The 69,871-nt window shown below is 51.2% G+C and overlaps 2 protein-coding genes and 1 pseudogene across 8 annotated transcripts; 2 read left to right on the forward strand and 1 right to left on the reverse strand.

Annotated features, from left to right (window-relative positions):
- Window positions 1-7,490: 7,490 nt before the first annotated feature.
- Hemk1 (HemK methyltransferase family member 1) lies at window positions 7,491-20,707 on the reverse strand. 7 transcript variants are annotated; one of them, XM_059268563.1, is made up of 11 exons: window positions 20,543-20,707; window positions 16,672-17,057; window positions 16,272-16,363; window positions 15,861-15,954; window positions 10,993-11,127; window positions 10,626-10,690; window positions 10,294-10,343; window positions 8,991-9,099; window positions 8,069-8,164; window positions 7,824-7,937; window positions 7,491-7,711 (listed from the first exon to the last, which is right to left on the reverse strand). In XM_059268563.1, exons 2-11 carry the CDS (start codon window positions 16,900-16,902, stop codon window positions 7,675-7,677), a joined length of 1,023 nt encoding a protein of 340 aa, XP_059124546.1. In that variant the 5' UTR covers window positions 16,903-17,057; window positions 20,543-20,707; the 3' UTR covers window positions 7,491-7,674. The 7 variants fall into 7 exon arrangements, with proteins under 7 accessions (XP_059124546.1, XP_059124544.1, XP_059124543.1 ...); XM_059268561.1 differs by having other exon boundaries at window positions 20,524-20,707; XM_059268560.1 differs by lacking the exon at window positions 20,543-20,707 and adding an exon at window positions 17,927-18,042.
- Window positions 20,708-20,858: 151 nt separating this feature from the next.
- C7H3orf18 (chromosome 7 C3orf18 homolog) lies at window positions 20,859-28,265 on the forward strand. The gene is made up of 5 exons (XM_059268568.1): window positions 20,859-21,081; window positions 22,566-22,942; window positions 26,095-26,120; window positions 26,709-26,856; window positions 27,807-28,265. The coding sequence occupies exons 2-5, from the start codon at window positions 22,709-22,711 to the stop codon at window positions 27,885-27,887; spliced, it is 489 nt and encodes a 162-aa protein (XP_059124551.1). The 5' UTR covers window positions 20,859-21,081; window positions 22,566-22,708; the 3' UTR covers window positions 27,888-28,265.
- Window positions 28,266-64,277: 36,012 nt separating this feature from the next.
- LOC131914490 (large ribosomal subunit protein eL13-like) lies at window positions 64,278-64,914 on the forward strand (annotated as a pseudogene).
- The last annotated feature ends 4,957 nt before the right edge of the window (window positions 64,915-69,871 follow it).

Below are 69,871 nucleotides of genomic sequence, written 5' to 3' on the forward strand. Positions count from 1 at the left end.
CCTTCCTAATTCTGTGACCCTTGAATACAGTCCCTCATGTTGTAGTGACCCCAACCACAAAATTATTTTCATTGTTACTTCATAACTGTAATATTGCTACTGTTATGAATCATAACGTAAATATCTGTGTTTTCCGATGGCCTCAGGAGACTCCTGTGGTTGATCGAAAGACCAAGGGGTTGTGACCCACAGGTTGAGAACCACTGAGCTATATAGCACCATCTGTTGGCTACAGGACGTTGGAAATAACGAAGCCTGGAAGCCTTGAACTAGGAGTCAGGAGGCAAGTGCTATGTGAACTCAAGTAAGACCCCTGAGTGTGGCAGTCCCTCTGGAGCCTGGCTTGAGAGATTAAGATACTGACTCTTGGTTGCATACGCCACGATGAAGGCAGCTGCTGTGGTTGTGGGAAGCTCTCTGGGACAGCTCTGGCACCTGCTGCTCCTGTCCCAACAGGTGGATTTTAGCTCTGAGCTCTGCAAGGCATGACTCAAGACCTTGCTGTGGCAATCCCAGTGCCTCTGCTGGTCAGGCGGGCATCCGTGGCAGCTTCATCCTCTTTCAGCCTGCTGTGCAGACTTCTGCTTGGGAAGAGGGGAAATCAGGAATTACATACAAGTCTTGCTACAGCTCACTCTTTTTAGTACCAAGTCCTCTAGGCTTTGCGTCTAAGCTCCCCGCTTCAGGTATCTGAACTATCTGTCCTCAGCCTCTCTTAAACCCACTGGGGTTCCAGAAGCTTTCCAAGTGATGCCTGGTTTAAGACTGTAGCTTGGAGGGGGGTGCACACCTTGTCCAGATGGGATAACCTCTCCACAGTCCCTCAGTCCCTCATCCAGAGTAGTCTCAGCCTCAGGCTGGCCAGGGACAGGGTCCAAAGGTACCAGTTGGCTACTCCAGCTTTGAGAACCAGAATACTAAGATCCTCAGGGACAACCGGATTCAATTCCAGGACAGAATGAGGATGCCTGGTGACTGGAAAGAGCCCAGCTATCCACTGACATGGAGGGGTCAGGCTTAGTCACAGGTTGCTGTGTTCAGTTCACAAGCATGACTAGTGAGTGAGGGCCTTCCTTACTCTCCAGTACTGCTAGGCCAACCACGTGACTCCATGACAATCCTGGACCAGGAGCTGGGTAGACCTCACATTATTAAAAATAGTGCAGAGAGGCCAACTTCTCTCTCTCTCTCTATCTCTCTCTCTCTCTCTCTCTCTCTCTCTCTCTCTCTCTCTCTCTCTCTCTCTCTCTCTCTCTCTCACTCCAGTCCTGTCTCCCCATTGCTCTCAGTGCCTGGGCCAGCCTCTCTTTTCTGAGAGATGGCCCGCTCTCTCTAAAGACATCTCAGGCTGCAAGACTGAAGAGGGCTCACCACCACCCACCCTGGCCACATCCCCTCTGAGGAGAGGTATTCAAGACAATGTGTCATGTGTTTCCAAACTCTTCCAGCCTCTACCCATTTCCACATTCCAATTCCAGAAATACTTCCATGTTTAAGTGTTTGCCATAGTAGAACCGTTACAATTTGGACATGGGATGTCCTTCAAAGACTGTTGAAGCGTCAGTCCACAGCCGGTGGTGTGACTGAGACTCGGTGGGAACTTTAAGGCGCTGGGCCTAGTTGGAGGCAGTAAGAGACTGGGGCCTATAGAAAAGTGTGTGTTCTCATTGGGTTTCTGTGGCTGTAATAAAACCCTGACCAAAACTCTCCCTTCCATCTGTGGAGGGGAGGGTTTATTTCAGCTCACAGGTTATAGTCCATCACTAAGGAAAACCAGGGCAGGGGTCAAGTAAGAACCTAGAGGCAGGAACTGATGCAGGGGTCAAGTAAGAACCTAGAGGCAGGAACTGATGCACAGACCAATGAGGAACACTGTTTGCTGGCTTTTTCCCGGCTCACTTGAGTTCAGCTACCTTTCTAACACAGCCCAGGTCCACCTGCCTAGGGATGGTACTTCCCACAGTGGGCAGGCCCGCCGACATAAATTAGCAATTAAGAAAATAGCCCACAGAAGTGAAAACAGGCCAATCTTATGGAGACAATTCTTCACTTGAGGATTCTTCTCCCAGGTGTCAAGTTGACAGCCAAGATTAGCCATAAAAGTATGTACTGTCCCAGGACCCTTTTCTCTCGTTGCTTCCTGGCTGTCATGTGAGATTTCCTCCGCCATCTTTCTGCCTTGTCACATGCCCGACAGAGCCAGCCAACCCTGGGCTGAAGCAATGTGCCGAACTAACCTTTCCTCCTTGTAAGAGATTTTGTCACAAGAATATAAAATGACAAGCCAGCCAGGATGACTCTGAGTAAAGGTACTTCAGGCTAAGCCTGAAGAATGGAGTTTAATCCCCAAGATATATGGTGGAAACTGATCCTACAAGTTTTCCTCTGACATCCACTAGCATGCTGTGGCATGGATGGACACACACACACACACACACACACACACACACACACACACAAAGTAAATAAGTGTAATAAAAAAAAAACATTTTAAGGGCTAGACAGATGGCTCAGAGGTTAAGAGCACTGTTTGCTCTTCCAAAGGTCCTGAGTTCAATTCCCAGCACCCACATAGTAGCTCACAACCATCTGTAACGAGATCTGATGCCCTCTTCTGGCCGCAGTGCAGGCGAACAGCAGGACGAACACTGTATATATACACAATAAATAAATTTAAAAAAATTTTTAGCCAGGCAGTGGTGGCGCACGCCTTTAATCCCAGCACTTGGGAGGCAGAGGCAGGTGAATTTCTGTGAGTTCTAGGCCAGCCTGGTCTACTAAGCAAGTTCCAGGACAGCCAGGACTGTTAAACAGAGAAACCCTGTCTCAAAAAAAAACCCAAAACATTTTAAAAAAGAATACAAAGGTGACTAATCCAAGCTCCACGGAGCATCAAGATCTGTATTAGTTCCCTATAATTAACTATAAAAGATTACCACAGATTTCGTAACTTAATACACAAGACTACACTGTATAATTTTAGAGGTTAGAAATCCCATTCCACTGGGCTGAAATGAAGGTGTGGGCAGAGTTGCATTCTTTCCTGAGGCTCTAGGGAAGAAGCTGCCTGTATTCCTTGGCTCACGGCTCCTTCCTCCTGCAATCACAGCACACTGACCCAGAGGTCCTCTCACTTGAGACATCCCTGTCTCCTTCCTGCAGACACCGTGGTCGCACTGCTCCAACCCCAACGACTCAGGACAGCGTTTCCTTCCTGAGATCTTTAGTCACAAGTCTGGGGAGAGGGATTAGCTGGTAAACTACCTGCTGCACAAACTTGAGGGCCTGAGTTTGGATGCCCAGCACCCACGCAACAGCTAGACATGGCTGTCACATCTGCAACCCCAGCATCGTGGCTGTCACATCTGCAACCCCAGCATCGTGGCTGTCACATCTGCAACCCCAGCATCGTGGCTGTACACATCTGTAACCCCAGCATCATGGCTGTCACATCTGTAACCCCAGCATCGTGGCTGTACACATCTGTAACCCCAGCATCGTGGCTGTACACATCTGTAACCCCAGCATCATGGCTGTCACATCTGTAACCCCAGCATCATGGCTGTACACATCTGTAACCCCAGCATCGTGGCTGTACACATCTGTAACCCCAGCATCGTGGCTGTACACATCTGTAACCCCAGCATCATGGCTGTCACATCTGCAACCCCAGCATCGGGGAGATGGAGACAGCAGCCCTGGGGCTTGTGTAAAGGTCCCATCTCAAAACATAAGGTGGTGACTGAGGCCTTTGCCCCTCCCCACGCATGTGCATGTATATGCACTCAACATCTGCATGCTCATGTGAACACATACAGGTACACACAACACACACACACACACACACACACACACACACACACACACGATCTTTATTCATATCTGCAAAGTCCTTTGTGCCATCTAAAGTAATAGTCATAGGTTGGGGGACAAGGACATAGGTGTCTTTAATAAGGTGGCTTTGTTTGTCTCACACCCAGGGTCTTGTTCAGGGCAGAGTTCATAAAGAGAGATCAGGCCACCATCCTAGCCTTGACTGTGGGCTGCTTAAGGCCGAGAGCTCCAGGAAGCCTGGCGCCTGCTCCTGCGGCCGCCAAGGACAGCTTGTTCTCCTGGCATGCTGTGGGGTGGGGATCAGGTGCACTGAAGCCCTCAAAGAGATTATGGCTCAACTTGAACAGCTGCCTGGCTGAGGCAGGAAGCCAGACCTCACGATTTCCTCTCCCTGCTGACTGGGTATGTGAGAGCTACTGTCAGGTCAGATACGGGCCACTCAGGAAGCTCTAGCCTCAAGTCTAGAAAATGGATATGGGGTCAGTTTACTGGTGGACATTTACTAAACCTGAATGTGCCAGTCTCACAGTGGTTCCCAGAATGAGACTGGAAGGTTTCCAAATTCAGGGGCCAGATATACCGGCACGGCACTGACAGAGATGTGGGTAGGGGAAGGCTAGAACACAAAGTCAGGGCAGGTGTGTTAGAATTTAGCAGGTATGGCATAGATTGGCAGTGATGGGCAAGGGCACTCCAGAAGGATGCACTGCTAGGGGAAGGTGTTCAAGAGGGTACTGCGGGGCAGTAAAGAATCTGAAGGTGGATAAGGAAAGACGGAGCCGGGCTGATTGAAGGGCTTCCCACTTCAGCCCAGCAGTTCTCAGACCCATCAGTGGTGAAACCCTTTATCCTGACAGAGCTTCCTTATGGCCAGAGAGGGATATCCTAGGGCCTTTCTCAGAGCTGGCTTCCCTCACCTCTTCAGACAGCACTCTGCAGGACACAGAGACCATACTTAGGTCCTGGGGATCCAGTCAAGCTTTAGAAATGAGATTGGGAACAGATGCCCAAGGTCCACGGAAGTGGGCATGCAGAAAAGCGTATATTTCTTGTAGCTGGGGACACATTTTAATAAGTCAGCTAAATAAGCTGCATTGAATAACCCATAGGAAGCTACAAAAGTCATCCAGCTATGAGGTGAGACCACAGTTTCTCCACCTGCTGGAAGGGACAGAACTGATCTCCCAGGTTCTGACCTCAAGACCTCAGAGCCTGTAGAGCCCACAGAGCCTGGGTGGTACCTTTTGCACCGCACCCTCCTGCGCTGTCCCCAGGGGAGTCCGTGACTTGTGCCAAGCTTCTGGCACTAGCATCAGGAGAAAGAGGAGGACGGGGCACGTGAGCCTGGCTCTTCCAGAGTGGAGCCACTGGCTGCCATGGCTTGGGCCTTGGGTACTCAGGCCCTGGGGGAGAGAAACAGTGAAGGGAGGAGGCGGCTGCTCCTGCTGGCTCCATCTCCAGCGGGGAGAGTCAGCAAGAACTCAGGACTAAAATCTTTCCTTTGCTGACTGCTGTCTCTGCCTGCCTCATGTTGGTGCTGAGCTGACCCAGCAGGGTACAGGACCTTCCCTGTCTGTCCTCAAGGCAACAGAAACACCCGCAATGTACCAAGAAAATCTCACAGCCATCCTTGCAGTGAAGCACTATGGCCCTGTTTCTCAAGGTTTGGAGGCCAAAGCTGAAGAAGGCCAAGTCATCTGCCCAAGGTCACATCCTGGTAAGGGGCAGCCTCTAGAATCTAAACCTGGGTTGATATGGCTCCAGTGTGGCAACTCAATGTCTAGCCCAGTTAAGCTAGTAGCTACAGTCTGAAGGCCCTGCCTTGCCACTCTACTTGGCCTGGACTGAAATCCCAGTGGAGGCAGGCCCTACATTTTTCTGGGAAGGAAGCTGTCCCAAGGGTGGCTCTTGCTCCAGTGACCCCAGCTGCCCCGCCACTGCCGTTCTCCACTCTCTTGGGTGCCATACCCACAGGCTCTCCAAGGCCTTACCTCAGAAACAGGCCTGAGGCCAGGAGGGAAAACTGTCAGAGAACTCAGCACTGACTGAGTATAACCCAAGCCGTGAGACAAGAGGGCAACAGACTGCTGTGGGGTCAGGGCAGCCTGATGTCTGAAGACAGCCAGAGCCAAAGGGCAAAGGCAAGAGAGAGAAGGCAATCTTCACACAGGCTTTGGCAAGCAAAGGTCAAATGGCAGAGGAGGCTCAGGAGGTGAGAAGCCTTGCTCTGGCTGTACCCTGTTACCTTCCCAGGTTCTTTCTGGAATAGCCATGAGGGAAAGGCCAGGCTCCCGCCTTCAAAGGAAGTGAGACAGCTTACAGGCCACATATCTAGGGCTGGACATAGGGTAGGTCACCAGGGCCAGATGCTGGGGCTCTGACACATGCAGTATGGTCTCTGCCAACACAAATATACCCTCTAAGCACAGCAGCAGACATCACTTACACAGGATCTAAGTCCAGAAATACAGACTCCCAAAGGCGAGGACCTGACTTCCTTTCTCAACCTAGCCTCCCTGTATCATGGGACTTCAGGCAGGTCTTCTCTTAGCGCCTTGACCCGCCTGCCTGGACTGGGCATTTAGATGCCAGCATGCATGTTCTACTTTGCTGATGTAGAATAGAATAAATGAAGCTATTTCCTGCACTGCCCCTGAACTCAGAAGAGTCCATGCCTCATAGAGGAAGGAGCTGACTGGGGACCAACTCCAAGCCGGGACCTGGAACTCAGCTGTCATGGCTCTGGCGGAGCAGCTGCCTATCAGAGCACACTCCCTCTGGCTGTGGCACCTCAGGTCAGGCAGCACCTTGCTCATGCTGGGGGCAGAGGAGTCAGGTAGAACGAACGTCTTAGTCTTCGACACGCTCGATGAACTACCCAGATGCGGCCTTGCATCCACACTGACCACCAAGAAGTTTCCTGTTGCTGTTGACAGTAGGCTGGTCTTTGGGCCTCCTGGTACATGTGTATCTGTCCAAAGCTGGGGTGAAGGTCACAATTCAGTGCCCAGACTTGGTTGGGTGCACCAACCAGGGAAACATACATGGCTATTTGAACTCCAAATTTGAATTTCTACGTTTGGAATGGATTGTCAATAAAAACAAACAAAAATCCTGTGGGTTTTTTTTTCCCCCACCCTACTGTCTCAAACATTCACTTACATGAATGTGGGCATGCAACCCCAGGATCGCATGTCAAAGACCCTCAACCCCACCGTCACCCTCATATACGGCCCCCATGCTCAGCCTAGGCCCAGTCAAGGAAGAGTATGCAGGCATACCTAGGCTGGAGGTAGATGATGTTAACTCAAACAATGAGCTATTCTGTGCAGTCCCTATGGTGTTCAAGGCCATGACTAAGCCTCCATACCCCTACCCCCCATCATGTGCTGTCCTTACACTGGGCCCCACCCCCACCACACAGTCTACTTGACTTGCTAAAGTAGGAGGAGGCTCTCAGGCCTAATCCTACATGGGGGACAAGGGCCCACAAACACTGATAACAAAACACTGGTTTACCATTTATTGCTCTCTCAATACTTTACTGGCCACATTTCCCAACATCTTCATAGCAATTCCAGCAACAGGAACACCAAGTAGCCTGCTACACTGAGGGGAAAGAGCTAGGCTGGAAACCCAGCTCTTGAGTCTGTTCTCTGCTCCCCCAGGAAGAACACTCCATCCTTGTTTCCAAGTCTCCTAGAAGCATCCATCCAGAACCATGGGCCATGCCTGGGTTTATGGAAAGCATTAACGCCTCCCTCTGAACAGTATTCCATCAGGATCAGCCAGGCACCCAGCAGGCTAGAATCCTGGCCAGCTGTTCACGTAGTAGCCACACTATGGTGCAGACTTCTGGACATGCAGGAACCGGAGCCTGAGGAGACAGGATGAGTATCTGGGTACCATCTAAGCTCTAAGGAATGCACGAGTGGTGGGGGCTGCTAGAGAGCACGGAAGTGGTATGGTGATGGGAACTGTTGTCTTACCTCCCACAGAAGTCTTTACGTACAGCCACAAGACTAAGGTGCAGGTCCGGCCGGCTCTGAAGCCAGCTCTTGACAAGCTCTGGGTGCCTTGGGTCCACTTCTAAGAAGATGCTTCTACACGGAGGAGAAAGGGGTCACCTCAGTAGGTAGGACCACGACCTGTCTGGCCTGCAAGAGGCAGGAGCACAATGATTGCGAAGGCATGCCAATTACACAATGGAAGTGGAGGAGGCTGCTGTCCATACCCAGAGGCACTCAAGAGCCGGGGTGCCAAGGTCAAGATGTGGGTAATGATGTCCATGCCTTCCTCACCACCATCCAGGGCCACCGGGTCTTCATAACTGAAGAGGAAAACGGTGGCAGGTAAGAGTCTGGGGGACGGGTATGTGAAAGGGTTGACAGGCCAGGCAGGCCTTCACCAAGGGCCCCCTGGGACAGACTCTGGGTTGAGAGGGAAGCTGAGGATCCATTACAAGTGGTTCCTAAATGGATTAGCAGGTTTTACCTTCCGCCCCTCTCCTGAGACAGCACCCCCATAGAGCAGGGCTGGACAGATCTGCTGAGTCCCACGGACAGACAGCCCTCAGGGCATGAGGCTCCCTCAGAACCCAGCTGCTCCTGCTCTTGATCTGAGGACATCTACAACTGATCCTGCTTACTTCTGTGAGCCCAGAAAAGAGGAGCCAGCACCCACCCCTTATCACCGGTGCTTATGTAGGGACATGTGGTTACACTGCCTTCTCCGTCCTTGTAAATGCAGCATGGCTTTTCCAGAGGCAGAGATTTCAGTGCTGGCTTTCCCACAAGTCCTCATGGGACCTTAAGCAGGGCACCCTCCCTCTCTAGGCCTTGGTCTTGTGTAAAATAACACATCCCTCTGGGAGTGCTTTTTATTAGGTCTCACTATGCCCGATGCTAAGTCCTTCCCATGGTCCTGCAAAGGCCACCACTCCTCATTCAAAGAGGAGATGGAGGCTCAGGGAGCCTCGGGGCCTCCAGGAGTCAGAAGTGCAAAGACAACAGTAAGGCTGTGGGCTCTAATCTAAAGTGTACCTCTCGGGGACACTGCTGACCGACCCATTCGGCCCCACCTATTTTCTCCAGATGCAAGTCCTCCAGCCCAGGGCAACCCTACTAGAGCTCCTCTGCTGCTCCACCCCCCTGTACCTGCAGATCTCTGGGGCCAGCTCTTCCATGTCCTTGTGGAAGATGTAGGGAGGGTTACTGACCACCAAGTCCACAGGGCCCCAGGGCAAAAGGTGTGTCCAGCACCCTTCTGTGAGCAAAGCGGATACACAGAATGAATTGGTCCACTGCAAAGTAAAAGTTGGTAGCTCCACAAGCTACCTTGCCCCTTAGGTAGCCCCTCTCCCCATGTTATACCGTGTGTCTGTCTCTAGACCCTGGCTAGACTTGAAGATTAGTAGCCAGAGTCCCTACTTAGCAGGCTGGCCAGGGGTGGACATGCTGACATGCAGCCCTTCACCTAGAATGTCTGTGTTCTCTCTGCTCGCTGTCAAGGTCTCCTCATTAAGCAATATTCAATGCCACCTCCCATAAGCCTGATTACAAAGGCTTCTCTGCTCTGCACCCCCTGGCCTTGCCACTTTCTGCTTTATAACCAATAGTCTGAAAGCATAGGGAGGGCAGGCCTGCCTCAGCCAACCCCTTAAGGCTGTTTCTGGGTCACACTCGTACTAGATGCTAAACCAGGTTTATCACAGTCACACAAAGTTCGGGGGCTCCATGGGTAACAAAAGAATCAGAACAGGAGCTGGAAACCTGAGGGTTCTGAAAAACCTGCCATGAGCCGGGCACGGCCTGACCACCTCTTCCAGGCCGGGTGGAGACAGAGGCACATGTGTATTTTGGTCCTAAAGTTTTCTTTCTTTGTTGTTGCTGTTTTGTTTGATTTTTGTTTTTTTGAGGTGTTTCACTTTGTATCCCATGCTGGTCTAGAACTCACTATGTTCCTCAGACAGGCCTTGAACTCACAGGAGTCCTCCTGCCTCCCCAGACAGGCCTTGAACTCACAGGAGTCCTCCTGCCTCCCCACTGCTAAGATAACAGCCACCACACCTGGCTCAGAACTGCTCTCCTTTGAACATCTGTTTATCTCTCGCCAATAAACAAACCCCAGTTAAACTTATCAGTTATACAGGATCCAGAAGATAAGAAAGACCTTGTAGCTGGGCAGTGGTGGCGCACACCTTTATTCATACCGCTTGGGAGGCAGAGGCAGACAGACAGACAGGGCTACAAGACCCTGTGGCTAGTCCCTTGTCCCTTCATGGGGCAGGACAGCCAAGCAGACAACAACAGCACCTTGTCTGTCCTCAGCAAGGGCTGGTCTGAGGTGGTCCACTGGTCCACAGTTACTGGGAAACTCTTACCCCATTCCTGCAGTCCTCGCCTACCCGTATCCTCTATCCAGGATCCCCACCCCAAGAAGATGGGTAGGGGGATGTACCTGAGGTTACATCAAGGGGAATGATCCGAATCCTGTCCTGCAGCTGAAGCCTAGAGAGATGGGGAAGTGGTGGTGAGCATAGGATGCAAGCCTTTACCCTTGGTTACAAGGACCAGGAGGGAAAGTGAGCCCTTCTTGGATCAGCAATATAGCCATTGCTCAGAGTCCATCCATTCATAGACCGGTGGGACCAATGCCAGGCTACCCTCACTGCACCTCTCCCTCAAGAATGGAAGTCAGACTAGCAGGTTGGATACTAGAATAAAGGTCAAATTCAGGTCCTGAAGTCCAACTCCCCAGTGCCGGCCCTCTGGACCTCCCAGCCCATATACCTCTGAGCATTCTCACGGGTCAGACTAACAGCAGCTTCTTCCTTATCCACAGCAATGACTTGACTCTGCCCAAGAACAAAGGAAGAGAGGTAGAGTTCTGGGAGATGCCTGTCTGGGAACCCTCCCCTAGCTCCCAAAAAGAAAGAAATATGTAACAAAATTTTCCTATAGTTGGGCTCTAGCCAGACAGATAGGGATGGAAGTCAGAGTCCATCGCCATGCTGGGCTAGGCATACCTTCCCTTTTTGGCCACTTTCCTTCAATGCTTCTAGCAGAGGGATGTGGGGGAAGGGCCAATGGAAGTGACAGTGAGTGACCATCTCGATGTCAGGGAAAGGCAGGGCAGAGGGATGCAGAGAGGTCTTACCTCAGGGAGCTGACTCAGTAGGCTGAGGGCAATGGCTCCTGATCCACAGCCCACCTCCAGAATGAGGGGACCACCTTGGGCTCCCACTTCAAGGGGCCGCTGGGCCACTTCCCCTAAAACCCATTCAACCAGTTCCTGGAAGGCAGAGGGTCTGGATCAGACTGGGTGCCACTCTTGCTCTTCAGGAGCCTTAACAAAGAGGTCCAAGCAGTTAGCTCCTAGTGAAGGCAGGTGAGGGACAGCCAAGGCCAAACTGATCTTCACATCAGCAAAGACCCTGGGTGGGTCATTCTGTCCCTGCATGCCTTATTTTACTCATCTGCGGAACAGAGCGCTCCCCTCAGGAACACAGTAAAGATGAATCAGAATCATATACCTGGCCCCTCACCTGCAGCATATGTGTACAATAAACCTCAGCTCTGCCCTTCCCACATCTTTCCGTTTTTATACTCACAGCAATGCTGAGAACCATATTTGACTGCCAATTCCTCTGTGCCTGGTCCTGCTTCTAGCGCCTGTACTAATTGGTTGGATCATCACCACTGGCTCGTGAAGAAACACCCAAGGGTCAAGACCCTACCTGGAGCCTGAACTGTGGCTCACAGTGGTCAAGAATCAAAGGCTTGGAGTTGAGGATACAGCTCAAATGAGGAGCACTTGCCCAGCACATGTAAGGTCCTAGGTCCACCCCCTAGTACCACAGGGGAAAAGTAAATAAATCAGGGGTGGCTGATGCGTCCTCAGCTTTCTCACAGAGCTGGGTTTGGGAATTTCCCAGAAGACTCCTAGGCCAAAGGGACAAGCAATTACCTTAATGGGGCAGGGACACAGCTCTACCCAGTCTCACCCCTGCAGGTGGCTGTGGCACACACAGAACATGGTAAAGGGGCACAGGTGTGGTAAGAGCCTGTCTGGATGGTACCCACTACTGCAGCAAAAGTATACTTTCAGGTGTCATCAGCACGAATCCAAGAGGGTTTGGGGTTTTGCCCCCCACCTGATGCCTACTGAAGCTGTATGTGGTAATCACCACAGGGTGAGCTAGGAGTGAAGGGAAGGCTGCTGTTGTCCCATAGCTGAAATGTTTCTAAGCAGAGTAGAGTCGGGGCTCCAAGGACGCAGCAGGGAAAGGGCAATGTGGTCTCTTCCCAAAGACAAACCCCCTCGGATATGGCAGAGGCCCCTTCAAGGCTCTGGAACCTCAGAGGGAAGCAGCAAGTGAGAGCTCTCTGAAGGAAGCCTTCCTTAGCCCCTGTGAAGTATCTCTGGTAGCAGACTTGGGAGGTCACAAACTGTGCCCCAAATCAGACCTGGCCACCCATCCTCAATAAGCCAATAAAAAGAGCCAAATTAAAAGTAGAAAGCAGAAAGAAAACAAAGGAAGGAAGGGAGGGAGGGAGGGAGGGAGGGAGGAGGAAAGAAAGATTTGTCCAATGTGGCCACACTGGGAGGAGGGACAAAGAGATCCAGCAAACCCCTCAAGTCTACCTCAGATTCCTGAAGTAAAATCACAATTTAAATAGCGGGCCAAGGATACACAGTGCAGGTCAAGGTGTGGTCCTGCCCACCACAGACACATCATTGTATGGGCTTCAATCTCATCTATAAGATGATCTGACAAGTTGTTAGGATTATGAGATTCCTTTGTGGGAGACAAGCTCATCTTCTGACTAGTGCATGAGATTTCGCAGGAAATCCCTACTTCTTTGGGGTCCATTGTTTCCAACAGTCTGATAGACTGAGGGACACAGTCTTTAGAACATCTTCATTCCGCAGACCAGCTGCATCTCTACAACCCAAAGATCTTCAACCTGACTTGAAGATCTAGGCCAGGGCTTGCCTCTCTTGTCATATTAAGTTATGAGAAGACCTGGGGCCTGACCCATCAGCCAGGCCCAGTGGAGCAAACAGCACCAGATCATCCAACCCCCCTTTCAAATTTGTCTGCTGAGTCCCAAAAAGCATTTCGTCCTTCCTAGGGCCCCCACCTCATGGCAATGCTCACTCACACCAAAGGTAACAAGTCCAAAGCAGAAGAAGCTGGAGAGCTGGACCAGCCCTCCCTGTCCCAAGCCCCTTCCGCACTAAAAAAGCCACTGTCTATAGGTGAGGGGCTCGGCTCAGGCCCTGCCAGGCATGAGTGGAGAGCACTGGGGTGTGTGCAGCAGACTGGGCTTATGACCAGTGAACAGCTCGCAATCTAAGGCTGTGACTGAGAGGTTGTGGTAAAGGCAACAGACTAAACGGCCAGCAAAATAACAGCCTGTGTTAGGGGTGTGAGTTTCTCTGGGTTTCCTGGCCACAAACAGCCCACTCTGGCTGGAGGATGACCCCTCAGCCAGCCCACACTGGCTAGCCACCTCAGAGGCATCCCTGACCTCAGACACACATACCATCCATGCAAATGGCCACCTGGGGCAGGGCTGAGAGACTGGGCCCCCACTGCCACCAGTGGCCTCTTACCTTCCCATCGACCACAGACCATGGCAAGCTCATCTTGATCGCAGGACCATCTGGGGACTATGTGGGAACTATCTATGTCGAGACTACACCCAGGAAGTCTAGAAAATTCTTCCCTATGCAGTAAAGACCTTCCCTCTACCTAAAGCTGTTGGCTTGTTGGAAAGGACCTATCTAGTCAAGCTGGTCACAGACCCAATCATCTGTTTAAACTGAATCCAGGAAGAATTTAAAACATGGAGTGACAGAAGGAGAGACATGAGACAGAGGCAGGGAAGGGGCGTGGGTAGTTTTGCCTAGAGCCACTGCTCCAGATGGGACTGCACAAGCCCTGTACAGCATCCCTGAGGTCTCAGAAGGATGTCCCATACACATCCTCTATTGGGATCATATCCTGGGGGGCTGACCCTAGTCATGTGTGCTGCCTCCCTAAAACAATGACAGCACTGAGCCTCTCACAGCCATGCCACACCAGTGGGGATGGGGTGGCTCACACCCCAGCCTTGCAGTTTCCCACTGTATACACTGCCACCCTCTCGCCCCCAGGGAAAACCGAGCTCATCAGGCCACAAGCCACTTGCAACTTTGCATTTCAGACTTTCACACCCACCATCAAAAACCGCCCTTTGATGGATAGAAAATACAGACTCTGTGACCCCTCCCCTGCACCCAATCTCTCCACTCTCTGCCACAGGCCACGTCCTCTTCATTTCTTAGTAAAGCGCCCCTGCCTGATGTGGCTTCACATTGGGGCAAACCTGGTAAGTTCTCAGAAATGTCTGTACAGTGAGGCAGACCTGGCCTCCCAACCACAGCATCCTCACTCTTCCCCTCCTCAAGCAGCAGAGCTGCCCTTCCTGGCCCAGACACACCGAGAGTGGGTGGGGCACATGGGAGCTGAAAGCTCACACCCAACACCCAGAATCCAAAAACGCATGGCAGATCCCACCATGATAGCTGCCCTTCTATGTTCTGAGCCTTGACATTCTCCAAGGATGGCAAGTGGTCTCCTGGCCAGAAGTCACGTATTTGGTGGAAGCTACAGGGTAATCCCCCAAAAGCCTGAAGATGACAGCCCACATCCTGCTTTTGAATGTTCGGACCCCATCCAGGTTATGTCAGCACTAAACAGGACAGAGTCAGAACGTTCAGGTGCAGCCCATGGGTCCCTTCCTTGACAGCTCTTTGACTTCTCAAGGCCTCAGACTTCCTGCAGTTCTGCCCCAACTTTGGAGGATGAAGTGAAATTCAGTCTCTCAACCACATGATAAGGGGGTACACTAGGTGATCACTGGGTTCTTTTTTTTTTTTTTTTTAATGTGTATAGTATTTTGACGGTATGTATGCCTATGTAGTGTGCAGATAGTGCCCACAGAGGCCAGAAGAGGATGTCAGATTCCCTGGGACTACAGTTACAGATGGTTGTAAACCACCGTGTGGGTTCTGGGAATTGAACCCGGGTACTCTGGCAGAACAGCTGGTGCTCTTAATCACTGAGCCATCTCTCCAGAAATATCAGAGGATTCTTGACCAAGGGACAGAGATTGAAAGGGTGAAGGACAGATAGCCACAGGCCCTGCTAGGAAAGGTGGAAGGGGATGGACTTTTCCCGAGAATGTTTATATGCCAAGATATCTTTCCAGAAACCATCCTTTCCAGAGTCTAGCACCCTCTGGTTTTGCTCACCATCCTGTAGGCAGCCCCACTTCACGCCAGAGTCCAATCTCTATCTCCCAGCTCTGCCATCAAATAAGGGGGATGTGCAAGAAGGACAGAGACACATCTGTCCCAGATCAGGGTGTGTCCCCAAGGGACAGCACGCATGGGCCACACAATCCCCAGTTCTGGTAATCTGAAGGACTGACACAAACAATCACCTGACCAGACAACAGACCTAAGCCAACCACTGAGTCCCAGATACCCTGGCCTGACAGGCCAACACTCGTCTGAGCCCAGAGCAGGTAGCAACCACCTATAAAATCACACTGCTCACACCAGGCCTCCAGGTGTCCAGCTGGAGCCCTATCTACTTCTCCCCTGCTCTCTAAGTTGCTGGGGGTCATTTATTTCCCATGGGTTGAGTCTGCCATGGGCCTACAGGGTAGCTCCTAAGTTACGGCCACAATGAGCTGAGCACTGGGACAACACTACTTGGAGCATTCTATGTCACTTCCTGTCCTTGGAGCTGGGGCAGAGGCTTGGAATGTGAAGGAAGTCGAAGGGACAGGGCAAGAGAAGTCCTCTATCGTGGCTCAACCAACCTAGCCAGCAAGACACGTGTGGAAGGTCACTACCCCTGTGAATGGCAGCCATAGGGCCCCAGCACCCCCTGGAGGAAGTCTGGGGCAAGACAAGTACCTCGAACCTTTTCTCAGCCCCATCCTGACCCGTCTCAGTTATATACTCACTTCCGTCTCTGGCCGTGGAATAAACACTGGGGGTACCATCTTCAGACTGAGCCCCTGAAAGTCCCACTCCCCAAGGATATACTGCACCGGCATCCTGCAAGAGGAGCATCCAGGGGGTCATCAGTACCAGAACCAGGATTAATAAGGCCAGAGCTGAGTTGAGAACTACTGTAGCCAAAGGCTATCAGGAAGGGTCCTGTCTGCAATGCCCTAGGATACACAGTCTAGGCCCACCCTCTTTCCCTTCTGTAAATTGACTACACTAGTCCCTCTCTTGCCACTTCCTGACCCCAACAGCTCCCTAGTCCTCAGACACTGTAATCCTCCACAATCATAATTTGGTGGGAGTAGGGAAGGCTGAGTCTCTCTGTTCCTGACTCGGAGTCCTCAGATCTGTCCATGGCTGCTTACCTCTGTAACCGATGGCCACACAGTTCCTGGATGCACTGCAGTTGTTTAGGGGTCAGCGGCTTGGTCCAAAGTTCTGGTTTCAGGCTCTGAAACTGTCCCCAAGGAGAATGTGAGTGACTGGTTCCCTTGGTCTAGAGACATACCCCAGGTCTCTTGTGTGGATAGGCTCGACACTTTGTAGACCCAACACTAGCCACTTAATCATCCCGGAACCTGTAGTGCCTGGAACACACTGTAATAGTCTGCTGGATGAATGAATAAGTATCTACCTGAAACATTTGTTCAGCAAAATTCCACCAGTTTTATCTAAGCACACTGATTGAGCCAAAATAAGTAAAACAAAACAAAAATCCCCAGTATCTGTTCCCTGGAGTTCTCCCTCCCTAACATGGCACTTAACTGTTTTGGCTCCAAGGACATGAGCCACGATGTACTCACTGGATTCCCGGGCCTCTGGGATACCTCTCTCCTCAAAGACCTGTGTCCACTGGCTGACCACCCCTGTGGCACTCAACAGTCCAGTCAGAGATGAATGAAGCTTCCATGAGTTGAAGGACCAACCCTGGGAGGCTCCCGTCCTTCCCCTGGGACCAGATAGAAGGGTCCAAAGTATTCGCCCCCAAAGCTTCATGTCTTGGAGAAATGTTTGCAAGTTCCTAAGTCTCCCTTGTGATACCAGTCACAGGGAGAGGTGCTGGGAGTGATCCCTAGGCTGGGCTAGGTGCAGAAGGATCAGCCATGGGCTCTGGTTCTCCAGTATTCTGTTTCTCAGATGTTGTTGTCACCCTAAAGGAGAATATGGAAAGACTCAAAAGCTGCCTGAAAAGAATGTGTATTTAGTCTGCCACCTCCTGGACTATACTCACATCCTCAACTACCTGTTTGATTTCTTCTTGTCTTGGCCAGTAATTTTTTTTCCAGCTTAAGTAGGTTGAATTAATTGGTAGAGCTTGGTCCCTGCTAATAGTCAAGGTGTGGGTTTGGGAGTAGGGCATATGTCAGACATATGTGTGTGTGTGAGCTCAGTCAAATCATTGTTTCTGACTTCAGTTTGATCATAATGTGGGAAAAATAACACCAGCTCTTCAGTGACTGGTGCCTCGACCAATGGATGTCAAGGGTCTGGAAGACAGTACACCACACACCAAGAACTCACTAATGGACGGCTGGAGACTGCCCTGCTTGGGAGCTTTGCTTCTGACATTCTGTATGCACCATCATTGTTTGGAAGCTGAATTTTTCCCTTTAATTTAGCCCATAACCCCAGACATTAGCATAAATTGAAGGCTGAAAAATTAAGTGTTACACTTAACACAAATAAGTTATCTGAAAACTTAAAATCGGTGGCCCCCTCTACTTCCAAGCAAATTAAGTAAGGTCCAAACTAACATCTGCTGAGCACGTGCTAACTGCCACAGTCTCAAAGACAGGGCTGAAGTAGGAAGCAACTTGTACCCAGTTCCGGAAGGAAGCAAAGCTCGAAGTCTCGACACAACCTCCGTCCCAAATCCTCAAGGACATTATCAACGGCTCAGGTAAGCACGCCCTCTCTCCAAGCCTGTTTCCCCCGACTGTGAGGGATAAGACTGGCCTGGCCTCAAAAGGCAATGTTGTGGTCATACATTCCCACCCCGGTCTCCTCCTCTGGTGCATACCTGATAGAGGAAATGCACGATTACCCTGCCTACACGCCGGCACCGGGAGACAGCCCCAGGGTCGGCCCCCGGATGTGCGTAGCCTGCAGTACCCTCCCTTAACGCCTTGTTTCCGTTCCAGTGCAGTTGAGAAAGTGCTCCGGTGCACCACGTCTTCCTGGTCTAGGGTTCCTACAGCTACCGGTTCCCCCTTTGAAGACTGTGGGAGGGCGGGGAGGCTGAACTGACCCGCACCCACCCGCAGCCCTACTAGTGGGAAAGTGCGGGGACGTGTGAGGTGCTTTGTAGGGTCCCAGACGCATTAGTCTTCCTTAAGGTCGCAGCAGAGATGTGGCTCCAGCCTGCAGTGATGGCTTGAAGCACACGTTTACATATCCAGTTGGGGCGATGTATGGGTGGAAACAAACCGGGCGGGTGTCAGTCTGTGCTGGGTTTGAGAGCCAGGCTAAAGAGAGGAGGAAGGGTGCTGTTCTAACAGCTTGCAAGCTGGCTCTAGCAGCGTGTGGTTGGGTTCCAGTGTTTGGGGGCAGTCTCTGTTTTCGGGAAGGGACTAGGTATCTAAAGACCCTCTCGACCTCACATGCACATAAAATTTGGACCAGATAGAAAAGCAAATGCTGGAAAACTAGATTCGAATCCTGATTTTGTTGGCAATTCGTTGCTTAACTTTGTTTAAGTGCTCAGACCTTTCTAGGCTTTAGTTGCGCCTTTTATAAAATTCATAGCAGTTGCAGGACCTGGTTATACAGGCATGTAATCACAGCTACTAGAGAAGCTGAAGCAGGAGGATCAAGGCCAGCCTGGGTAATTTAGTAAAAACCTGTCTCAAAATCAAAAAGGTGGGAAGGGACCTTGAAGAGATGGATCAGCGGTTAGGAGCACATATTGCTCTTGCAGAGGACCAGACTTCAGTTCCAAGCACCTTGATGGACACCTGCATTCACATGCACACACCTACCCAACCACCCATACGCATAATTTTAATAAAATAAAATAAAAATAAAAAATAGTTCATTCGGGTAGCTCAGTTGTTGATATGCTCACCTACCTAACATGCACAATACTTGGTTTGATTCTCATAAATGGGATATGGTGATACACACTTATAAATCCCAGCTCCCAGGAGGTGGAGACACAGAGACCAGAAGCTCTGTTTCAAAAAGTAAAAAATAAAAAATTGGAATGAAAGGGTGGGGGCTGTGTTGTGGAGTAGAATATTTATTTAACTAAGATATGTTACATTTGTTTGTGCTACAGAATAATTGTTTAACTATGTAAAAATGTGTTGCATTTGTTTAACTATGTAAAGGTGTGTTGCTGTTTCACCTTGCCTGCCTAAGGCACCCGATTGGTCTAATAAAAAGCTGAGCTGGGTGGCGGTGGCACACGCCTTTAATCCCAGTACTCGAGAGGCCGAGCCAGGCAGATCTCTGTGAGTTTGAGGCCAGCCTGGTCTACAGAGCAAGCTCCAGGACAGGCACCAAAACTACATAGAGAAACCCTGTCTCGGGGAAAAAAAAAAAAAAAAAGCTGAATAACCAATAGCTAGGCAGTAGAGGGATAGGCAGGGCTGGCAGACCGAGAGAATAAGGAGAAGAAGGAATCTAGGCTCGAGAGAGAATAAGGGAGAAAGAGAGGGAGGCACTGGGGTCAGCCAGGCAGGCAGCTGCCAGACAGACAGACACAGAGCAGGACATACAGAAAGAAAGAAAGGTAAAAGTCCCAGGCAAAACGTAGATGAAGAGAAACAGGTTAATATAAGTTATAAGAGCAAGTGGGACAAGCCTAAACTAAGGCCAAGCATTCATAACTAATAATAAGTCATGATTTGGGGGCTGGACCAGGTATACTGGTACACACCTATAAATCCCAGTACATGGGAGTCCGGGGGAAATGGCTCAGTAGTTAAGAGCACTGGCTGCTTTTCCAGAGGACCTAGGCTCAATTCTCAGCACCCACACAGAGGCTAACAGCAGTCTGCAACTCCAGTACCAGAGGATTCAATGCCCTCTTCTAGCTTCCTCAGGCACCAGGAACATACATGATGCATAGATATACATGCAGACAAAACATCCTTACACATAAAAATCCATTAAAATTCAAAATTCCAGCACCCAAGAAGTGGAGGATTGCCTTGGTTCAAGGACAGCTTGGGCTACATAGTATCAGGCCATCCTGGACAATAGTGCGATACTTTGTCTATGGGACGGATGGGATGGAGGTGGGGGTAGTTTTAAAGGGCTGGGGATATAAGTCTGGAGTAGAGGGAATTAGTGCCTCTGTCCTGACATGAATTTATGAGGGGTATAGGTAGGCTTGCTTGGGTCAGGGCACATCATTATAATGTCACTCAGATAATTCCATTCTGCTCTCAATATCTCTGGACTGAAGATTCTTCATTTGTAGCCCCATAGTTGGAGTCATTTACCAAAAATTTAGCAAAAAAGCCCTTTCATCAGCGTTCCTATCTAAGCGAGAAGCGGAGACAAAGGAAGAGAAGCAGTTTGCTGTTCAAGGACATAAACTCAGTAGAAGATTAAGCCAGCGTTCAATTAGGCTTCAAAGACTCCCCTAGAGCTCTCGCCAAAACTCTGTACCTATGCATTTTCGGCTTACAAGTCTGTCCCAGTGCGGGCGGAGCTGGCCGGGACCCGAATTCTGGCCCAGAAAGGATCTGGCCACCTACAGTCCGCTGCCCAACTTCCGGCAGGCCACCAGGGTCAGAGGTAGTCTCTGAGAATCTCTTTTGGCAGTTCAAAAGGGTTTCAGCTCCTAGCTCTCGTTGGGGGCGGAGCTATATCCGAGCGACAGGCGAGTAGGCCAATGCTGGTCGAGTTTTAGGCCTGGCACCCAATCAGGGCTCGGAGGCACGGAGGGGGCCGGGAGGCAAGGCACTCCGGCTCCTGGGATCCCCCGAGGCTGCTCATCCCAGCCCCACCCCCTCCGTGGTCCCGGCCCAGCCCACCCCAGCTCAGGCTGTCAGCCGGTGCAGGCTAATACTAGCTGATCCCTGCGTTCAGGGAAGGCGGACCTTGGGTCGGACCTGTCGCCCCCAACGCCCGGGCCTGGGTGTTCCCCCCGCCCACGCCTCCCGCCCGCCCGTCGCTACCACCCTTAGCTTCTCAGACTGAGCTCCGCGCTCCGGAGAGGATTAAGTAAGTGCCTGAGATCGGCTGCTTCTGAGGAAGAATGGAAGAATAACAGGGTCGTGGAGGCGGGCGTGGGGACTGAGGCAGGGAGGACTGAGAGACCTGATGGAGAATGGCATGCAGCTTCTAGGAGGTCGCGGTGCCCACCACTTTCACCCCGGTGTTCTTCCCTTCCCCTTTGGACCCCGAGGCAGGCCAAGAAAATAGTCAGCAGGATGCCTTCTCTCCCTTTGGCTCATAATAAACAGAGACTCGGAGCTAAGTTAAGGGTCTGGTCCAAGGTCATGGCTGGGATCAGTGGCAGAGCCCAGAAGTGAACCTGAGACTTCGTGCTGAGCTAAGCTGGAGAGGACAGAAAGGAATAAGTCTACTCCATGCATGACCCTTTGCCAGTTTTGCTCCTTCCTAAGGGACCATGATGTGCACACCTCTCACGCATAATCTTGCACCTGCAAGATCCTATGCACACCTCTGAGCCACACAGAGAAACATGTATGTAGCCATAAGCTAAGGATCCTTTTTATCTAGGTCCGCCCCTCTGCACCTCTGCTAGGACTCCCTCCCACTCTGCTTTACCTAAGACCCACGGGGCTGAGTGATCTCCACCCTCTGCTTCCAACATAGGAGGGAAACAGGAGAAGGCGTTTCAAAGTGGGCATTTCATGGCTGCCTTTGCAGATGTAACTCCTTGGCTTACTTCTAGGAGTGAAAGGAGGTGGTATATGACCACCCCTGCCAACTACCCTGCCAGAGGACCTAGCTCATTCCATCCTTCCTGCCTCTCAGTATCTCCACACCAGCCCTACCCTAGCCCCAACCACAGCCTGGGACACACAGGTCCAATGACTGCTGTGCCGCCCTCCTCCTGGCTTGGTGGTGGTAGTGATGGGGATTTGGAACATTGACTCGGTGCCTCCTGGGGACAGGCCCTGTGCTCAGCTAAATTCCCCCCCACCCCGAGGGACTTGTTCATTCTATCGTGCCGCTAACCCTACAACACCATGGGGTTGCTCTTACCATTTTCCACTTTGGAAAGAAATTAGTGGAGAAAAGCGGTGACTTGCGGGAGGTTATCCAGCATGTTCAGGATTCAAAACCCAGATCTGTCTGAATCTTAGGCAGGCGTTTCCCATCAAGGAGGGAAAAGGCTGCAGGGCTTTGTTTTCCCACGCAGGATGAGAGACGTGTGGGGTGTAAGGAATGAGGAGGTAGGAATGGGAGAAATCGAGAATGCAGAGATATGTATGCAAGGGTAGACGTTTCCCTTCAGGCCTCTGCATCTTCTCCCATCTTCCACGTATGATCGATATAACCATGTTTTCATGCCCCTGTATCCATATGGGAAGCATAGGCAAATCCTGTGTCTTAATACTTCCTGAACTTAGCTCCATCTTGAAATCTTTACTTCCTTAGTGCCTTCAGATTCTAGAGGGATTTATCCCTGGCTATGCCCCTAGCTGTAACTCTTGCTTTTATTCTTGCCTTTCTAGAACCCAGGGAGACAGGGGTCTCCTGTTAAGGATTTGGCTGTGCCAGTGGTCATCACGGTGGTGGGGGCTACAGCCTTGGACACTCCTCACGTCAGAAGTCAGTGGGCAGGTTGACTGAGCGCTGGCACTTTCCTAGCATCAACATGAATCCCAGGGTCCCAGCCACTCAGAGCTGGTTCAGCAGCCACCCACCCACCACTGAGCCTGACTTGGAACCTGCCACTGAAGGGTCTACCACAGAGACCACCACCCTCAGCCCAGAAACCACAAGCTTCAATGGCACCAGAATCCCTGATATGGCAGGTGGTGCAGCTGGTGTGGGTACCATGCTTCTGTCTTTTGGGATCATCACAGTGATTGGCCTGGCTGTGGCCATGGTGAGAGCCGGGGCAAGCTGGAGAAGGCCCAGAACACTGTCCTTTGCGGGGAGGGTGATTAGTGTTTAGACTTATAGACAACCTAATTAGAAAACAATTGTCCATTAATGAAAATGCAATTCCCTCCCACCTACCCCCAAGATTTATTTACTGGGACCCAGATAAGCAGTTCTAACTGGAGGAGCCAGGAATGCGTCTGAATAATACATGGTGTTTTGAGCTGGGGCATATAAGATTGGGATTGGGGAGGGGTCAAGACACAGGGTCTTGACAGGCAGAGTTTTGAGGCAGATAGGAGGTTCTGTGAGCCCCATGCAGGGCAGTGAAGCAAAGGAGTGTGGGAGTTCCAGTAGCAGTAGAGGCCAGAAGGTGGTTGGGCTATTTTATGGGCTACAGAGTCTGGTGGGATGCTTTAGCCATGGCAGGCTGCTAGCAGTTCATTTATGCATTTTTTTCGGTAATTATCTACTAAGTATCCTCCTTTACCCTTGGGAGACAACAGTGCCGGAAGAGACAAGGTCCTGACTGTGTTTCTTATGACGAATAGGTTAATAGGCAGAGGGTTTTATGTGGGCTGTGTGGTCAGAAACAGCTGGGAAGAAACATCAGAGCTCTGACTCTAGATAGGAGCCTGACCTCATTGTCACAAGAAGGGGCAGGCAGCCATCAGAACAGAAGTGATCTAGAAGAACACTGTGAGTATCCTTCTACAGTGACAGACACAAAGAATGTCACCAAAGAGCCACTAGGGATTACACAACCTAAGACTAAGGAAAGTGGGATGCACCTGGAGTCCCCTAGAAGGCCTAGTAATGATGGCATTGTGCCCATTGCCCTTTACAATCGGTGGGTGGCTAGCCTTAAGCTTAGGAGCATGTGGATCTGACAAACAGCTGGACTGGGGCACCAGGGATGTAGATCAGTAGTCAAGTGCATGAACAGCAGATGCAAAGTCCTAGCTTCAGTCGTCAGCACTGGGCTAAAACCAAACAAAACACACACACACACACACACACACACACACACACACACACACACATGCTCACACACACAAAAGGCAGGGATAGTCATCCAAGGCCTGGCTAGAGCTAGTGTTAAACTAGGGCTGCCATATGGGCCCTGCAGGCTCCGGATGGATGCCAGGGAACAACTGCTGGCTGGCCAGTAGGGCCAGGATGCATCACACACAGAGGGAGGCCAGGAAGGAGAGCTCTCCTGGGATAGGAATGAGGGAGAATGGTGGTGCTTCCCCTCAGCACCCATGTGATGGCTAAAACAGCGGGAGACACCTTAACAGCTTAGAGTCTGTCTCAATTCTAAGCAAAAGATTTTGACAAGGAATTTGATAAGGCTGCCTTGCTCTTTGTCCCTAAGGGACATTCGGCCAGAGTGGACGTCCTTCCCACCAGAAGTAGAGGGGCAGAAGGTGGTAAGGCAAAGCTAGTGGAGGGCAGGAAAGAGCTCCAAGGCACATAGGGGAAGACTTCTAGAAATGTCCCAAATGCCTCTTCCATCCCCTTTTTGCCAGCCTTGAGCCATGCCATGGGCACATGGAGGAGTTGATGCCAGCCTCATGCCTCACACAGGAGTGTGAAAAGAGCTTGGTACAGGTAGGAGCAGAGCAGGAAGGCTCCCTGGGAGACGTGAGGCTGGACAGTGAAAGGCAGGGAGGTTTGGAAAGGAAGTGGGAGCCTGTCCTGAGCTGGGGTGGAGGGGCCGCAGGGCAAAGACGTGCAAGCTGGATGGAGTTTCTGTCAGGCTTTCCCTGAGGTTATCCTGAGTCACAGACCACAGGGGAGGGGAGAGATTTGGAGCGAGAGCCACGAGGCCAAGGAGCAAAAGCAGAGGTGTTGTGGCTGGAGCTCAGGGTGGAAGGGGCTGGGGATGACTCAGAGACCTGAGTGTCTCTTCCATCTACCCCTCGGACAGCAAGGAGTCACTCCCTGGAGCAGGTGGGTGAGCTAGGGACGTTGTAGCTTTTTTTCCACTTGAAATCATATGGGAAAAGCTCTTGGCCAGTTTGGGAATTAAACAGATTCAAGCTATGAGTTGGCTACAAAACTTGTGGGAGCCACAGGGGCTCAGAACAAACTCAAGGATGTGGTTTTCCCCAAGCAGAAGCTGTGATACTCTTTCTGTTGTTTTGTTTGTTTTTATTTTTAGAGACAAGGTCTCACTATGTAGCACTAGCTGTCCTGGAACACACTCTGTAGACCAGGCTGGCCTCGAACTCACAGAGATCTGCCCGCCTCAGCCTCCCAAGTACTGGGATCAAAGTTATTCATGACTCCACCTGGCTGTCATATTCTTGACATTCAAAAATGGTCGGTTTGGGGAAGAGCAGATGGCGGCAGTAGTCCTTGGAATCCCTGCCTAGACGTGGTCCCCTAAATATCCCCACCTTCTCTCTCTTTAATGTTTGGTACCAAGGCTTCCCACTCCTGCCTGGGAGTTCTAGATAGTATCTGATTGTCAGCCTTTTACTTTTGTGTCTGGACAAGGGAGGGAGGGACCCAGGGACTTTCTTAGGCTCCTCTAGCATCAAGAGTTCTGAGGGGTAACCCTGGGGCTCAGATGTGCAGAGCCTTGCCTAGAGCCTCTGTTCTGCAGCCTGGCTGTTGCTGACCTACTGTTGATTTTGCCTGTAAGGGCTTCAGTGAGAATTGAGGGGAAGGGACATGCAGAAGTCTTCCCTTTCCCCTTCAGCACTGAGGAGTCCCAGGCAGATGCTGAGTGGGAGGTTAGTCAGGATTTGGAGAGCTGGAAACAGTCAATTCCAGACAGCCTTAACTAATTTTCCTATGCCTGGCCCCCATCTCCAAGGCTCCAGTCTGTTGGCATCTGAAGCTATCAAAGGACCCAGGTGTGGCTGTGCAGGCCTGTAATTCTAGCACTCGGAGACTGAAATAGAAGGATGAGAGTTCAAGACTGGCCTGGGTTACATAGGAATTCCAGGCGAGACTAGGGTAATAGCAAGACCTTATTGAGGCAAGGGCTGGGGTGAATGTTAAGCATACATGTAAGATGTCTGTATGGGATGGGGACCCCCACGTGTTCCTCTCTTCATCCTCTACAGTCCCCCACCATGAGGGCGTGCTGGGTTGGTGGGGATCTCCCTTTCTCAGCATCTGATGCTGTTCCTTCTCTTGCAGGTTTTATATATCAGGAAGAAGAAGAGGTAATTCTCAGATGGTTCCTGAAGCTTTAGCCCATTGGAAGGGCTGGGCTGGGATCCAGGGGCTATGAGTGGGAAAGGAGAAAGAGGCCCAGCACTAAGGCTCCTCTCACTGGGTGTTGGGGGCGGGGTGGAGATCAAGGCCTCTTCCGCCCACTCGTGACTGGGGATGGCCACTTTCACACACAGGCAGGCAGGTGTGAAGATTCTGAGAAAACAGATGTAACCCTGGCATTGGGGTGTGGGGAAAGAAAAGAAGGGTAGGAATGGTCACCAGCCAGCCACCCTTGCCCTGATGTCTTAACTTGGCTGCACTGGCTCCCTTCCTCTGCCTCAGTCCATAGAGGCTGGGATTGCAGGAGAATCTTGGCCCAGGCAGCCCTTGTGGCTCCTATAGCCAGAGCCTGGAATGATCATTCTAAGGCTACCCATCTGAGAGTCAGATTGGTACTGTAGGTTCAAAGATGCCTATCAGTGAATCCTGAGGGAAGACTTGGGGTACCTTAAGCTTGGTGTGTGCCTCTCTTGGTCACCAAGACTGAAGGAGGAAGGCTCTGTCCTACTCCCAAACAGCCTCTGTCCTCCCCCTAGGCTGGAGAAGCTACGCCACCAGCTCATGCCTATGTACAACTTTGACCCCACGGAGGAGCAAGATGAATTGGAGCAGGAACTCCTGGAACATGGGCGAGATGCAGCCTCCATGCAAGCTGCTGCCTCCCTGCAGGCCACACAGGGCAAGGTGGGCACTGGCCAGTTTTCCCACCCAGCCTGGATCTGACCTGTCTCCTACTACCCACCCTCCATCCTTCCCATGCATTTTGCCAGCCCTTGCCAGCTGATGAGATGGCAGCTTTGAGTGTATGGGTCTCTTCAGAGTTGTTTAGAAAGTGCTGGAGTTGTTCTGTGGCTCTCACAGACTCACTGTACAAAGCCAGGCTTTGTGGGATCCAGCCTGGCTGGGCTCTGACAGCCTGTAGATCTTGGAGGCCCAGTTGGAATCTCTAAGCCTAGTTTTCTCGTCAACGTATGGAAATCCTGGTTCTTCTGTGAACCCTCATGTACTAGCTGGGAAAGCAGAAAACCACACAGATGAAAACTAAAAGCAAGATTGACAGGGCCAAGGACTCTTAGGTTTCTCTAGTCCCTGAGGATCGATGGACTTGAGTGCGTTGTGAGTGGGATCAGGTTCTTCAGCAGAGGCACCTCTGAGTAGGCTGGTGAATCCTTGGCTCTGACGATCTGGGGCAGTGAAGACCCAAGCCAGACACTCCTCCTCACCCATTCCCTTATGCAGTCAGAGCCACTGGGCCACCTGAGCACTGCTACCGCTCTCCCAGACCCTCCAAAGCCGGAGTGCCACGAAGGGTCCGGGTCTGACCCGTCCTGGGGGGAAGAGGGTCAGAGGTGAGATCTTCCTGCTGGCAGAAAGAAGTACATGCCTAATTAATTCAATACTAAGCCCGTAGTAAGTGCTGCCAAGGTGACAGGGCAAGCTGGGAATGGCTTGGGAGAGGGAGGAGCCACGGGAGCCAGGTCACATTTCTAGACCGAGCTTGGTGGAAGGGCATTCTAGGCAGAAGGCATATCTGGTGCCAGGCAAAAGCAGGCACCAGGAAATGAGGGTGGAAGTGACTGGATCAGGGACTGGCTTTGGTCACGGTTCTGATGCCCCTGCCTGTTTCCCTGCAGAGCACCCTCCCTTCCCAAGGCCCACTGCAGAGGCCCAGCCGGCTGGTGTTTACTGATGTAGCCAATGCCATCCACGCGTGAGTGGCCTGGACCTCTGACAAAGATACCCGCCACGGTGCGGGCAGCACTGGCTGCCCACTTCCTGACTGTCAAGATCTATCTCAGGACCTGAGCCATCGCCACCACAGGACAGGAAAGGGCTGCAACAGACACCAGCTGTGCTGAGGCCCCACCCACTGACTCAAGCTTGAAGAGAGACCTCTGACCAGGCTAGCCATCTGGCCACTGACTTCTGAACTGATGGCCCGGCACGGAAGGCAGCCCTCGTGCAGGAAGGCAAAAAACCACTGCTGGCTTTCTGGTCTCCTGGCCATACCCCTCACGTCAAGGTCTGCTTCTGATGGGAAGGAAGGGCACGAGCTTGAAGGGCAAGGGAGAAGAGAGGCAGACTCCCCTCTATCTAGGACTGCATTTTTTTTTTTTTTTTTTTTGGCCTGGGGCCTGCTCTAGGGTAGAGAGAGGCAACCCCCCAGATGATAGGGACAGGGAAGGGCAACACCTTTTGGGAAGGGTTCTTTGTTTTTTGAGACAGGGTCTTGGCTGGCCTGGAACTTGCTGTGTAGACCAGGCTGGCCTCCAACTCACAGAGATCCACCTGCCTCTGCCTCCTGAGTGCTGGGATGAAAGGCATGCGCCACCACATTCAGCTAGGGCAGTACCCTTTATAGACCCAGGAGGCCCAGGGACAGAGCTAGAAATGCCCAGTAGATGCCAGGAAAAGGGCTACACAAACCCAGGGCAGTGCATAGTTAGGATATTATGGTGAGTGGGTGAGCACAAAGTCTCCCAGCCACATGTCACTGGCAGCCAAGGTAGCTGAGGGAGATGAAAAATGGGAGACTGGGTATGGAAAGATGCAATTCCCTCAGGATGTGGAGAAAGGCTTCATGCATGTGCATGAATGGGCTGCACACAGATGTGTACCTGTTCCAGCGTAAGAGTAAGACAGAGGCTCTCTGCATCGGCTCCATCTGGCAAGCTGACTCCCACCCCATGGTATGCAGTGGAGCATCACCATAGGCTGCTTCCTCTCCTTCAGTGCTCAGGGCTACACGGAAGAAGGAAACAAGGCTGGGTTCCTCTGTCCACTCTGTTTCTTCAGTGGGCTCCAAAAGCTGGCCTGACCTGCTTCCAGAAATAGCTCCCTTCCAATATGGGGTTCTGGGAGAGGCCTTTTGGTCTAAGGGCAGTCTAAGGCCAGAAGCTAGTACGAAAAGTTATGGTTGCCTAGAAAGGATTGTCCTTTGAGGAAAAGACCCAAGAAACCAAGTCTGGTTTTAGTTTTTCCCTTCTGCCCTAAATGCAGGAAGGGGCATTCGGTGTTCATGGAATGTGGAAGAGAGTCTCGGCCTTTGGTCTCCCTCTCCGTCTTAGAGGCGCGAGCTTCATACCAGGGGCATCTGGGCAGAGTAGATCACAAAGATGGGGCAGCTTTCTACACTGGGACTCCCACATGCGCATGCACAGAGGCGCGTCCCCAGCGTCACCACCATCGCTGTCCTCTGCTGGCTAGAGGGGATGCGGGGGTGGCCCATATGCCATTGGGCAGATACCACACATCAAGAGGTGAGGGGCTAGGAGGATCCCATGGGGACCGCTCTGGTTTTATTTCTGCCTCTAGATGCTATAAATACGTTAGCACTTGAGCAACTGGAGGGCTGTGAGTAATTTAGGATGCACAAAGCTGTAATTTAACTCACAGCATCACCATGTGTGAGAGCATTAAAGATGTAATTAAGATGTTTACACAAAGAGAATGGAGTCTTTGACACTTGGGGTGCAAAACCCCAGGAGGGGACACAATGGGTGAGGTGAGGATCTGTGGGAGGCCTGGGGACAGTCACGTGGATCCCAGCTATGAGATGGCAGGCAGCCCAGCTGTTTTTCTTGATCTGTCATGGAAATGCTTTGGCCTGGAGTTCAAGGTTGCTCTGGGGCCTTGCGCTTCAACTCGGAGATGGAGTGACAATGCCTGGAACATCTAGGGATAGAGGCCAAGAGGACAGAATCTTGTGAGATCAGGTCAGGAAGAGGGCTTGATCCCCAAAGATTGTGGGGTGGCATATGGTGTCTCAGGATCCACAGGAGCTGTGTCTGAAATACATAAGTAAAATGGTTTCCTAGGGAGCACAAAGTGCAAGGTCAATGGCATGGGATGGGGAGTCAGTAAGGTTCTATGTATGGAACCCACCTGCTAGGCTCAGAAAGATTTAGAGAATGACACCATGGTGACCAGTTTGCCCAGGAATGTCCCAGTGTTAGAGCTGAAGGTTCCATGAGAGAGAGCTAAGGTTCAGACTAGCATGATGGAGACATAGAGGGGGTTAGCCTCCAAGTTCCATGATGGAGGGCTAGGTGAAGGTGGGGGCTGTGGGTTGTGGGATAGGACTTTGGGCAAGGCTGAGAACCATGTACCCCATGGGCCATGCACATGAGTTACAGCTGGACCTGTCAGTGATAGATTTGCTGTTAGGGAAGATTCTCCTCTCAGAAAATTGGCGGGGGTGAGGAAGTGGGCTGTGTGTTCCCACATCATTAGTCAACCCCTTGGTTCAGGTATGTGCATGCTGCAGACCGCTTGGTATCCTGAAGAAACAGTCCTGGGGAGTAAGGGAGACCCCAGGGACCCGGGATGATGAGGGTGTAGAAGAGCCCCTGTGTCCTTCTCTTCTGCTACATGACCCAGGCCCCTTTCCTGAAGGGTGGGCCTGGCTAAGAGACAGACAGGCTGCTCTCTGTGAGTGGCAGGCCACCCACTCATAGACTGTGTCCTCACAGTAAATTGTCCCTTCTACTCACTTGGTTCTGTTTTCTAGATCTTTTTCCTACTCTCAGAGGAAAACCAAATTCCCATGTCTTTCACAGAGTGTAGGGTTGATAAATATTGGGGTGAAAGGTTCTGGTGGATGTATTCTCCTTGAGGAACCAAGACCTCAGTGGTGACTGGGGCAAGGCAGAATTGCCCACCATTGCTGCTTCTAAAATTGGCAATTGGGTCCCTCTGAGGAAGGCCCTCCCCCTCCCTATAATCAATCAGACTCTGTGTTTCTTTGTCTCTCTATCTCTCTCTGTCTCTGTCTCTCTCCCTCTGTCTCTGTCTCTCCCTCTGTCTTCCTCTCTCTGTTTCTCCCTCTGTCTGTCTGTCTGTCTCTCTCTCTCTCTCTTTCTCTCTCTCTCTCTCCCCATGCATAAAATCTCCCTTTGTGACTGGCAGCCAGGGCTTCAGGTCAGAAGCAGTGGTGGCTGGCTGTGGGTGGTGTCAGGATGGATGTGGATGGACGCCTTCAAAGGAGGCTGTCTCTTGTTTAATACAGTGAAGTGTCACCTTGGAGCCAAAGTGAATAAAGTAATCCCATTGCTTGGCTGCAGGCAGACAGTGGGGATGCCTTCAGAATATAAAGAAAAGCTCCCGTCGGGAGAGCTCAGAAACTCCTGCGGTGTTCTGACCTTCCTGTAGGTTCCTAGAAACATTTCCCTCCAGCCCAGTATCCCATCAGAGAGCCAACCCACACTGCACTTCGTTCTACATGGAAGAGAAAGATGCCAAGAAGAAAAAAGATGAGCAAGCGTGTCCCGTGTGTCCATATCTTTATATTTACAGATAAAGGCGGAAGGTGAGGCCAGGGAATGCCTGGGGTGTTCCAAGGCTCAGGCAGACATCCCTATGCTATTCCGTGAAGCTGTACCCCTTTGGCAGGTCTCAGTGTGTGTGTCGGGGGTGGGGCTTGTCTAAGAATGTCTGAGGGAAATCCCAGGACATTCTGGCCTCTAAGGGCTCAGGCCATGGGGACAGCTACAGGTGGAACAGCTGTGGTTTCCCCGAGAATGCTCTTGAAAGGCCACACTGAGAAACGAATGGGAAATATGTGAGCATCAGGCACAGGGAGAGGAAGAGGATAGGGAAGCACATGGGGCCCTTAGGCATGACCAAGCAGGATTAGAACAAGTGCCATCCCATCTGGGACTAGGTTTGCCCTTGGCATGCACCTCACTTCACCTTCAGAGCTAGTTGGCAGTGGTCACTGCCTCTTACTCCTTAGCTTGGGTCCTGCAGAGGCAGATCGGGGTAGGGGACAGCATTCCTTAGGGACATCATGATCACCCCTCTCAAGTCTCCAAGAAAGCTAGGCGAACAAGCAAGCATGCAGAGTAAGGATAAGAATCTCAGAGAAGGACTGGGGAGACTGCTCAGTGGTTACAGCATATGCTGCTGTTACAGAAGACCTCAGTCTCTTCCCAACATCCATGTCAGATGGATCACAACCCCCTGTAACTCCAGCTCCAGAGGACCCCTCTTCTCGCCTCCATAGGCATCTGCACTCACACGCACAAACCTATGCATACAGATAATTTTACAAATTATGAATAAATCTTTTTTTATTATTTTTAAAAGACTCCCAGAGCAAAGTCCAGTGCTGGAGCCTTCATTCAAGAGAGGGACTGCCAAAGAGGTAGAGGAGTCGAAGGTTCTGAGACGTGAAGGTGGTTTCCTTCCCTACCCAGCATACAGTAGTGTGTATTAGAAAGCCCACTTCTCAGAGCATCCCAGTCTGCAGGACACATCCCAATTCTCACAGTTCATCTAGGAAGGTGACACCCTTGGAACTTAGTCGGATACATGATTGACAGGCCTGAGATCCCAGTATGATGGACAGGAGGAAGGCTGGAACACTGTGAGGTCCCTCAGAGGTCAGGGTTTCTGTACCTGGTGTTGAAGAGCTGGAACCTGCAGGCAGGGGGTGACAGAGAGGTAGCCTTTCTCTGAGGCCAGGGATCCTATCTCTGATCAGTGGGTCACAGCCTGGACTAATGTCTTAGGGTTTCTATTGCTATGATAAAACACCATGACCATAAACAACTTGGTGAGGAAAGGATTTGCTTTCGGTTTACAGTTCCACGTTGTTGTCCATCATTGAGGGAAGTCAGGGCAGGAACCCGGAGGCAGGAGCTGATGCAGAGGCCGTGGAGGGGTGCTGCTTACTGACTTGCTCCTCATGACTTGCTCAGCCTGCTTTCTTACACACCCCAAGACCACCTGCCCAGGAGTGACACCACCCACAGTGAGCTGGGTCCTCCCACATCAATCATTAATCAAGAAAGTGCACCACAGACTTGTCCACAGGCCAGTCGGGTGTGTGTGTGTGTGTGTGTGTGTGTGTGTGTGTGTGTGTGTGTGTGTGTGCTGGGGGGGGCAGGCATTTTCTCAGTTGAGGTTCTTTCTTCCAAAATGACTTTAGCTTGTGTCTAGTGGACAGTAAACTAGCCAGCACAGCACAGTCCTCACAGTTGGAGGAAAGCCCCGGACAGCCTGGACGCAGAATCAATCCCAAGAGGGCCTCCTTCCAAGTGCCCCCACAGTGTGAGGTTTCTAGAATGTGTAGGGGGTAGAAGGGCAGGGGGAGGGCTGGGACGCAGCTGAAGTCATAGTGAGTCCAAGAGCCCATTACGCTGCTCCCCGGCCTCTGGAGTCTTGTTCCACCGCATAAGTGAACCTTCTGAGTAATGTTTGCTGGTGGGCCTACATAGGAGCGGTATGGATCCTCACAGTGGCCTAAAAGCTGACAGCAGCAAACACGTCCCAAAGTGGTCAGAAACATAAACAGGCCAGTTCTACAGTTGTGGAGGGTTGGGAAAAGGCTGAGAGTCTGCCTGGTGGGTGGTGGTGAGCCTGGAGAGAGCTGAGACAATCTCTTGCTTCCTGCTGAAGAGAAAGGGTACCAGGCCCCCTGTGTCTGGAAGCTGGTTTCCTGAGGTCCCAGACACATTACTACATGGTCTCCAGTCTAGACCTCCACATCAGAGCGAGTCAGGGCCTCTTCCCTGGGCCTCTTCCATTCTCCCTGGTCACTGGTGCCTTGCTCCATCAGGTGACTCTGACAGGCCTGTAGATCCCTCTGAGAGTCTAGGTCTGACCTCACATCACCCCAGCCATCTCACCACCGCCCCACTCGCCTGTCCTAGATGGAATTCAGGCCAGTCCCCAGGGACGGAAGTCTTGGCAGAAGCCAAGATTTGGGCTAGATTCCACTTGGCGAGAGTACCCAGGCTCCTCCCTGCTCTTTTCAGAACTGCTGGGTGTTCCACAGACACCCCTGCAGCCTGGGTGCTCCGCAAACACCTCCGTAGCCTGGGTGCTCCACAGACACCTCCGCAGCCTGGGTGCTCCACAGACACCTCCGCAGCCTGGGTGCTCCACAGACACCTCCGCAGCCTGGGTGCTCCACAGACACCTCCACAGCCTGGGTGCTCCACAGACACCTCCACAGCCTGGGTGCTCCACAGACAGACACCTCCGCAGCCTGGGTGCTCCACAGACACCCCTGCAGCCTGGGTGCTCCACAGACACCTCCACAGCCTGGGTGCTCCACAGACACCTCCGCAGCCTGGGTGCTCCACAGACACCTCCGCAGCCTGGGTGCTACACAGACACCTCCGCAGCCTGGGTGCTACACAGACACCTCCGCAGCCTGGGTGTTGATAGTGCAATGGGATGGAGTGGGTGAGGACTCTCAGACTCTGACACAAGAGTCTTTGACATGTGGCGTCCTTTCTTCCCTGGGCTTCTCAGACCTCAAGGAGTACCCAGGACTAAGCAAGCATTTTGTATGTGAGGGGCTTCCTGCCTTCCAGGACTGACTTTGCTAAATTAGAGAGAGGTTATTGACCAGAGCTGCTCCCAGGCCCCGAAGGTTTACTCAGGGAAGGCTGCCTGGAGGAGGCACAGGACTGTGCCTAGTCACTTTCTCTTTCTGCTTCCTAGCCAGGATGTGGCTGTGGTTGTGGTTATGACTCATCTATGACTTTCCCCAAGAAATCCCGTGGAAGCTAGCTCTCTCTCTCCCAGCAAGCACAGCGGCATCCAGAAGATGCCACACTCTAGGCAGATGTCCTTGTATTGACCATCCAAACTTCCCATTTCTAAGCTGGGTATGGTAGGTCCCTCATCTACAGCCTGGGGATGAGCTTCTGTACTCATATAAACTACAGCTTTCCCCCAGATCCTGGAGCCCTTTGGGTCTGAAGCAGGGGATGAGGGTTTTTCCCTCATAATAAGGTGTCTTAGGGAGGGGACTTGGGAGTCATCTTAGAGGCCTGGCACCTATGAGCCTAGAAGGGGCAAGATGGTGGGTGTAGAAGGAAGCCTGCCTGTTTGGCACCCAGGCACCCATCTGGCTAGATGACAGAAGATAGGCTTAAGCAGAGGTCGGGTGAAGGCCTGGAGTCCAGCTGCCTGCACTGGCGGGGCTGGGACCTGGAACATCCTCCTGCCATGGACATGATCCTGCTGGATGTGACAACTCACAGGGAGCTGCCTTGTGATCTGGAGCCACTGTCAAGGAAGACAAGAGTGCACACTCCTGGCTCAGCTCGCCCTCCTAGGGACCTCCCCCTGGCCATCCCCCACCTGGCTGCTCTTCCTGACCCCTCAGTGCACTCACGCTCTCTCTTCTGGACTCACCTGCCTTTTGATCTTTGACCCAGCCAGTAGGTTCTCTCTTTTGCTTAAAACAAGGCAAAGTGAAGCTGAGCCTGGCAATGAGTTTGAGACCCAGCTAGGTTACATCATAGGAAGAGCCTATCTAAAACAAAGACAAATAGGACAAAAATAAGGAGACAGGGGTGGGAGGGTGTATGCTGGAGAGATGGCCCAGTGGTTAAGAGCCCTGGATGTTCTTCCAGAGGTCCTGAGTTCAATTCCCAGTGATCCCATGGTGGCTCGTAGCCATTTATAATGAGATTTGGTGCCCTCATCTGGAGTGAAGGCATACATACAGGCAGAACACTGTATACATAATAAATAAGTAAATCTTAAAAAAAAAAAAAAAATGGGGAGGAGAAGGAGGAGGAAGAAGAAAGCGCCAGACATAGAACCTGAGAGTAACTTCTCATGGCCTGCACCCAACCTCCTGCCTGCTACATAGTATCTGCAGCAAGCCAGGTACTTCCGCCCATCTCCCACTCCAACACCTTTGTCAGAGAAAGTACAGGTGTGTTCAGAGAGCCAAGGGGACTAGTCCCGGATCACATGGCTGGGAAGCAGGATGGCAGGGGGAAAGCCTGGGAACATGCCTGGCTCTTAGTAGAGCTAATGATACCCGGGAAGGCTCCTGATTTCTCAACCCCCCAGGACATTTCCTGCAGACTGACTTACTTGCTTTTGGAGACCCCATCAAAGAGATAGCCCGCTCCCCTTGGTCCAGGTGAGATGAAAAGGTACTGAGCAGCAGGTCTGAACAGAGAGGCAGAACTCACACCTGGAAAAATTGGCTCAGAGGAGGTCCCTCACCTGTGTTCACTACAGTGGGGGAACCCACAAATACCCACCGTGCCCCTCAACTCAAGGGCGTGGAGTAGGCATTGCTGCGGCTTCAGCTGGTAACTGTGGCCCCAGGGCTCTTGATCCAGGCCCAGGGAAGAGTGTGGGGATCGCAGACACCCTTGATCGTTGGGATTCTGCGTGATCAGCCCCTCCAGGAGGCAGAGGGTCACCTGCATGGCAGAGGAGATCTAGGCCCACAGCCTGGGAACACCAGGCTTCCAGCTGGGCTGGGGTCTTCTACACCATTCCAGACAGGAGCTCCAGATAAGGTCTAGAAGTGGGGCTTCCGGAGCCTGACAGGTCGCCCGCAGGCACTCGGATCCCAATTGGCCTTACTCCCTCTCTCATAGCAACTATGATGCCACCTGCTGGCAACTCCGGGCACTGGCAGCCTCAGCCAAGTACATTGGATGGCCTAAGAGCTGTCCTCTGGCCCCACTCGCTGAACCCTCTGCTCTCCCGTCTCATCTCCCCTCTCCTCCCCTCCCCTCCCTCTCCCTTCCCCTCCCCATCTCTCCATAAACCCTGGTCATGTACTCTCATATGCTGGCACTGTGCTCTCACCAACTAGAACACCCCTCCTTGTCTCCACATCCTGGCTGCCTCTCTCACCTCACCCTGGCAGCCATGCCACTACCCAGGCTTCTGTTGGTTAGGGTCCAGCAGGGCCCACCCTTCTCTCCTGCAGGACCTAGAGAGCCACAGAATGGGCCAGACCCTCCCTGCCTGGCATTCACTGAAAGACTCATTCACTGAAGGAAGCCAAGAACATAAGATTATGAGAGATTTAAGAGATTTACTAGCAGCTCAATAATAAGTCAATAAAATGACACTCTGAAGTCCTGCCGAGTGAGAGTGTGTGAACCTCCTGGGTACTCACAGACAGAACCAGAGCTCTCCAGTCTCCCAGCAACCTAGTGGACATCCTTTGTGTGTCCAGATTACAGATGGAGAGACAAAGGCACAGGACAATAGGGCAGCTTAGTATACAGAACTTGGCCCCAGGCAGGTTAACCCCAGAGCTCACTGCCAAAATTTCCAGAGAAGGAGAGAATATTCTCCGGAGCTGGAGCAGCGCCTCGGCTGGTGATCTGTTCCCTTCGGCCACTCTGGATTTGTCCACATGAGGTCCCCTGCTGGGCTCTGGTGCTGATGGGTGCAGATGGGGCTGGCTTTGGAAGAATCCCATCTGTTGTGAGAACCAAGGCAGCAAGACTGTGAGCAATGACAGCATCCCTCACCAGGAAGTGAGGAAAGGTACAAGTGAGGTCACGGGAGAGTACAGAGGAGGACCCATCACTCCTGAACGGGGCAAGGGTTTTGTTGTGCTGGGCCTTGCTCTGGGTTGAATTAGGTTTGATATAAAGCTGTAGAGGTGTGTTTCCAACTGGGACAAGCTTCTTCAGAGGCAGGCCACTAACAATGGTGATCTCACCACAACCCTGCAAAAACTCTACTATGTGGGATCCACGCCACATGACATGCTCATTCTGCTTCTTTCTAAATTGCCTTTCCTGGGACTAGTGCTGGTAGAGATGAATCTATTGGACACTGCCCTGAGACCACACCTGTGTCCCTAGCTCCTACCCTCTAAGTGGTAACTTTTCCAAGTCTGGACAAGTCTGCGAGTTGGAATCAAGTTCCCTTGGCCAAAGGAGGCAGCGACACTATTTGGAGCATTCCCACTGTGACCACCAGGTGGCAGTACAGGTCCAGAATATTGGGTCTAAGGGTGGCATGGTGGATGATAAATGGGAATGGGGCTGAAACTGGGTGGGGAGTTCCTTGACTGAAATTTAGCCTGGAGATCTCACCTCCCTCCTCCCTCCCTCCCTCCCTCCCTCCCTCCCTCCCTCCCTCCCTTCCTCCCTCCCTCCAACTATTTTAGGATTCCAGAGGTTCTGGCATTGGGGGCGGGGGGGGGGGGGGGGGGGCTTGGTCCTGCCTCAACTGAATGTACCAGGCTTTGCTGATTTCCCATGGGAGCCCTCACCCTTTTGGGGGAGGGGATGGGAGTGGGGGGAGACTATGGAAAGCGGAGCAGGAGGAAGGATGAGAGGGGGATCTATGGTTGGTATGTAAAATGAATAAAACACATTTCTTAAATTAAAAAAAAAAAAAAAGATGCCTGCGTTGTCTGCCAGGAGCAGGTCTGGAGTGGAGTTGGGTCAGGATGATTGGCTGCTTTGGAAGCCTGAGTCTCCAGAGTGGACCCTGGTGCCAGGAGGTGCCTAGAGCTACTTCTTGAGTGGAGTGTTGGGTAAGTGGTCCTTGCCTCATAGGAACTAAGTGAGTTAGGCTATTTCAAGTAAGCTAAGAACCTTCACTAAATGTATGCAGCTACTGTACTTTTATTATGGAGGATGGCTCTTTCTAGTGCAAAGACTGAGCTCTAGAAAGTCTTTGGCTGAGGGGGTCTGGCATCTTTGGTGCCCCACTCAGCTTAGTAATAAATATCTGTGTCGGGTGGTGTTGGTGCACACCTTTAATCCCAGCACTCGGGAGGCAGAGGCAGGCGGATCTCTGCGAGTTTGAGGCCAGCCTGGGCTACAGAGTGAATTCCAGGAAAGGCACAAAGCTACACAGAGAAACCCTGTCTTGAAAAACCAAAATAAATAAATATCTGTGTCCCCTCACTTTCTCCTGAACTGTGCAGTTACTCTACTATCCTATCTGGAGCCAACTTTCAGTGAAACCGAATGACCTGTCCTAAGTCATGGGGGAATCTAGACTCAGTGCTTCTGTAATCCGGTGCAAACTCTAAATAGATGTAGTCTGTCTCTGCATCCTTGGGGTGGGTCCTGCCTAAGGCTGAGCTCAGAGGGTCCTATTCTTCCCTTTCTTTTGGTTCCTGCATTCCTACACATGAACATGAAAGACACAGGTATTTGCGCTGACCTTGCCCTGACTTGCATTAGGTTTCAGATTTTTTTTATTTATTTATTTATTTTGTATTTACACCAGGACAGACAGCAAGTTATAAGGGATGAGGAACTTCTTCAGAAGCAGGACATTAACAATGGAGATCTCAGCCCAGCAAGAGTGGTGTAGGCCTTTGATCCCAGCACTCAGGAGGCAGAGGCAGGGGGATCTCTGAGTTTGAGGCCAGCCTGATGTACAGAGTGAGTTCAGCCAGGGCTACACAAAGAAACTCTGCCTTGAAAAAAAAAGAAAAGAAAAAGAAAAAGAAAAAAAACAACTAACAAACAAAACAATAGTAATCTCACCAGTGACCCCTGCCAACATGGAGCACCTCACTGCCAACATGGAGCACCTCACTGCCAACATGGAGCACCTCACTGTGCTGGGCCTGCACCACATGACACCCACTCTGCCTCCCTTCCTGAATTCCCCTGTCTGGGACTAGCGCTGGTAGATATGGATCTGTTGGACACTGCTCTGAGACCACACCTGGAGCCCTGCTGAGCCATTTGCCCAAGGGGGACAGAAACACTGTCACTTCCTCCCTGCACATCACCTCCTGTGAGGCAGACAGTAACAAGCAAACAGCTCAGTCAACGTGATGCCACAAGCAGCAGGCAGTAGGCAGCCTGTCACCAGAGAAGCTAAGAGGGGCTGAGATCCTCTCAAATCTTAAGAACCAGCTCAGCTATTCTCCCTGGATGCCAAAGCCAGGTGTCTCAGGGGCCTCTGACTAAGGACCTGTGACAACTAGGTTTTCCCAGGTATCCTTTGCTGTATTAACAATCTGGTCTGAATCCCAGCTTACTACCCTGAAATCCCAACCACATGTCTGAACTCTTACCTCAATTTCTCCATCTGCAAAATGGGGTAGGTCCTCCTCCATGTTTGATGGGATTAAAAGACCTCATATTTGTAGAGAGTTTGAATGACCTGGCATGTAGGAACACTAGATAAATATTTAGTAAATAGATAACACTCTAGGTGTCCAAAGGGTGGCCCATGGGATGCTGGGGCCTTTTTAGGCTTTTGCAGGGATGAGGCCTCTGAGCCACATTCAGGCTGTCTTTGGAAAGTCCTGCAGTCCACTGGTCTGCAGATTTCCCTAGTTCGAGGCCACACTCCAGGCTCAGCTTCCGCTCTGACTCTCCCAAGTGGCTCAAGTCCTAAAGTGACTAGGGCAGGCTAGCCTGAGCTATAGAGTGAGACCCTGCCTCAAAAGGAGAGAAGGAGACTGAAGCGATACTTCAGTGGTACAGTGCTTGCCTGCCACATACAAAGCCCTGACTTTGATCTCCCAACACTAGAAAAAGGAAAGTGGCCCCTGACTAACAGAAAACATGGACCACCACCCCCAAGTTCCTCAAGGCCAGGAAGTCCCCTGCTTCAGACTCAAACTAACCTTGTACTTCTTGGATCCAGCCTGGAAATGGTCTAGCCTGGGAACTCTGGGACAGGGCCTGAGCTCTGGAGCCAGGGAAAACTCTCTGGTAAGGCTTCAAGCAGCAGCCTTGGAGCCTAAGACCATGGGGGTGTATTTTTTCCATGGGCAAGGATGAGGTTCCTAAGATTTGTGGAAACTGGCTGCTTCCCTGATCGATCTGAATATGACATTCACAGAAGGGTGCTTTGCCTCAGCTGCAAACACCCACTCCCTCCCTAGTGGCCAAGTCAGACACCAGGCTTCATCCAGCCCCAAAGGCCAGTCCCTCTCTCCTCTCAAGTCTTATAAGCATGTGTGTATGTACCAACTGGTCACCCTTCCCTGAGCCTCCCAGTTTCCCCCACCAGGCTCTCTCCACACCCTGCTTGGCCTTTCCACAGTCTGCACCTGAGAGACTTCAAGTCAGTTCAGGAAGAACCCCGTCCCGTCTGGCCGCCAAGGTCCTCCATGTGTTGCCTCTCATTGTTCCCAAGCCATGTGATCCTAGAGCATCCGGTCTCCGCTTCTGCCCCCTGACCCTCTGCCTGGGCTGTGGTCACTTCTCATTCTACTCCTGGCCAGGCCTTCCCCCGGTGGGCAGTGGCCTTCTTCCCTGCCCTCCACCCAGTTCTCTGGCAATTACCTGGGTGATTAATTTGGCAATTAATTTAGTAATTAATCATGCTCCGGCTTCTCAAGATGCTCTTTTTAGCTAGCCTGGCCTGGAATATAGATCTACTTGGCTCTACTTTCCTGGGAAGGGGGAGGGGCCAGGTCTATTCTGAATGCTCCTGTGCAGCCTCAAGCATGCAGCAGCTCCAGTAAAAAAACATTCAGAATGCAGTTTAGCAGGGAGAGAAACCCAGTTCCACCTCCAGAGGCCTTGAGGGAGCCCCAAGCTACAGTCCAGCATTTTCTCAGCCTATATCCAAGTATGAGGACTTATTCCTCCTGAAACAGTCGTCTCACCTGCCCAACCTCCACACAGCCTTCTGGAAACTTCTTTCAGGATCCCAGAAGAGCCGATCACCGACGGAGAACTGTAAGCCTGATCCTCAATGAGCCGCCAGCTCTCTGAGGCCTCCTGTCTGAGGGATGGTAGAGGTGCCATTTCAGGTTGGCTTTGATCAATCCCAGGACTTGGAGGTAACGGGGAAAGTGAGTCTTGCTTTGTGGTGAGGTTTGGGAGCTAGATCCAACCTAGGTGGCCCTGACCTTGCTGTGAGCTCCTACGGGGCTAGCCACCAGATGGTGGCCTGTACTTATAGCCACCAGATGTACTGCCAAGATGGGGTCCCTATGGAGCCAGCCCTGTGACATTGATTGAAATGCCCCCCTGCCAATTATGATTTTTAAAGAAATGCATAATGATCCTTAATTGGCACCCTCATTAGGTGCCAATTAAACACTTAAGTATTTCTTACAAGTTTAACACATTAATAAGGCAGCTCATTACACAGTAACGAGATTTATTTCTCATATTTAGTACATTGTTTCACCATGGCAGTAGAGTCATTTTGAAAAACATGGCATCTTAATGATCATACACACATGCTTTCCCACCTTGCCTCAGCCACTGGATGCTCCTGCCAGACACCAGAGCCTTGATCTCTGGTGGTCCAGGTGCCAGTCCCTGGGTCCCCTGGCTTTTTTTGGGCCGGCCTCCCAAGGTGAGTCAAGCAGGGTCACTTTCTTCCCAAGTCTGGAAGGGCCAGAGCTGGCCTCTGCAGCAGGGTACATCTGGCGGGCCTCAGGGATGAGGAGCCCTCACAACTTCCGTGCATTTAGCCAACTTTGCACTGCATGGGCACTGGAGTAGTGCAACACGAACCTTAAATGGTCTTATTAATAAAAACAAAAACTCAGTGCCAGCTATTGAGGTAAATTCTGAAAGATCAGAGAGACAGAACAAGCCACAGCCAACCTCACCTCGCCAACTTCTCAGCCAATCCTGTTTCCTCAAACTAGAAACCTCTGAGTCCTCATCTGAATGGATCTCAGTTGAACTGCTGCTAAAAGCCTAAAAGCTTAAAAGCCTCTAGTTCCTGTTCCTTATATACCTTTCTGCTTCCTGCCATCACTTCCTGGGATTAAAGGCACATGTTTTTCCCAAGCAAGACATGAGATCTCAAGTGCTGGGATTAAAAGCGTGTGTCACCATGCCTGGCTGTTTCCAGTGTGGCCTTGAACTCACAGATATCTGGATGGATTTCTGCCTCTGAAATGCTAGGATTAAAGGCGTGTGCTACCACTGTCTAACCTCTATGTTTAATATTATGGCTGTTCTGTTCTCTGAGCCCCGGATAAGTTTATTGGGGTGCACAATATATCAACCACAGAGTGGGGTGCATGCTTCCCGCTTTCGGTTACCTGGCAGAACCCAGGTTGGAAGCAGACATTAGACTAGTGACTGACATTGTAGGAAAGGAGGACAGAAGACAGAGGAGGATGGAGAGGTCCTTTGAAGCTGCACCCTGGAGTGGGCAGAGGGTTTCAGGAAGAGAGAACTATGTAGAGGCCAGGGGCCTAGGAGAAGTTAGAGACTCTAGACCAGTGTTTCTCAACCTGTGGGTGGTGACCCCTTTGGGGGTCCCACATCAGACATCCTGCAAATCAGATGTTTACATTACTATTCATAACAGTAGCAAAACTACAGTTATGAAGTAGCAACAAAATAATTTTACAATTGAGGGAGTCACCACAACATGAGAAACTGTATTAAAGGGCCACAGCATTAGGGAGGTTGAGAATCGCTGATACAGAGTCTAGAGGATGAACAGTTGGCTGGAATAGACCCTCTGATGCCTTACAGAGTTCTGACCTCCATCTGAAGGGCACTAGAGAACCAGGATGTTTTGAACATATACCCACACAGAGAGGAAAGAGAGACAGACAGACAGATGAGAGGGACACAGAAAGAGATGGGGGTAATCACCTGTCTGGCTTAGCAAACTCAAGTGGAGGAGCCCAGGGTAATAAATACAGGCCCTGCTTAATTCCTGGGTACTGGTCACCAGGCTGTAGAGGCAGATGCAGTTAAATTTTTTGGAACAGGACAGTAGGGATGGAAATGGAGAGGTCTGGAGGACACTGTAAGCTTTGTGCTGTTGTCTTTTATTATTTGTTTATGTGTGAACCTGTCTTGTATGCACGTGTATACAAATGTGCAGTTGTGTATCTTGTATGCACATGTGTGTGTGCAGATGCATTCCCAGGAAGAACAGTACTCCCTTATTCCCCTGAGGCAGGTCTCTCACTGAACCTGGAGTTCAACATTTTCCAGCTGGGTTGGTGGCCAGCAAGCTGCACCAGCCTTCCCAGAGGAGGGCACAGATGTGTGTGGAGAAACAAGCCAGCTGTTTATGTGAGAGCTGAAGATCAGAACTCAGGCCCCCATTCCTGCACAGCAGGCACACTAACCCACTGAGCCATCTCCCCAGGACCCGTTGTCTTCAAAAAAACAAACGAACCAAAGAAAAGAAAACCAAGCAAACAGGTTAGAATCCTGTAGGTTTTGAACACCTTGTGTTCCTTCCACTGCATGTGGCCCCAGCAGCCTTTGTCCATTTTAGTAGCTGCAGAATATACATGATGAGGCCACTCCCTATTTACCCGGCCGTGCTCCCCAGGCTGGCTGTTTCCAATTACTCTTCCAAACACTGCATAGTGAGCATCCTTGGGCATAATTTCACACGTGTGTGAGTTCATCTGGAGGATATTTCCTAGAAGTGAGTTGTGGTGGGTCAAAGGGGTTGTGCATTTTAAATTTTGACAGACATTGTGAAATTGCTTTCAGGGAAGTTGAACAATTTCCTCCCAACAAAGAGCTTTAATTTCTGCCTCCCCCACCATGGTATGCAACTGCTTCCAAGCTTTGCCTGTTTAACTGCCTCTCTTAGAGGAATGCAGTTGTGTCTTCAAGGATATGTTGTTGGACTTCCTTTGATGTGAACTATTTGTTCATCTCCTTCATCCTTATTTCTTTTCCTTCCTTCCTTCTTTCTTTCCTTCCTTCCTTCCTTCTTTCCTTCCTTCCTTCCTTCCTTCCTTCCTTCCTTCCTTCCTTCCTTCCTTCCTTCCTTTCGTCTTCTTCTTTTTTCGGGGGGGGGGGGTTGTTTTTGTTTGTTTTTCGAGACAGGGTTTCTCTGTGTAGCTTTGGCACCTTTCCTGGAACTCACTCTGTAGCCCAGGCTGGCCTCGAACTCACAGAGATCCTCCTTCCTCTACCTCCCAGAGCTGAGATTAAAGGCATGAGCCACCACCACCCGGCCCTTTCTTCTTCTTCTTCTTCTTCTTCTTCTTCTTCTTCTTCTTCTTCTTCTTCTTCTTTTTCTTTTCTGTTTGTATTTGAGACACCATCTCATGAATGTAGCCTAGGCTACTCTCAAACTCACTATGTAGTCCAGGGTGACCATGAGGTGATCTTGCATAGGAAGGTTCCAGAATGGGTTGGAGATAGCAAAAGCAAGGGTCCAGAATTTTCTTGGAGATACATGGGGTGGGGGCAGCAGTGTGTTATTGTGATTGGTGTGTGTGTGTGTGTGTGTGTGTGTGTGTGTGTGTGTTATGTACATGTTCATTTAGGTGTGTGTTCCTGTACAAATATAAATGTAAGTGCCCACGTTTGTGTGCTTGTGGAAACCGGAGGTTGGTCTCTGGTATAATTTTCTACTTTGTTGTTTGAGACCTGTGTAACTGCCCTGGCTATCCTGGAACTCGCTCTGTAGACCAAGCTGGCTTCAAACTCACAGAGATTCTCCTGCCTCTGCCTCCCAAGGGCTGGAATTAAAGGTGCATGCCACCACTGCCCCACCATTTTCTACTTTAAAAAAATATATATTTATTATTATTAAGAAATTTTTTATTCATTTTTACACACCAATCACAGATCCCCCTCTTCCCTCCTCCCACCCCTTCCAGCCTCCCCCCCAACACCCTCCCCCATTTCCTCTTACAAGAAGGTGAGGCTGCCGGGCGGTGGTGGCACACGCCTTTAATCCCAGCACTCAGGAGGCAGAGGCAGGCGGATCTCTGTAAGTTCAAGGCCAGCCTGGTCTACAGAGTGAGATCCAGGACAGGCCCTAAAGCTACACAGAGAAACCCTGTCTCGAAAAAAAAACCAGAAAAGAAGGTGAAGCTTCCCATGGGGAGTCAGCAGAACCTGGTACATTCAGTAGAGCAGGTCCAAGCCTCTCCCCCTACCTTAAGGCTGTATGAAGTGTCCTACCATAGGTAGTGGGCTCCAAAAAGCCTGCTCATGCACCATAAAATATATATTTTTAAAAATAATTTGTTTAACTTTATTTTCTGTGCATTGATGTGAAGGTATCAGATCTCCTGGAACTGGAGTTACAGACAGTTATGACCTGGGAATTGAACCTGGGTCCTCTGGAAGACTTAACTACTGAGTCATCTCTCCAGCCCTTAAAATATATTTTTATTAAATTTTTTCCATACAATACATTTTGATCATGTTATCCCTTCCTCCAACTTCTTCTAAATCCTCACCACCTCCCTACCTACCCAACTTCAAGTTCTTTTTCTAAAACAAACAAACAAAATCAAAAAGAACATGAAACATAAAAAACCCACAAAAATGAAAATCAGAAAAAAAGAAGCAAAAGACCAAAAGAAAAAAAAAAATTCAAAACGAAGCAAAACAAAAAGTCCACAAAAATACCATTGAGTTCGTTTTGCCCAACTACTTCTGGGCACCGGGCCTACCCTCAAGTGTGATTGATATATCCAGTGACACTCATTGGAGAAAACTGATTTTGTCTTTGCCAGTGGCTATCAGTTGCTTCTTTTTTTTTTTTTTTTTTTTTTCTGGTTTTTCGAGGCAGGGTTTCTCTGTGTAGTTTTGCGCCTTTCCTGGAACTCACTTGGTAGCCCAGGCTGGCCTCGAACTCACAGAGATCCGCCTGGCTCTGCCTCCCGAGTGCTGGGATTAAAGGCGTGCGCCACCACCGCCCGGCATCAGTTGCTTCTTGATTAGGGATGGGACCTCGTGTCTATTTCTCTCTCTCAGTGCTGAGCACACCTAGCTTGAACCTGAGCGAGTCTGGTGTGGGCTGCCACAGCCTCTGTGAGTTCTCTGTGAGTTCATATGGGCATCAGTCCTGTTGTGTGTTGAAGACGCCATTTCCTCGGAGTCCTCCATCACCTCTGGCTCTCCCGATCTTCCTTCTTTCTCTTCTGCATAGATCCCTGAGCCTTGAGGGGAAGGGCTTTGATGAAAACACCCCATTTAGGATTGAGGGCTCCAAAGTCTCTCACTCTCTGCACACTGTCCATTTGTGGGTCTCTGTGTTAATTCGCATCCACTGCCAGAAGAATGAGGGCTGAGTGAGGCACTGATCTGCATTTCAGCTCAGTATGGCCACTGGGGTCCCTGATGGAGTTTTTCTGCCAGTTAGCTGACACAAAGGAATGGAAATGGCCTGAAAGGGAAGGCTGAAAGCATCCTTGAGAAAGATCATGGGGGATCCTGGATCTGCACCAAAAGATGGAGTCCTCAGGGAATGGAGGCAGGGTGCAAGGAGAGGACCCAGGAGAGGCTGCAGCAGGACTAAGGGTAAGTCTGGAGAGACCAGAATGAAAGAACTCTGTGATGGTTTGAATAGGAATGGCCTCCAAAGACTCATATACTTGAATGCTTGGTCATTAGTGAGTGGCATTACTTGAGAGGGATTAGGAGGTGTGGCCTTGTTGGAGAAGGTGTATCACCAGGGGTGGGCTTTGAGGTTTTCAAGGGCTCAAGTCAGGCCCAGAGGCTCTCTCTCTTCCTGCTGCCTTTGGATCCAAATGTAGAACTCTCAGCTACCATGTCTGCCTGCACGCCGGCTGCCATGTTCTCCACCATAATGATAATGGACTAAACCTCTGAAACTGTAAGCTAGCCCCAATTAAATGTTTTTCTTTCATAAGAGTTGCTGTGGTTATGATATTTCTTCACAGCAATAGAACACAGACTAAGGCAAGCTCTCTACCTTTTTTTTTCTAATAGGATCTCTCATTAAACATTGAGTTTATTGATTCAACTTGGCTGGCTGGCCAATGAGTTCCAGGGATTCCTCTATCTCCACATTCCCTGCCTGGGGCTACAGATACCTCACTATGCCCGGCTTTTAATGTGGGTGCTGGGGATCTGAACTTGGGTCCTTGTGCTTGTATGCCAGGTGCTTTACAGACTGAGCCTGTCTCCCCAGTTCACGGTAGTTAATCTTGATTGACAGCTTGTTGAGATTTAGAATCCCCTGAGAGGCAAGTGTCTGGAGTTCCTGTGAGGATGATAAACTGAGATAAGAAGGCCCACCTGAACGCAGGTGACATCATGCCATGGGCTGGATGAGTCCTGAACTGAATGCAGAGGAGAAAGCAAGCAGGATACCAACATCCATCTGCCTCCTGGCTGCAAATATAATGTGACCAGCCACCTCATGCCCCTGCCACCACGCCTTCCCATCATGACGGACTGTATCAGAGAATTCTCCTGAAGTTACCCTTGTCAGGTACCTGGTCACAGCCACAAGAAAATACAATTATGCACAATACAATTGTGATGCAACTGGGTGACAGTCAAGTGCTGAACAGAGCCTGTGGGACTCATACCAGGCCTTTCGGAGAGAGGACAAGTTGTGAGAAAGATGAGATAATAGAGAAAGGGCCTGGCTGGGCTGCACCCACTTCCCAGTGCCTCTTCTTTTCTTGTTTCCATTCTTCTCATTCCTCTCTATCAACAAGACCCGTTGAATGTGGCCCTTGGTGACAGTGGAGCTCCATAGAGGTAGGCAGGACAGGCCGTCTCTGGTCCTAGTCAAGTCACTTTTTTTAGCTTTCTGCAAGATTCTGGTGACACCTAGCCCAAGCAACGTGAAGGCCCAGGACACTAGCCTGGAAGAGGCACCCCACCCCCCACCTCCACCCCAGTGTCTTTGCCGCAATTCTATGCTATTTCTCTCAACCACCTCGTGTCCTGGAATTGGAGCTGCACGTTTTTTTAACATGTATTGTCTCCTTCAACCACCAGGTGGCAGCAGTGAAATCCGTAGGCTGTCTTGCTTGATCCCTGTGGACTTGACCTCCAAAGAGATCTGAGGTTTCTCTGGTGGCTCTGGACCAGAAAGAGTTGAAGAAAGATGAGGTCCATACTCCAAAGCAAAGAATCAAAATAGATGTTGGGCTGGAGGAATTGCAATGGGGTGCTGGGGTGGGTCTCCGTGGCCTTGGCTGCATGAGACACCCGCATCTACCAGGCCTGCTGATACCCTCAGTGAACTATAAAGGACCTTTCCTGAAGCTGAAGGAGGGTAGAGGGGTGGAAGGAGAGAGAAGGTGGTGGGGTAGATGGGAATAAGAGTCAGGAGTAGTGGGCAAAGTTTCTCCACTGCCGCCTGCTGGTCCCTACCAGGATCATCACCAGGGTGATGCTGGGAGCTCTGATGTGGTCCCTCCATGGCTGAGACTGAGCTGGGCCCTAGACTTACACCATCATATGCCTTCAGGACTACCCCTCCATCAAGGCCACTGTTTTGAAGGGTTTATGGATCCTCACAGCATCTTGTCATGTCCCCCTTCCCCACGCACCTCACGTTGGCCACCTCACAAAGCCCTGCATCAGTCAGGCTGCACCAGCCTTCCCGTCATTTATTAAAGATCCAGACTCCTCTCATTTGTCACCATCATGTTGGGGGCGGAGATGCCCTGACTTTATGTCAACATCCCTTCTGGTCTCTGGTCACAGAGTCTAGCCCAGGCAGGGTTCCAAGGACCTACTTTCTGGTTGTACAGTACCCTTATAATCCTGATGATATAGACAGCCCCTCCTACAGCCTGAACCCCAAAGCCATAAGGCTCTGTAGAGTCCCTCAGAGATGGACAACAACCCTCTCTCTCCTGGTCCATGAGTTGACCCTGCTTTGCCCAGACTGGAATGCCCTGGGGACCTAATGAGGAAGGTAGCTAGGACCGCACATTTTAGGGAGGGCTTGATAAGGGGCTTCTCTTGGGGACTCCCCAGTTCCTGGTGGAGACAATTAGTAAACTGATGAACTGGGGGAAAAAAAGGTATTTTCAGGTTCTGAAAGGAAACAAACAAGACCTGTATGGATGAGGAGAATGAAGACCACTCCTGCACACGCTGAGACTTGGATGTCAAAAGCTAACCCCGAGGGGACATTGCAGAGGAGGGTTCCATCTCAGAGACGGCAAAGGCAAAGGTCCAGAAGCTTCTTAGAGAAACAGCCAGGAGGCCAGTGTGGTGGGAAGGGAGGGAAGGTGATAGGGCATGGGGACATGGGTGGCCTGGCCTTTCCAGTGGAGAAAGTTCATAGCAGGCAGGAAGGGCAGTAGGGGCAGACAGGAGAATGGATGAGTGGGTGAGTGACCAGGCTTTTGCAATCGCTTAGATCTCACCCGAAAGCTGTGGGCAGTGGGTCCCTCCTGTCCGAGCAGATCTACTACAGAGGCCTCCTTTTCTTCCTGGCCCAGCCCTGACTCATCCATCAGGCCTGATACTGCCTTACCCAGCCCTGACCCCGGCCTGGGACAAGGGCCATTTATCTCCATCAGCTGCTGTCAGGAGCCAGACTCTCAGCCAACAGGTCCTATCTCCACACTTTGGAGCAGATGCAGGCAATCCTTTCTGACTCTCAACTCATTGGCTGGACTCCCTCAAGGAACACACTACAGCAGTTGGACACCTTGCTCAGTTCTGAGGGACCTAGAGGAGAAACTCCACCCTCTAAGTCTCAGGATCCCCAGCTTCTAATATCTTAGCATAATGCCAGCCATGATGGTATTGGGCAGGCTTGGTGAGCAAGGCCAGGGTGCTACCACATCCACACAGAATTATGTTAACACTGGTCAAGAAGGTTTCCTGGACACCGTCCCCCGAAAAAGGCAGTCTCTGGGAGCCACAGGCTAGGCTTGTCACATCCAAAGCTCAGGGGCCAAGGACTTCCTATCTTAGAGAGTGAGGAAGTATGAGTCTTCAAAATCTAATCCTAAGAATGCCATGAGGCAACACTGGGTTCTCCCTCACCCAGTACCCAGCTCAGCTGGTTGGGGCCCATCTTCACCTGCTGCAAGGAAGAGCCATAGGCACCAGGCTGAGGAGGAGGAATCAGAGAAGTGTGAGGGGCCTCGGCACAGTTATACAGGACCCAAATGAGCGAGGGGAGCTAAGCCCCACCGGGGCAGGGACAGCTCCAGTGACTAGCATGGGTTGCCATGCCTGCCAGGGGTCAGGATGGCCACAGCTATGCCTTGTCATTGGTTGGGAGACATCCCTGCATTCAGGGAATCTGCCACACTGCCCTGCTCCTCTGCCTGGGTCCAGCCACCTGGGCCTGCTTAGAGAGTCCCTGCTTCTCGTCTGCTGGGCTGTAAGGATGGGGCCAGTGGGGTGGGGAGGGGGGCTTTCTTATCCATCCCAAGGGCAGAAGGGTTCCCTTAAACAGGGGCTTTCTCTTCTTCCCTCCAGCCTTCCTCTTCCTGGGTTTCCACTCACAAGACAAGCCCTCAGAGCCCCTAATCCCCATGCTCCCATCAGCTACTGTGTGACTAGGAGTCTTTCTCCCCAACCTTATCTGTCTCCTGCAGCCACGGTTGACTCCCCTGCGGCCCAGGCTCCCCCTCCCGCCAGCCCTGCAGGTCAGGCCGTTGTGTCCTCCCTCCTCTCTCTTCCCCTCCTCCCTTCCCCTCCCTCCTCCTCCCCCTCTGCTCCCCTCCCTCCTGTCAGTCTCCCCCTCCTTCCTGTCTTCCTTCCCTGTACCCTTCTCCTTTCTCTCTCCTCACCCCCCATTCCCTCCTCCTTTTTTCTTCGGTCCTTCATCCCCCCCCCCCACACACACACACCTCTTATGGAGTGAGGAGAGTTGAGGGACAGTGGCCAGCAGACACCACACTCACTCCTCCAAGGTCAGTCTTACAGCACCGGCTGACAAAGACCCCTGGGCCACTTCCTTAACAAACCCCAATCTAATCTGGCCTAGTGAGGGAAGAGTGGCTAATGACACCCGACAAAGAGAGGGCCTGGGGCTGTTTTTTTATGGAGATAAGAGAGGTGGGGGGGCACACTTACCCATTGCAAGTGTGAGCTGCCTGCCCTAGAAGGACTTGAATCCCACCCTATAGCACGTAATCTTCAGGAAATCTGGCAGGAGCCTTGTCACGCAGTTCCAGAAAGAATAGCATGGAGAGAAAACGTCCTATGATTTCTTTGCCTATTGCAAGGGTTGTAGCCCATGTCCCTCTAACAAAAGATGGATTAACAAGAGAAAGCAGGACTTGCTTTAACTAGAATTATATGCCGTGGGAGTCTTGGGGAAGGCTCAAAGACTAGGAAAGACAGAATTTCTATGCTGATTTTTTATTTGTTTGTATATTTTTTTTTTTTTGTGCGTAGCTGTGGAGAAATACTAATAGACAGGAAGGGGTGTGGTCTCAGGATAATAAACTGCAGAGACTTGGTGCTGCCTTCCTATGTCTGTGTGAGGCACACTTTCTCTCACCCCTTCCAATTAAGGGGCACGGCACCTGTCTTTAAGGGAAAGGGGAATTGATCAGAATAGGCTCCCAAGCTTTATGACTAACATTGGGAAAACAGGACATTGGCTTATGACCCTTTCTGGAGGAGAGAGATGGGAGCAGAGGAAAGTATGCCCTAGAAGGTCAGAATGACCTCCAAGGTGCCATATTTGGGGATCTCGTTCTTTTCTGAGCCCTGACAACAGCATGCTTTGAATGCATGCATCCCACACCCAGAGGATTCTGTGTGTGACTGTGTGCTAGAGGCCACCATGCACTTTTTTTTTTAATCTGTGTGGAGTGGGGTGTCAATCATGCCCCGTGATGCGCCACCAGCCCAGTTGGTGACCTGCCTCAAGGTCAGTTCCTGCCTCCGCTATTTCCAACAAGTCATTCACAACTCCCAAAGTCTTACTTTCCTAATCTTGGGTGTGTCACTGCCACAGAGCAGGCAGGACCTTGGCAGCTGTCTGGCGCAGGATGGTCCATAGGAGGCAGGACCACAGAGCATTACAACTGCAAGATGAATCGGTTAGTGGTAACCAAGAAGGACAGTCAGCTCCCCTCTCCAAAAAGGTGGCTTCAGATGCACCCCTGACCTTCAGCAACAACCAGAGAACACTGGAGAAGAACCTTCAGGCCTCTGTGAGGAGCAGGGATGTTCTTATCTCTAAGGAGAGGACCGTGGTGGGTGGGAGAGCAGGTCAGGACAGTTGGAAGTGTTATGGAAAGAAAGAGTCAAGGACAAGATGGGGCTCCAGTGAGCAGTAGTCACTCAGGAAAGGGTCACTTTCCTCTGAGTTCTGCCTTCCCCAGGACATGTTCACTCTGCATTCCCCTTCTCTGGTGCCTATGATCAGCTCAGGGTGGGCCAGAATCCAGGTACCACCTAATTCAGGGTGACAGAGAAGGGGCGGTGACGTTTGAGTGGGAAGCCTTTTGCTACTTATACCTTCTCAGGTTCAGAGAGAAGATGCTAGAGAGGGAAACTCTGGGGTCCCCCCAAAGCAGCCAACATATTTTCCTCCAGCCATACAGACAGAATGATGGGCAGAAATGGAGAACCTCCTGTTTCTGGTCAGTTCTACAGCTGCCCAGCTCCTGGCCCCACACCTCCAGCCCCATCCTTAAGCTGTCCCATGTCCCCTGTGTCAAGGGATCCCTCAAGGAGAGTGGCTGGAGCGGTCTGTTGAGATTTGATTATAGAGGCCTCTAATGCCCGACCTAGGACGGTGAGGGCTAATAATAGCTGCTAGCTGCAGCTGGAGGCAGATCAGCAGGTATGGATGTGGGTAGGACACTGTGGGAGACAGCGTATGTGTGCGAGCATGTGCGTGCATGGCTAACTGTGGGATATGGCTGTGCAAGTACCATCCATGTGGAAACACGAGTGTGTGTGTGTGTGTGTGTGCGCGCGCGCACGTGTGCGCGCACGCGTGCGTGGGTGGGTGGGTGGATGTGCACACACTTCTGCCCCCTCTGAGTAACCCACTGGTTCTGCTGCACTCCGGTGTGAACAGATAAGGACTCACCTAGATACTAAGATACCCCAGCTGCTTTCTGCCCACGGCCTTCCCCACCTCTGCTAACAGGCTGTGTGGGCAATGCACACATGGGTAATGACACAGCAGATTGAGTCAATTTAGGTGCTCGGAGGAAAGCAGCTGTACTGTGTGTACTGTGGAGACTTGTGCGAGGGACTGAGGCCGAAGCAGGGGAGCCCTTAGGGGGTGGGGCGGGGGTGGAAAAGGGTGGTTGACCAAGATGCCACCCTACGCAGGCACTCCAGAGAGGAAAGGCACTGTGACCAAGGGACCAGGGTGGGACCGGCTGTGGATGGAACAGGAAGGACAGGATGTAGCCAGCAGGAGGAGGGGCTCCATCTTCTGAGCTTGCTGAGGGCCCCTCCTATTGTGTGAGGCAGGGTGAGATGCAGACACAGGACCCAGCTTCCTTCTAGAATGGCTCACTATTGGCTCTATGAGCGTGTATGAGTCTGCCATGTTGGCTCTGTGGAGGAGGAGAGGTCCTGGAGGGTCTTTTTGATCAGCCATGCCCCGTGACGCACATGAGAGGACTTGCTGGCCCCATCACTGCGAAGTCATCACTCATTGTAAGACCATACGCCGAGCATCAGGCTCAGAGCGGTGCACAGTCAGATGACCTGTATGAGGGGTCATGCACTGGCTGCCCTTGAAAGGGCCATGTGCCACTGGAGAAAAAGATCTCCCACAGACAAGTCTTCCACAGCAGGCGGAGGGCAGGGAGCCACGCCAGGTGGAGGGCCCACAGACTACTTCACCACTCCAGCTGGCGATCTCTAAGATAAACCTTGAAGAATAAGGGAATTAGCTAGAAGAGTTTGGAGAAAGAGGCCACTCAGGTATTGGGGACAGCAGAGCCAAAGTACGGGCCTGATGAGAACACCCTGCAGAGATACACCTTGCCTGTGCCAGAGAGAGGCCAAGATCAGGGCATGGAGTAGTTAGCATAGCGGGGGCGGGGAGTGGGGTGGGATGGGGGGGCTGTTGGACTGGTCCCAAGAACAATAGGGAGCCAGGAGTGCTTTTTGTAGGGGAAGGCTGGGAAGGAGCCCCTGCCCAGTCCAGAGTGTTAAAACCCGCTGTCTGTAGGAGCTTCAATGCTGGGATGTGATGGATTGTGGGAAGGGTGGCAGGCCTGAGGACAGACCCCTGAGCTGCTGGGTTGTGTGCCTGCTGGTTTCCATGTGTTCAGGAGCATCCAGGTGAAGTAGCCTGTGGGAAGAATGGAGACAGAGATCAGGGGCTGGAGAAAGCAGTGTATGCATGAGGACCCCTGTATGGGAGGGAGGCCACAGGCAAGAGAGGCCATGAAGTTCACACTCTAGTAAATGTGATAACAAAGAGGCTAGCTGGAAGTAGTGAGTAGTGGGGTATGTCTGTAATCTCAGCCTTAGGGAGGCGGGGGCACGAGGTTCACAAGTTTGAGGATAGCTTGGACTACACAGAAAAACCTATCTCAAACAAAAACAAAGCTTTAAAAAAAAATAAACAGGCTGGAGAGATGGCTCAGTGGTTAAGAAACACACAGGACCTACATTGGGCAGCTCACAACTTTCTGTAACTCCAGCTCCAGGGCAATCAGAAGAAGCCCATGGTTCCCACAGGCATCTGTGGCCTTCATACAACACGTGTGTGCATACCCCACCCCACCCCACACACAAAGATAAATCTTTTAAGAAGAGTAAAAGGTAGAGTGTGTTTGAGCACCTGTATCCAACCTTGCCTGAAATTCACAGATCTGAATATTTTTTTTTCAGTTACTGTATTTCACTTTTGACTGAAGTAACTTGAGTCAGGGTGTGAGGTGTGAATGTGTACCCCAGGCTTGGTCAGGCTGAGCAGAGAGGAGGGGAAAGGCAAGAGCCCACGGACTGGCAGAAACCCGAGGCTGCCAAGGAAAGAGGCTGCAGGGCAGGGAACTGGAATGCCCTAGACCAGGGGCTTTGGAGAGCCGTGAGAGGTCTGTGGAGGGAAGGGATTGGAGTTAACTGAGCAAGGGGCTTGGGGAAAAGGAGGCATGGGCAGGGACCACAAAGGGTTCCTCAGGGAAGGGAATAAAAGAGTGGGTCCATAAATGGCTGCACAAGGAACTGTGGAGTCTGGAGGGGTGAACCTTGTCCAGTGTGTGACATCTCCCAAGCATGGTCTCTGGGAGCCTTCACCTGAGCCATTTATGGGGTGCAGGAAGGCCAAGGCCAAGCTATAGAGAGAACAGGGAGCCAAGCGCAGGGGAGGCTGCAGACCCCAGGTTGGCAGGAGGCGCTACGGGGCTCAATCAGCCCCTCTTGGACGTCAGGTATTTGGACTGAGGACCATCCGCCATTCCCCTGCCACCCAGTGAAGGGAGCAAGTCCATCAGGAAGTGTTGCCGAGCTCCTCTCTGACTTGAGCGCGCGGCAAAGGAAGGAGACACCGGAACAGGTAGGAGGAGACAGGAAATTAGAAGGGGAAAGTCAAGTGGTTCCGGGACGTGCGGCAGTTCAAGGTGAGATGGGGCTCATCCCAGACAGGCAGCAAAGATCTTTCTATAAGGTAGCAAGAGTTGTCAAGGTGAGGGCCAAAGGCTCAGAAGTGGGCTAGAGTGGGACCAAGTAAGGGGACTGACCAGCGGGAGCATGGAGTCAACCTGACGCTGAGGATCCAGAAGACACAGAGGCATCCACATACCTGCAACTGTTGCAGACTCTCAGCCGAGGCTCTCCTTCTCCCTCCTATGAAGTGGGGGTACCCTATGGCTACCAGGAGGAGGGTCAGAAAACAGGAGCCCCACCCTAAAGCAACCCCTGCCCACCCCACCGAGTGGCTAAAAATAAAAGCAACAATAATTTCCCTAAATGAAACCTCCACTTAAACACTTAAAAAGCAATAAAAACTCAATTTTCTTTCTCTCAATTATTTTACTTATTCCATTTTCCAAAAGGTTCACCCTGTTATGAAGATGTATTTTTCCCCATCAGTGGCGGCGTTCTCCGCCATTACTCAAACTGACTCAGCCTCCCTCCGCCAGGAGGGTCGCCTGGTCTCCGCGGCAACCAAGTGCGTATGACCGTGTGGCTGTGACACCGCACCACTAGTGCTGTCGTGGATAGGGACACTGAGGGGGGTATGTCTTGGCCCTTGCTCAGTTTCCCAGCCTGTCTTCTCGGACCCCCAGCACCATCACTGGATCCCTCTGCCTCCAAGCCCCTGCCACCAGCCACCACCCTCGGCCTCGTGGCCTCTCGGCTCAGGTCTCTCTGAGTTGCACGGAGGAGACAGAGTCCTACCAGCCGCAGACAAGCACGCAGCTTGTTTCGGAGAAGTCGGCCTGGTACTTCAATCACACGAGCCTGACAGTGTAAAAATTAGGTTTCCCAGTGTCATTAGTGCTCTGTGATTGGCTCCATTTGTATCACACTTGCCCTGTTGCCTCATCTCTGCTAATTGTTTTTTACCCATTCTTTCCATTTTCAAACTGCTGTCGTGTTGGCTTTTAATTTTTAATTATTGCTACCTCTCTTTCCTTCCTAATTGGTCCAGACCTCTCTCGGGTGAGGCTCCCTGTGTCTGTAGCTACAGCCAACTCCCTTTTGATGCCTGGGACCGACCACCAGCAGCTCTTAGTCAGTACTAGTCACCACACACCTGCCCCCTGCCCCGTGTAGGAACTTGATCCTAGTCTATCCCCCAACATACACTGGGCACCCGGCATTCGGTCCTAGGAACGATCTGGGGCTCCTAAGAGGTACACTGGGGGCTCTGCTGGGTACAGGGTGCCGTGAGAAGTGCTTTTGCTCTCTTGTAGAGAGGCCTGGGGGACACAGCCATATCCATCCACCTGTCACCTGGCCCTGCTTTCACGGGGCCTTGGTCCTCTGAGACTTACTGTGATAGGTCAGTAGCCTTTTCTTCTGTCTCCAACCCACGAGTTGTTCTCAGCTCTCCTCTGGACAATCTGTATCCAATCTCCTACTCTGATTTTTTTTTTTTAATTACCTTAGTTTGTCCAAACCCTCTGTGCCTCAGCTCTAACCTCAGTCCTCCCCTTGATGTCCGCTCTGGACCTCTGGGTTTCCTCTGCCATGAGGCACAATTCTGCAGAGGACTCTCCTGCATTTCATTTGCTTGATTTAATCCTTTCCACTAATGGAGGCTGTGGTAATATATTGTGTACCCTAATAAAATTTGCCTGAAGATCAGAGGACAGAACAAGCCACTAGATTAAACATAGAGGTCAGGCAGTGGTGGCACACACACCTTTAATCCTAGCACTCGGGAGGCAGAGATCCATCTGGATCTCTGTGAGTTCAAAGCCACTCTGGATTATGTGAGATTAATTCAGTCTAGGAGAGAAATAGAGCCAGGCATGGTGGCACACACCTTTAATCCCAGTACTTGGGAATCACACGCCTTTAATCCCAGCATTTGAGATTCACACCTTTAATCCCAGTATTTGGGAAACACACACGCCATTAATCCCAGCACTAGGAAGGAAGTGATAGGTGGGCAGATAAGGTGTGAGGAGACAGGAACTGAGGCTTTTCAGGCTGAGGAGTCCTAGAGGTAAGAGGTGGCTTGTTCCTTAGTCTCTCTGATCTTTCAGCATTTACCCCAATTTCCGGCTCCAGGTTTTTTATTAAAAGATCATTTAAGCTGGGTGGTGGTGGCACACACCTTTAATCCTAGCACTGGGGAGGCAGAGGCAGGTGGATCTCTGTGAGTTCAAGGCCGGCTTGGGCTACAGAGTGAGTTCCAGGACAGGCACCAAAACTACACAAAGAAACCCTGTCTCAAAAAAAAGAAGAAAGAAAGAAAGAAAGAAAGAAAGAAAGAAAGAAAGAAAGAAAGAAAGAAAGAAAAGAAAAAAAGACAATTTAAACTTCGTGTTACAGGAGGCTTTACTGGGTGGTAGGTGCTGAGTTCTTACATGCCATTTGATCCCAGCACACTCTTATAAAATAGGAACTACCCACTAGAGCCAGAATGAGATAGGATGTGCTCAAAACCTATTTCTAAGAAAGGCAGAGTAGAATTTGAATGCAGGATTGTGGTAACCTTTCTGGGGCTGTTCAGTGAATATTGGTGAGTGTGGGTAATCCTGAGGGTTGGGATGGGCAGCCCCAGCATCTGTCAGCAATGTCAGCATTTTACCAAGACACACTCTGAGGTCCGGAGAATAAATGACTTCTCATCTAATAGGGGTTCATCTGTGTGGCCTCCTTACTGTTGGGGAGATGAGCCAGGACATACCAGTGGCCAGCTGAGGAATAGGACTAGGGAATGGCTGTGGTCACAGGTGACTAAGTCAGGCTCACCTTGCTTGGCTGTACCGCTACAGAGAGACAGGGAGGGGCAGAATGGAAAGAAATTTTATTGTTGTTTGGTTGGTTGCTTTTATTTGTTTGCTTTGAGACAGAATCTGGTACTGTAGTCCAGGCTGGCCTCAAGCCTGAAGCAATCCTCCTGCCTCAGCTTCCTGCGTACTGGATTTGGAGGAGTAAGCCACCATGCCCAGCTTGGAAAGGAACTTTTACTGAGCATGGGCAAGGCCACATTGAATCCCTAAAGCCATCCTGTTTCTGTGGAGCAGACTCAGGCTCAACTCGAGACAATGACCAATCCTGCCCATTCCTGGCAATCCCAGACTTCTCTGGCACCTGCCAGAACTATTCCTCCCCAACTAAGGACTTTAGTAGGTGCACGGCCAGAGAATCATCTGCACCTCAACACTTTGTGAGAGGAAAGGTGTAAGAGGCCTGTGGCTGGAGTCCTTGGAGCAGAAACATCGCCTACCTTGCTAGCCCTCCTCCATGCCTAGCCCCCAAGGTGTTGAGGGGGGGGGGGTGGGGGACTCCCAATTTGGAGCAGGTAGTCTGACAATTTACTAACTGCATCAAGGAAGGAAATGATTCATGTCTGGACCCAACTTGGCCTCTGCTAAACGCATCCTAGGCGCTCATGCACTCTTCATCCTAAACACGTGGACTTCAAAGGCAGCGCTGGAGGAAGCGAGGCCTCACTTAATGGCATCGCAGGCAGAACTCAAGAATTCAGAGAATACTGGTATGGTTGCCTCCTAGTATACCTGCTACCGGCTCCCACAGCAATCCCAGACGACTGGAGGCTCCCGGTTCTACCGCCCTGTTAACCTAAGGATGTATGCCCCCACTATTCCGGTGTCCCAGACTTTGGCCCCCTGCGGAAAACGGGCAGCAACGCTGGACCTTGCCGCTGCGGAGGGCAGCACCACCTGGACCGACGCACATGCGCGGAGCAGCCGCCCGGCCCTGCCGCAGCAGCCCGTGCCCCCCGCCGCCTGTGCACGGAACGCGCGAGCAAAGCAAACAAAGACGTATTGGTTTCTGCTCTATTAGAGGCGCAGGAGGGGGGAAATCAATGTTTAGTAAATGGGAAAAGAGAAAATCGTTCAGGAAAGACAGTCTATTTCCAAGCTGGGGAGAGGTTCGTAAACAGCACAGGCCATTGCCGAGGAAGCACGGCGAGCCATAAAACTCCCCCGAGCGGAGGAATGTTCACTTAGCGAGGCTGGGCAGGGTGCAAGCGCTAACCCCGGTGCGGTGACACTGGACGCCCGGGACTCCTCCCCTAGGCAGAGATGGAGGAAAGGGCCTGGCTTCTTAGTGCATAGCCCCACCTGGGCACCTCGCATGGACTACACGGCTTCCCCTGAATCCCTTTCTCCTCCCACCATTGCTTACTATGTATCCCCCCCCCCCCCCCCCCCGTTAGTGGAAGAGCGACACACTTTCTCTGGCCTCCTTTACCAGCCTCACCTCAAAGCTCAAGCCATCCTGACTTCTTGAATTTGGCTGTGCTAGGGAGGGTCAAGATTGCTTTCCAGAGCCGGGCGGTGGTGGCGCATGCCTTTAATCCCACCACTCGGGAGGCAGAGCCAGGCGGATCTCTGTGAGTTCGAGGCCAGCCTGGGCTACAGAGTGAGTTCCAGGAAAGGCGCAAAGCTACACAGAGAAACCCTGTCTCGAAAAACCAAAAAAAAAAAAAAAAAAAAAAAAGGTTGCTTTCCAGAGAGTTTAAGCTGACCTTAACCCTGTGGCGTTCTCCAAGCTAAGAAGGGAAGGAATGGTGACCTAGGGTCGGGCAATAGCCTATACAAAGGCCAAGGGTCTTTGGAAGGTGACTCAGGCTGTAAGGGAATGACTTTGGGCAGGGATGAGGAAACGCTGCTAGAGAAGAGGAGGGCTGAGAGAGAAGAGGCTCGGATTGGAGAAATGGATAGAAGTGGGAACAAGCATCTTGGTAGTCGGAGGTACCTCAGCCCACCCTTGGCCAGGCTTCAATAACTCCGAAGTGTCCGGAAAATCATGCAGCACCAGAGAGGAATGATGTGTATCTAAGGGAGGCTGCAGGTATGAGGGTGAAGCCAGAGCATGTCCCGTTGGACCTCTGAGGCTAGAACGGATGTTGACATCCTACAATAGCTACGATTCTGCTCCTTCCATACCCACTGGACTTTGTGGCTGGCATTCCCTTGCTCTAGAGAGGGAGGCTCAGCAGCAAGCATGAGACAGAGCTTTTGTCCTCTCCATTCATCAAGGAGCAGCAGGCCGCGCCGAGAAGTATTGGATTTTAGCTTAAGATGGATGGCACGACTGGAGTCTCCTTTACAAATGAATTATATTTTGTTTACCATTTGTGTGTGCATATTTGTGTGTGCACACCACGTGGGGGTATGTTTTTCTGATCTATTCTGGTGAGAGGCATGCTCCTACAGGAAGACACAAGTACTTAGGGATAGGAACTCAGAACGGAAGAAGCAGTAAGATCTAGGAGCTTTTACAAATAATAATAATAATAATAATAATAATAATAATAATAATAATAGACAAGGAAAATGTCCTCACGGGTGGGGATTGAGGAGGAGGATTTCGAGAAGGTCAGCCATTTTACTATAATTGCTGTCACAGGACCCACTCTGAACTAGGTCCCTTCCAAGTGAGCCTACTCAGGACACTATGTAAGACCAGGACTGTTATTATCCCATTTCCTGGGGAAATGGAGACTCAGAGAGGTGAGGTGACTTGTCTGAGGTCACACAGGAGGCTGAAGCCCAGTGGGAGCCGGATGATTTTGCTATGGGGAGATGGTAGGAAGAGGGAGGAGAAAAGCAGAGGAGAGAGCCAAGAGGAAGGAGGTAAGTGGGGAGGGCAGGGAGGGAGGAGACCGAGGGATTAGGGGAGACTGGTACTCCCCAAAACAGACAACTGAGATCTTGTTTGCTCTGGAAAAGAAAAGAGGCTGGAGCCGGGAGTGACGGTGCACTCCGGAAACAGACTGGTGGATCTCTGTGAGTTCGAGGCCAGCCTGTCCAGGACAGCCAGGGCTACAAAGAGAGACCATGAAGAGAGAGAGAGAGAGAGAGAGAGAGAGAGAGAGAGAGAGAGAGAGAGAGAGACTGGAGAGGGAATGGAACCAGGCAAGTAATCTAGGTAGAAGGTTTTCCTCAGAAGAAGCAGGAGATTCCTATGTCTCTCTAGGATGTTGCAGGCCATCTCCCACCAAGGCAACTGCTTGCATTTCACTCCTGTGGCCTCTGCTCTTTATCTGCACAGCAATACATCTGCTCTGGGTTACAAAGAAGTGGTCGACTTTTGGGCCTCTCTGGGCTCTGGCCTTCTTTTGTCAATATGGACAAGTTTGTGGGTACATGGAATCTTTGAGGGAGGTCAGTGGGGTACCACAAGAGCAAAATATGGGTTCTATAAACTGAGACGACAGGGTAGAAAGTGCATACTGGATAAAGTAGGTGATGTATCTCAAGAATCTGCTAGGTTGGCCAAGATCTAGATGATAGAGTGACTGTAGATATGAGCAGTCTATTGGGGTAGGGCCAGACTGTGTCTGTCACCCAATATAATGGAGCATGAATAGAAGAGAGGTCCCTAGGCTTCAGGTCTTAAATTCCCACCCCCTCTCATAGCCCGTGGGAGTGCATCCTGGTCCCTCTGCTCAGAGAAAACATAAAGAAAAGGACTTTACTTCAGCTAGGGCAAACAGAGATGGAGCTGATGATGAGAGCGCTTCAGGGTGAAAGCCAGCAGCGTGGGCCCTGGGCTGGGGAGGGCTCAGAGCAAGAGTGGGTTGTGAGGCACAGGCTGAGCTGAGGGAAACTGAGGAAAGAGGACAAAGAGAAAGATCAAACCATAGACAACTCAAGAACACTAGTGATATATGGATCTGTCAGAGAGTATCCATACATCTGGAGGGGCTTTCTTGTTCAGTGCCTGTGGGGCCCTTGAGGAGCCACCCACCCTAAGAGGTTCCTGGGTCCCCAAACTGTCCTCTAGCATGGATATCCAGGGAGGGTGAGAGTGAAGTGCAGGGCCAGGAAAACACAGGTGCTAAGAGGAGGCCAGGATAAAACCTCAGCCATGTGCAACGCTTCGTGGAGAGTCAAGGAGGACCAATCACAGAGCAACAGAGCAGGAAGGCAACAGGAACTCCTGGGACCAGAGGCTCCTTCTCTCACCAGCAGAGGTACCTTCAGCAGAGGAGGTGCTCCCAGGCACGGGGATCAGGTCACAGCACTCCTGAACCTGCTTGCTGATGGGTGAGCAGGTGTCAAAGTCTGGCCTACACCAAGCCCCATCCAACCAACCCACTCAGGGACTCATGTTGCCGTGGTTTAAGGTCAGTCGGGCCTGGGCAGTGGACTGTGCGGGGGAGAGCTGTTAGATGAGCAAGGTTAGAAGGGGGGGGCGATGTTCAGGCAGGTCTCCTGGACCTTGTCATAAGATGTCCTTGCCTCTAGGGACCTTACTTCTTCTCTGACAAGAACCAGCCCAGATCCTGTCCAGCTACACAGTCATTGCAGTGCCCAGTTCATCTGTCAATCATGGGAAGCTCCTACGGATATCTCTGTTGTGATCAAAACCAGAAGGGAGATCGGGTTAGTCTGGAGCCCCTGCTTTCCCCATGACTGTGGTGGCTGACTGAGGGACCCTGAGTTTCTAGCTAGAGGTAGGATGTCCTTCTAGCACATTTTTCTCATAGAAGAAACATGAGTCTCCTGATTTGAGTCTCCAGAACCTCAAGAACAGTGATTCTCAACATGAGGGTCATGACCTCTTTAGCAAACCTCTATCTCCAAAAATATTTACATTACAATTCATTACAGTAGCAAAATTACAGTTACGAAGTAGCAATGAAAATAATTTTATGGTTGGAAGTCACCAAAACATGAGGAACTGTTAAAATGTTGCAGCATTAGGGAGGTTGAGAACCACTGTGCTAGAAAGACAAGCGTAACCTCAAATTTGCCTGGTCCCTCCAAGGGAGCTCAGGCTGTATGTGATGATAGGGATGCTTTCTGCCACTCTGTCTGTTACCAAAGCAACCCATTTAGTGACTCTACAAGCCCATTGGATGTAATGCCCTCATGCTCTCAAGCATAGGTCCAGGTACATGGTTGCTTACTACCTAGCTTTGGCCTTAAGGCATTGCAGGTCTGAGGCGTTATTTCCTAACGGGAAATGCCACCGCCAAAGGACATCCTCTATCTGCCCTGCCGTCAAAGCTTCAATCTATCGGTCTGTCTCTTCATCCTTTGTGCCTTATTGACAATGTCTGGGCAGGATCCTCATCTTTCAGCGGGGGAAGACATAAAGAGGATGAAGGCCTTTCTGCTCTGCTGTTCTCCTGCAAAGGAGGCAGCCATGGAGCCCAGCCGGAATGGCATGATCCTGAAGCCCCACCTCCACAAGGATTGGCAGCCGTGAGTGGACACTTGGTTCAACCAGCCGGCACGCAAGATCCGCAGACGCAAGGCCCAGCAGGTGAAAGCACGCTGCATTGCTCTTCGCCCCGCGTCTGGTCCCATCAGGCCCATAGTGAGGTGCCCTGCAGTGAGGTACCACACCAAGGTTCGAGCTGGCAGGGGCTTCAGCCTGGAAGAACTCAGGCTGGCTGGTATCCATAAGAAAGTGGCTTGCACCATTGGCATCTCTGTGGACCCAAGGAGGCGAAATAAATCTATTGAATCACTATAGGCCAATGTGCAGGGCCTTTAAGGAGTACTGCTCCAAGCTCATACTCTTCCCCAGGAAGCCTTCTGCTCCAAAGAAGGGAGATATTTCTGCTGAAGAACTTAAATTGGCCACCCAGCTCACAGGACCAGTGATGCCCATCCGGAATGTCTACAAAAAGGAGAAAGCCAGGGTCATCACAGAAGAAGAGAAGAACCTCAAGGTTTTTGCCAGTCTTCGAATGGTGCGAGCCAATGCCTGGCTCTTTGGCATCCGAGCAAAGAGGACAAAGGAAGCTGCAGAGTAAGATGTTGAAAAGAAAAAGTGATGTGCTGTTGGAGTATTGCAATAAATTTTCCATAAAGCAGGAGAGAGAGACAGAGAGAGAGAGAGAGAGAGAGAGAGAGAGAGAGAGGATGAAGAACCCGAAGAGGAATGATTGCAGAGTGTCCCTGGACAAGGGAAAGTGGTTATGATGGGGCCCTCACTCGGGAACACAGACCCAGGCAGAGAAGAAGGGATCGAGTCCCTCTGGCTGTGAGGTAAGGGTGGAGGGGAAGAAACCAGATGGGCTTCCCAATTGGGCAATGACCATCAGCACCACGGAGAGCTCCCACAACCCGCCGGGCCTGCCAGAACCCAGTGGCCCCTTCTGCTTGTGAACCAATGCCTACTTCTACTGGTGAGTTTCCAAAGTTCTGTCCCTCCAAAAGGCAAGACCTCACTTTATCTGCGCTCTCCTCACTCTGGCCTAGATAGATCAGGATCTCATGGCTCACGTGAGTATTGAATAATGATCTCCCCAGAATACCTCTACCATGCCCCAGGCTGCTCTTGGATCTTAGGGACCATCTTCTTATACTCTATTTCCTCTCAAAGTTTTAATTTAACCAAACCATCCTTTCTTCTCCCTGAAGAATCAATATTTTCTCTGTCTTTTGACACTTATTTTATTTTATTTTTACATGCGGCCTCCCAAAGGCTGTAATTTACGAGTAATACCATACAATCAGAGACAATGGCTAGGTGCCCGTGAGCGGGAGCAGGCAGGCTCCCTGCCAGGTGCCCCCACCTCCTCTTGGGGGTACCCACAGTTGTAAGACCTTTGGGTGCTAGGTCCACAGGCAGCCAGGGGGAGACACAAGTCAAGACCTCAACTCTAATCGGAAAGACACAGAGAATGAACATGAGTGGGCAGGGTCCTGGAGAAGCTCGGGGGCATATGGGTTCCTGTGGGGGTCTGATCTTGGTGGAGAGACAGGTGGGGCGCTCAGATCAGGTGGGGTGCTCAGATTCCCTTACTGGGCTGGGTTTAGCTGCAGAGGACTCACCACTCGGGTACCAGGGCAATAACTCTGGCCTGTATCTCCTTAATCCCCTCCTATCCCTCTCCGCCTCTGCTGCGCTGAGCCCTCGTGGCTCCCGCACTGTAATCTACAGCGTTGTTACTCTGTGTCAGTGATTTAAATCCTCTGATGGAGCTGGTGACAGCTTAAATGGCTGCCATCTCCTCCCCATCTCCACCAGGCCCTGACGAGGCCCCATGGGGGGAAGGAGGGTTTGCTAAGGTGGGGTTCAGACAGTATTTTCCAAGCTCCAGGGTGGCCAGGCTGCTATTCCTTGCTCCTCTGGAGGAGAGGGAGCCAAGCATGCCCTCTCCTTTCCCTCACCAGTGATCAAGGAGGGAAGATAAAACCCTCCATAAATCCCGAGGAAATAGAGTGTCTGGAACCTGGAACATGTGCAATTCCACCTGCCCGCAGGTGAGAGGTGAGGTGAGGGGACAGGAGCTTGGCACCCAGGGGTCCATCTCTGCAGCCTGTGGTCTATGACGGCAGGAAACAAGATAGGCCTGGAACTCATCTGAGCTCAGGCCCAGTTCAGTCATTCCAGTCACCCCTAATGCTACCGATGCTTAATCACAACTCTCTTGGGTCCTCTTCCTTCTTCAGGAGTCTTCGCCACCACTCAGATTTTTCATCCCCACCTCACCTTTGTTCAGAAATTGGGGAAACTGTACATATATTGGGATACTAAGGTGCACAAAAGCAGGGCTTGCTAAGCTTGTCAAGGGACAGACATCGTGACAGGGGGGCTGTCTTCTCTTTCTGGCTTCCTCTCTGGCACTGGGCTAAAGGTAGGGTACAGAGGCAGAAGGTCCAGTTGTCTGGTCCTCTAGTTTTAATGTCCTTAAACCAGTGGGCTGGACAATATACCTGCAATGCACCCACAGAAAGGCCAGTCTGAACCATCCAGCAAGGTCTAAGGCTGAGTTGGAGGGGGCAGGTCTCGAATGGAGGGTGAACATAGTCTCTGCAAAACTTGGCCTTTCTGGGACCCAGGACTAATAGGTGCCCTTGTTAGCACCATGAGATGGAAAAATGCCATCCAGGGCTTGCACAAATATCAAGAGGCCCCTGCTCCAGATTTAAGGGAAATCACTAGAACAGAGCTCTAAAGGAAGGATAGGTGGAATTTTCTAAAAGAAAGACATGTGGAAAGGTAGATATTTCATCCAGAGAGAACAGCATAAACAAAGCAGTCCCTTAAAGGAACCAGACTTTAAGAGACCTGGGGATCAGGCCATGAAGCATGACAGAACTCCAGCTAAGGAAAGGTAAACACTGGTCTCCTGACTTCTTGTCTTGTGTGAGGAGACAGACAGACACCTTCTTCCTCCAGATGTGGAAACTAAGGTTCAGTGGGGTTAACTGACTTGTCCAAAGTCAACAGTTCTTGAGTGGCTGAGCTGTGACATATGCCCAGGTCCTGCTGCCATCCCTCAGCTCTGACCTGAGCCGGGACTCAGGCTAAACTCGGCTTGTAGCTTGCCAGTCTCCTAAACCCTTGAAAATCCCTCCTGGGAGTAGGAAGTGTCAGAGGAGTAATTAAATGATTGAATGAGCAGGGCCAGCGACTGGAACGAGGCACCCGGCCACACCAGGTGTCCTTCCAAATAGCCACATGTCCCCACGTGGGGGCTCCAAGAGCTTGTGCTGTAGGAGGGCCTGTTTCTCTGCCACAGTGGGAGTCAGGCTGAGTCAGCCCTCTGTGCAGAACTATAGAACAGTGGCTCAGTTGGGCACACCATTCCCTATGAGTAATCTGTTCCTGCCACCACATTGCTCCATAGAGTTCATGGCCTGGAGAGTAGACTCAGGATAGACAGGTTTGTGGGGCAGCTGGGCTAGGGACAGGGGGTGACTTCTCCAGGTCAATTTTCAACTTGAACAGGCTCCTTGAATTGAGGCAAGCTTAGGGAGAAGACCTAGCTGGATTTTCTTCCCCTATGCAGATCTCTGACTCAGTGTCTTAGGCTAGCTCTCCCTCCACCTACCATCCCAACCGCATTAACGACTTTTTAATAAATTGAAAAATTGTTTCAATACCAGATGCGATCCTGGGACATTGTTCGTGACTGTATTGAGCTTAAGTCAAATGCTTTGCGTCCTCAAATCCAACTGATTAATAATTACGAGGAGCAAGTCTGTCTTTACTGTAATGTGTTTAGGAAAACTGATGGATTTAATTTTTTTATCGGCCAAAGTAAGAAAATGTAATCTTTCTGAAAGTATCTAATACAACAATGCACCATAATTAGTTTCTCTGGAAACAGGCATAATGGAATAGAATAATAAATCACTTCTCTCTTCCCTTCCCTCTGATGGAGAGAGATTTCCCCTCTGTGGGGCTGGGAATACAACAGGGAACAGAGTTGGTGGGGATGAGGTGGCCATGGCCCCAGCTCCTCTTGGCTGACTCAGCAGATGCTGGGCCTACTTTTTCAAAGCCACAGGGAACAGCTTCCTCATTTCCAGGCCAGACCCTAAGCATCTTTCAGGAGCCAAGACCCAGGCTTTAGGGTGACAGTGACTCCTGCCTGTCTCTCTAGCTAGACCCGTATGAACTGCCTTTAATACTTCCCCTGTCTAGGTAGCCAAGATAAAGTGCCTTGGGAGGGCAGTAGTGAAACATTATTATTTTGGATGAGGGTTTAGGGATCCTGAGATGAGGGAGTTGAGATAGGCAGTCAGGAGGGTACCTGATTCACAGCTGAGATTGCTCATAATATCTAACTAACATGGGCCCTTAGCATAAGCTGTTGCAGAATGAAAAGAGAGGCTAAAAGGAGTGGAGGGGTAAAGGGATAGACCCATCCCATCCCACTAAGAGATATACGGGGAACGGCTTACCCCCCCCTTTTCTAGCTGTGGTTTACCAGGCAAAGTTCAGTCTTCCTGGAAGTGACTCCTACTCTGGGGCAGCGCTGGCCGGCAGCTCCAACTTTTAGTCTCCATCCTCTGCATCCCAATCCTGGGTCAACACCCAAAGTGTGGACCGTTCCCATTAGGCTCTCGATTATAGCCTGCCGCGCGCCGCCCCCCCCCCCCCCACACACACTGACTGGCCCGCAGGCCTGCAATCAGTAATGACAGGATAATTGTTTGTTTTATTGATCATGGCCAGTCTTCTGTGGTTCAGTGATGGATGGTGTGAGAAGAGCCACACCCTCTCGGGAGCAGGCCCCCTCACGCTAGAAGCACAAGAGATGGTTTTATTTGGACCTGTTCCCACTTTGCTACCTGACCTCTCCCTGCTCTACGGGAACGCAGCCCTGAGTCTGAGCCCTAGTACCCCAGATCTGCTGCCCAACTCCTTTTTCCTCCCCATTCTCTAGCCTCGATTTAGTCCTACAGCTCAATCTGCAGGGGACCCTTACCCAAGCTAGAGGTCTGGGGGAACAGTGTGTGACTCAGGTACTCCAGAAGGTGTGGTACAAATGCCTGCAGACTGCAAGGTCCATAGCCCATCACTGGCCAATAAGCTGGTCCCTCAGTGACCACCTCGTTTACCCTCTTTTGTCTTGGCCTCTCCTCCAAGGCTGCCTCCCTCACCTATCCCGTGAACTTTCCTCTTGAATTCTTTACACTCTCCCAGCTGGTTTCTGTCTCAGTCTCTCCCATGGTAACCTACATCACATTCTTGACCAGTGCACTGCCTGAGCCCAGGTGAAGCTGCTCCCTCCCAGCTCATTTCCAGGAGGCTCCTTGGGAATAGGGCAAGTGCTCACGTGCTGGTCTCTCACAAGCCTCCCCCGAGAGGCCTCTTCTCTAGGAATCCCTGAGCCTCCTTGCCTGTCCACCTGAGTGCCTTTTGCATGTGGGAGCCGGCAGAGAGCAAAAGGCCCAGACAGGAAGAGTATGGACATCTCATCTCAACCCTCGTGATCCTGCTGGACCAGCGGGCTGGAGAGCATGGGGATACAGGACTGGGAAGTGAAGGAG

Source organism: Peromyscus eremicus, chromosome 7, assembly GCF_949786415.1.
Source record: "Peromyscus eremicus chromosome 7, PerEre_H2_v1, whole genome shotgun sequence".
NCBI lineage: Eukaryota > Metazoa > Chordata > Mammalia > Rodentia > Cricetidae > Peromyscus > Peromyscus eremicus.

Bases quoted from the DNA above. Each gene is read 5' to 3' on its own strand.
- Hemk1 (XM_059268563.1), bottom strand. From the start codon at position 16,902: ATGAAGCTTTGGGGGCGAATACTTTGGACCCTTCTATCTGGTCCCAGG. The intron at 9,100-10,293 runs GTACATCCCCCT...CTTTGCTCACAG, and splicing joins TCCCCTTGATGTAACCTCAG to AAGGGTGCTGGACACACCTT. The intron at 8,165-8,990 runs GTACAGGGGGGT...TTTCCTCTTCAG, and splicing joins CTGGCCCCAGAGATCTGCAG to TTATGAAGACCCGGTGGCCC.
- C7H3orf18 (XM_059268568.1), top strand. From the start codon at position 22,709: ATGAATCCCAGGGTCCCAGCCACTCAGAGCTGGTTCAGCAGCCACCCA. The intron at 22,943-26,094 runs GTGAGAGCCGGG...CTTCTCTTGCAG, and splicing joins TTGGCCTGGCTGTGGCCATG to GTTTTATATATCAGGAAGAA. The intron at 26,121-26,708 runs GTAATTCTCAGA...TCCTCCCCCTAG, and splicing joins TATATCAGGAAGAAGAAGAG to GCTGGAGAAGCTACGCCACC.